General features: G+C 40.2%; 1 protein-coding gene and 4 pseudogenes across 1 annotated transcript; all 5 read right to left on the reverse strand.

Annotated features, from left to right (window-relative positions):
- Window positions 7839-8753, reverse strand: OR5W47P (olfactory receptor family 5 subfamily W member 47, pseudogene; annotated as a pseudogene).
- Window positions 16218-17120, reverse strand: OR5W46P (olfactory receptor family 5 subfamily W member 46, pseudogene; annotated as a pseudogene).
- Window positions 21272-22199, reverse strand: OR5I1DP (olfactory receptor family 5 subfamily I member 1D, pseudogene; annotated as a pseudogene).
- On the reverse strand, window positions 40453-41394 carry OR10AG83 (olfactory receptor family 10 subfamily AG member 83). The gene has a single exon (NM_001390314.1). The coding sequence runs from the start codon at window positions 41392-41394 to the stop codon at window positions 40453-40455; it is 942 nt and encodes a 313-aa protein (NP_001377243.1).
- On the reverse strand, window positions 50515-51433 carry OR10AG82P (olfactory receptor family 10 subfamily AG member 82, pseudogene; annotated as a pseudogene).

The raw sequence follows: 63410 nt of genomic DNA on the forward strand, positions 1-63410 counted from the left end.
TCCCTATCTCCCTGGAAGAAACTTGTACACTAGTATAACCACACTCAGCTCGATTAAAACCCGTCCTCCACCAAAACCAAACAAAACCACGCACTCTACCCAAGTAGACCCACCTCCTATGAAGGATATGTGCATAATTAGACTCCTCGCCAGTGGAATATGGGACGACCCTGGGTTGATTCCCTCTTGGGTACGTAAATTCCTCCTGGGCGGAAGGGCCATGAGACCCATTTCGTATCATCTCTTTCATGGCGACAAGACTACATACAGCCACTAGGTTCCCTGGTGTTATCCATGAGGTACAAGGTGCTGAATGCTGATTACAACACTGGTACCAGGTCGACATGTCTCAGATCATCTGACTCTGCAACAGTAAGACCCTTCATTCAAGATGTTCAAGTAAATTTACACAACATCTCAAAACCCACTTTCCCAACTCGACAGGGCAGATATACGTGGAAACTCAGTTAAAGCAAATGTTTTAAATTTGCAAATGTATTAGGCGACACATTATCTCGGAACACCCAGTAGTTCCTGAGAAGAAGATCACAAAAGAATTAAAAAATAGTACTGAGCAACACATGGAAATAGAAAATGTCCCTGCCAAATACGATAAGTTACAATCACAATTACAAAACACTAGCTTTCATAAGAGAAAAAGTTTGGTAGTGACAAACAATGACTTAAACATTTAAACATACAAAAAAAAACAACAGCTCTAGCTCTTGTATAGCCAAGGGAACATTCAAAAGTAAGGAGACTTGGCTTTAAGCTAACGTTTTCACTCTCCTCTTTCCACTTTATCAAAGAGCCTCCTTTACGTTTCTTACTTCCCTCCTTCTGCCATAAGGGTGGTGTTCCTGCATATTGAGTTATTGTATATTCTCCTGGAATCTTGATCCAGTTGTGCTTCTTTCCAGTCCCAGCATTTCTCTGAATGTACTCTGCATAGAAGTTAAATTAAAGCAGGTGACAGTATACAACCTTGACGTACTCACTTTTCCTATTTGGAACCAGTCGTTGTTCATGTCCATTCTAAGTGTTCCTGACCTGCATAGTTCTCAAGAGCAGGTCATGGTCTGGTTCCCATCTCTTCAGAATTTTCCACAGTTTAATCTGTCCCACAACAGTCTCACAGGCTTAGCAGTAAGTCAAATAAACAGAATAGACTTATGTTTTTCTGAACACTCTCTTGTCTTTTTGTATGATCCCAGGCGGAATGTAATTGGCATTTGGACCTCTGGTTCATCTGACCTTTTACTAAACCAGTGCATTGAAATCTGGGATTTCACAGTTCGCTTATTATGAAGCTGCGCCATGAGAATTTGAAACAACTCTTCGATTCTCTGAATCATGATGATATAGCTTGAGAAAGGGCCAAGATCTCTAAATATTGAATATAGACACCAGTGTTTTAATAACACTATATTCAAGGATATTTGTGGAGAGACCTTCTTTGATAAGAGATGTGTCATTTCTGTGGTTCTTGAAACGTGTTAAAAGAAGATCAAATGTTCTAAGGTAAGATATACGTCAGCATAAACCTTAAATTAGAGCAACCGCCAATATTTACCAAGAATAACAAGTAATTAGCAATAAAGAAAAAGAACTTTATATAAGTCTTTAGAGTGTATTATTATATGGTATTTTAAGCCTTTTTACATATTCTCACTGTGTAAAACATAATAAAATTCTCTCAGGCGCAGCTATCATCCTACGTCCATACTCCATGCGTGAAGAGATTTCCAAACCTGTCGTTGTCTTCTCTTTGTGCCCCATAGACTGTGCGGGTGCTCTCGTCCAGGGATTCTCCAGAAGATAAAACAATACTTGGAGGGGTATTGCCAATTCCCTCTCCAGAGCCAATTCTTCTGAACTGGAGAATTGACCTGGGTCTCCCTCGCTTTGCAAGCCAGGGGTTTCTTACCTGTTACCTTCTGAAGCCTTAACAGGGAAAAGTCTCCACTTACCTAGAGAGTGAGCAAGTACTAAATTTTATTATTTAGTCCGAAATTTTTCATTATCCTTTCATATTTTCTCCAGACAAGTATTTCTTGAAGAGGCCCAAAGTTTCATTGGTAATTTTTCATGTTAGAGATATAAGTTACATCATACATACCAGAATTTCTATTCATATTGCCGTTAGGCTGGTAAATAGAGGGAGAGAAAGGAATAGAACAATATACTTCGACATCGTAGCTATCAATGTATATCTGTTTCTAGGCAAAATATAATCATTGTTTATGGATTCACCCAGAGCGTGATTGTTCTTATTAATCTTTCAGAAAGAAATTTTCTTGGAAAGGTGCCTACTCTTGGTACGCGCACACTACTATCGATTCTCACACGGGTCCTTCCCTCAGTCCGCATCAGACGGTTCATACCCCGTCTGCTGCAGATGTGGAAGGATCTGCTGTTCCGATCCTAGTGGTCGAGTCAGCCTTACTGTAGGTCACCTGAGCTTCAGTGATTAGCGAGGTCCAGTGTATTGTCTTAAAAACAGCCATCCTACTTAGAACATCCCTTCTTATGCACGCATTTTGGAAACGAAGATACTAAAAACTTTCCTCAGGGCTCAGGATAATACATAATTACCGTAATTAGGTGGGAGACCATAGGTTCAATCCCTAGGTCAGGCAAGATCCCTGAGGAGAATATGGCCTCCCGCAACTCAGATATCGTTAGTGCCTGGAAATCCATGGATCAGAGGAAAAGCCTGGTTGAGGACTACAGTCCATGGGCTCGCAAGGAAGTACGGACATCGACTGGCCACTTCACCTTACCATATTTATCTATAACACAAGTATAGAGGTTCCTAATTGAGGTAGGCACTGTAGAATAAGGTTACCTAGCGGAGAATTAAGCCTGTTCTGGCTCGATAAAAGAGTCCAGGTCTGGAAGATTCACTCATCGATGGAAGGACAATGGCACCAAGTCCATATCTTGCCTGGAGATCCCATTGGGCTCTCGAAAGGACAATGGTGGCGTACATAGTCCAGGGTCCCAAAGAGTCCACGATGAAGGTAACTTAGACCATGCACGCACTGTGCTATTAGCAGAGAAAGTGAACATATCTAGTCGTATGTGTGCGAAAGGGATCGGTAGACTTAGGACTCCTGTGATGCCCCAGGAGAAACTATTTTTTAACAACTAGGTGCAGCAAGTCGGAATAGTAAAATGATGCAAATATTTCTTAGTTCATGAATGAGCTTAAGTAACAGCATACAACAAAGCAGACGCAATGTAGGCTACAACTGAAAGGAGGACTCAATTGTACATGTAAAGAAACCGTCTGGTGCTCCAGCTGTACATTCACGAGATCGGACACAGTATGCGAAAATCAACAACAGAGCTGTTCGTAAAAGACAAGAATTTACATCGCCAGGGAACACAAGTGAAAAAATGTCTAACAGCTCAAAGGTACTAACAAATTAGTATTTTTTTAAGATTGTGTGTGGTTTTAGGAGAGGAAAGAGCGAGAATGCGAAGTCACATACCTCCTTTCCCCTCGTTGATGTCTTCGGATCCTATTTCTGATCTTTCATTATTGTATCTTATATCTCTAATGCCTAGAAAATTACCTAGAAAACACATTTGGTCTTCAATGAATACTTGCTGGATGAATAAAAGATGAAAAGAAATGAAAATTTCTGACTAAATTCATAATATTTAGTACTGTGCTCATCTAGGTAAGGAAGCTTCCCTGGTGGCTCAGATGGTAAAGAATCCCCCTGCAATGCAGGAGACCCAGGTTCAATCCCTAGGTCAGGAAGATGCCCTGGAGAAAGAATGGCAATCCCCTCCAGTATTTTCTCTGGAGAATACCCATGGACAGAGGCAGCCCGGCTACAGTCTATGGGGTCACCAAAGGATGGACACAACTAGTTGACTAACTCTTCACCTGGGTAAAGACTTTAGATGATGTCTCCTTAATGAATATAGTTGTCACATGAGATTTAAAAAGCTAAAATACCATAAATAATACACTCGACTTATATGAGTGCTTCTATTGCCAAGTACTGTATCTTGGAATATATTTCTTTGCCTAATTTTAAGTCTTTAGCTGTAGCTGTATATTCTATAAACATTTGACTCTTTTGCAGTTTTCAGAACCACAGAAATGACACTTCCATTATCAAAAGGGTCTCTCACAAATAGTCCTTGAATATAGTTTATTAACACTGGTCATATTCAATTTAGAGATCTTGCCCTTTCTAAGCTAATACAGATTTCAGAAAATCTGAAGAGTTTATTCAAAATTCTCCAAACCAGGCTTCAAAATACGTGAACTGTGAAATCCCAGACGTTCAAACTGGTTTTAGAAAAGGCACATTGAACCAGAGGGTCAAATTGCCAACATCCCGCTGGATCATCGAAAAAGCAAGAGAGTTTCAGAAAAACATCTATTTCTGCTTTATTGACTATGCCAAAGCCTTTGACTGAGTGGGTCACAATAAACTGTGGAAAATTCTGAAGGAGATGGGAATACCAGACCAGCTGACCTGCTTCTTGAGAAATCTGTATGCAGGTCAGGAAGCAACAGTTAGAATTGGACATGGAACAACAGACTGGTTCCAAATAGGAAAGGGAGTACGTCAAGGCTGTATATTGTCACCCTGATCATTTAACTTATATGCAGAGTACATCATGAGAAACGCTGGACTGGAAGAAACACAAGCTGGAATCAAGATTGCTGGGAGAAATATCAATAACCTCAGATATGCAGATGACACCACCCTTATGGCAGAAAGTGAAGAGGAACTAAAGAGCCTCTTGATGAAAGTGAAAGAGGAGAGTGAAAATGTTGGCTTAAAGCTCAAAGTTCTTTTTTAGTTCCTTGGGGTATAAAAGGTCTAGCTTTTCTTTTTTTAATGTAAGCATTTTTTCACTACAAACCTTTCTCTTAAAGCTATGTTTGTTGTAATTTGTTATTGTCCTCTAATTTTTGGCATGATATTTTTCTATTTCCATTTGTCTCAGTATATTTTTTAATTCTTTTTTTGATTTCTTCTCTGAACTACTGGTTGTTCAGGGATATGTTTAATCTCCATACATTTGCAAATTTTAAAACTTATTTCTTTAACTGATTTCCAGTTTTATACTGTCATGGTTGGGAAAGTGTTTGATATGGTTTAAACTTTCTGTGACATTCTTGAATGAAGGTCTTACTGTCTGTCAGAGTCAGATGATCTGGAGACATGTCGACCCTTAAAGTGTTAGTCACTCAGTCATGTCAGACTCTTTGTGACCTCATGGACTATAACCCACCAGGAACCTATGTCCATGGAATTCTCCAGGCAAGAATACTGAAGTGGGTAGCCATTCCCTTCTCCAAGGGATCTTTCTGACCCAGAGATCAAACCCAGGTCTCCCATATTCCAGGCAGATTCTTTACCATATCCTTAGGATAGTCACAAAAGCTGAGGTGTATCTATGTGTACAAGTTCCTTCCAGGGAGATATTGGTAAATTGAGGTAGGAGGCCCTCAGACAATTGAATAAGTCAATTTTTAATTTTATAATTCCATTTATAGGACTTAAAATATTCTTGCCTTTAGTTCACATCCACTAGATCTCATAATAACAGCCAGTATGTAGATAAATGAATCTTTAGATGCTCTGATACAGGGCAGTCAAAAAGAGAGAGATTACCTAACCAGATTACACATTTATATTCTCTAAATTAGCAACAATCCACCAACACTCCATTTTTCTTGGACTGCTGCTAAGTCACTTCAGTCGTGTCCGACTCTGTGCGACCCCATAGACGGCAGCCCACCAGGCTCCCCCGTCCCTGGGATTCTCCAGGCAAGAACACTGGAGTGGGCTGCCATTTCCTTCTTCAATGCATGAAAGTGAAAAGTGAAAGTGAAGTCGCTCAGTCATGTCCGACTCTTAGCGACCCCCCGGACTGCAGCCTACCAGGCTCCTCCATCCATGGGATTTTCCAGACAAGAGTACCGGAGTGGGGTGCCATTGCCTTCTCCGTTTCTTGGACATATATCTCAAAAAATGATTTCTACCATGTTTCTGCTCATAAATAACAGTTCTAAAATATTGTGTGTAAATTGAGAAAACATGCCAGAGGTGAAAACCCCTGAAGTCTTTTATTTAAAAAAACAACTCTTCATAAATTCTTTCCAGTGTGATTCTGTTAAGAGGTCAGTTTCTCACAAAGTCCCCCTGTGGAAGCCAGAGAATCTTCTTGGGCTTTAATTTCATTCTGAAATGTTTTTGCACAAAGACACTCTACAATGATAGCTAGAAAATCTAAGAAACAGTTGTTTTCTAACTTTTGCAACTGTAATAAGTAAGTACATGAATTTTACATGCTTCTTCAAATATATCTGTATTGCTTAGACATGCTGATTCAGTGCTTTAGCATCAGATTCTAGAGCAGAAACCCACAAAGTAGATACATATTAAGAATGTATACAGATGAATGCTCTTTACTTCTAGTGTGATGTGTATCTTCTTTATAGATAAGCACCCTAGTATTCACAGCCATTTTATATTCTTTCTTAAAATTTATTACATATATGTATTCAAGGCACATACCATATCTTCAGTTAAATTTTATTTTGTTAATTATTGATGTCTAATAAACACTCAAAAATATTATCTACTCTTTTTCTTCCTTCCTTTTTCTTTGCTTTGTTCTCTCTCTCTCTCTTTCTCCATTTGTGTCCCAAACATTAGGTAAGTGCTTTGGATATAACAGACAGAATGCAGAATCCTTGAGCAAAGGTTGTTCACAATCTCATACTGTAGGCCATGATTTCACAAACAGGATGATATCAAATAGAATGATTAAAGGAAATGGTTGTCTGTGAACTATAAAAAGGAACATTTAATCAGAGCTAAGAAGAGGAGGAGTTGATAGCTAATTATTAAAGAAAACTAAGCAATTTACCAAGGCACTTTAAATTGCTTTCAGTTTTGGATTTCTTAATCCTAAAAAGCTGTGTGTATGTGTGTGTCTGTGTGTTCAGTCACATCCAACTCTTTGTGACCCCAGGGACCACAGCCTGCCAGGCTCCTCTGTACATGGAACTTTCCAAGCAAGAATATTGGAGCAAGTTGCCATTTCCTACTCCAGGGGCTCTACCTGACCCAAGGATTGAATCCGAGACTCCTGCATCTCGTGCATTGGCAGGCAGATTGCTTACCACTGAGCCACTGGGAATGCCCTGGAAAGGTATACAGCTGCTCAACTCAAGACCTCTGTAAGTGTCAAATTATCTTCCTAGAATCATTTCCTTCCCAAATTTATTTTTGGATCTGACAATTAATATCTCCATTCAAGAAAACCTTTCTTCTGCACACTATGTTTTGACATTTGTTCCCAGATTTTTAACCCTGTTTTTTAATTGATGAAAGTCTTAAACTTTATTATGAATTGTATGTGTGATTAGTTAATAAATGTTTCTTTATTCATCTAGATTACAAGGTCCATTTTTACACAAACTAATGAGTTTTTCAAGAAATGTAAAGCACTTAGAGGCAGACAAAGAATAATTAAATATTTGATAAATATTAATATACTTGAAATAATAATGTTTGAATGAATGGATACACACAAAAATGATAGAATTTGAAGAGCCAGGAAGTTTTGCACAGAGAAAGTTTCGTAGATAAGGTCAAGACATACAATGAAGCATGACAAGTTTTGAAAACTGCAACAATTCCCTATGGCTGAACTTTAGTATAGCTACTCATTTATTAAATAACTTGATAAAATTATATTTCTCATGTGTCATACCATATAATTTTGCAAAAGTAATTACTATATGTGTGTGCATATGTGTGATATAAATCTTTGAAGCCACCTTTTATTTTTAGTTTTCCTAAGGCATTTTTCACATCCTTGTTCCATAGGCTATAAATCAGAGGATTTGACATGGGAATCATAAGGGTGTAAAACAATGAGGTCATTTTGTCTTGATCTAAAGAGTAGAGTGAACTTGGCCCAAAGTACATAAAAAGCATAGTTCCTGGAAAATTGCCACAGCAGTTAGGTGGGAGGTGCAGGTGGAGAAAGCTTTGAACCTCCCCTCAGCAAAACGGATCTTTGAGACTGCAAGGATGATATAACAATAAGAGCTCCTGAAATTGAGCTCAATTCAATAACTCCCAAAACAATAAATACTGTCAATCCATTGACCTGTGTATCCGAGCAGGAAAGAAGGTAGAGTGGAGGTAAGTCACAGAAGAAGTGGTTAATCTCATTTGACCCACAAAAGTGTAAGTGGAATGCTAATGTCATGTGTATCAGAGTATCTGCCAAATGGTGCCATTTCCCACCAGGTAAACCCCAGCCATGAGCAGGGAGCACGCCCCGCTGGACATGCTGACCACATAGAGCAAGGGGCTGCTCACGGCCTTGTATGGGTCATAGGCCATCGCTGCCAGCAGGAGACACTCAGAATGTGCCAGGATACAGAAGACCAAGAATTGCAGAGCACAGCCACAGAAAGAGATTGACTTGTTCTTGGCAAATAGGTCCACCAACATCTTGGGGCCAGTGGCTGTGGAATAGCAGAGGTCACAGAAGGAGAGGTGGCTGAGGAAAAAGTACATGGGTGTGTGCAGCTGGGGGTCCATCCTAATCAGGGTTATCATTCCAAGATTTGCCAGAAGACTGATGAGATAAACAAGGAGAAACAAGGTAAATAGGGTCACTTTGTTCTCAGTCTTCTCAGTAATTCCCAAGAAAATGAATTCATTCACGGAGGAGCAATTGTCTCTGTCCATTCCTCTTTGTTCTTGTCTTTACTTTTAGAAAAATATTTTAAAAAATAAATAACAAAGATACATGGATAGGTAACACTTCTGCACATCTGCAAAATATCATAAGACAGAATACATTTCTTTCTATAATTGTGTTTTTGTATTCAGAAAAGCATCCAGTCAAGTGCCCACTCTTTAAAGAGGCAAAGCTATCTATTGGGGCTTCTCTGTTGGTTCAGACAATAAAGAATCTGCCTGCAACATGGGAGACCCAGGTTTGATCCCAAAGTCAGGAAGATCCCTTGGAGAAGGGAATGGCTACTCACTCCAGTATTCTTGCCTGAAGAATTCCATGGACAGAGGAGGATGGTGGGCTACAGTTCTTGGGGGCACAAAGAGTCCAGCATGACTGAGTGACTAACACTTCTTCAGGTATCTATTAGCCAATAACAAAAATTGCCTAGAATAGACTGCTGAGAAACTGAACCAAATCTATTATGTCATTTATGAGGCATATTACCTCCTACAAGGTCATGTCAGACTCTGACTTTTTTTATCTCAATGGATATATTTGAATTAATTTAGACTGGTTCCAAATAGGAAAAGGAGTACCTCAAGGCTGTATATTGTCACCCTGCTTATTTAACTTATATGCAGAGTACATCATGAGAAATGCTGGGCTGGAAGAAACACAAGCTGGAATCAAGATTGCTGGGAGAAATATCAATAACCTCAGATATGCAGATGACACCACCCTTATGGCAGAAAGTGAAGAGGAACTAAAAAGCCTCTTGATGAAAGTGAAAGAGGAGAGTGAAAAAGTTGGCTTAAAGCTCAACATTCAGAAAACAAAGATCATGGCATCTGGTCCCATCACTTCATGGGAAATAGATGAGGAAACAGTGGAAACAGTGTCAGACTTTATTTTTTGGGCTCCAGAATCACTGCAGATGGTGACTGCAGCCATGAACTTAAAAGACGCTTTCTCCTTGGAAGGAAAGTTATGACCAACCTAGATACCATTTTGAAAAGCAGAGACATTACTTTGCCAACAAAGGTCCGTCTAGTCAAGGCTATGGTTTTTCCAGTGGTCACGTATGGATGTGAGAGTTGGACTATGAAGAAGTCTGAGCGCTGAAGAATTGATGCTTTTGAATTGTGGTGTTGGAGAAGACTCTTGAGAGTCCCTTGGACTTGCAAGGAGATCCAACCAGTCCATTCTGAAGGATATCAGCCCTGGGGTTTCTTTGGAAGGACTGATGCTAAAGCTGAAACTCCAGTACTTTGGCCACCTGATGCAAAGAGTTGACTCATTGGAAAAGACTCTGATGCTGGGAGGGATTGGGGGCAGGAGGAGAAGGGGATGACAGAGGATGAGATGGCTGGATGGCATCACTAACTTGATGGACATGAGTCTGAGTGAACTCCGGGAGTTGGTGATGGACAGGGATGCCTAGCGTGCTGCAATTCATGGGGTCGCAAAGAGTTGGACACGACTGAGTGACTGAACTGAACTGATCTCTCTTTTCCTCTTCAAAATAATATGAACAAGACTCTAATGTATTAGAGATGCTGAGCTGTAGACAGGGCTAAGGATTCTCTCCACTTGAAAGTATTTACATGGAAACAAAATGGGATTACAGCTTTAATGTTTCTCACTACATGATTGGCTTAAGAATATTTGTATTAATTCCTGAAATAATGACTCTGTCACTGACTAATAATAATGATCACTATTTTGTTACTGGTTTTATGTTGTATTTAATAGTGAGACATTTAAGTATTATTATCAACCTTTATTCCTAGTAATTTATTATTGATTTGTTACAATACTCATTACCCCTTTGCAGAGATAGTTGTCAAAAATCAAGTCGCTTGATGAGTGAAAGAAAAGATCTAAAAGGAATTGAAAACAATAGAACACATTTGCATCTGTTTGGATTTTAAATGGGCTGTAATATTATAAAATGGGAATGAGACGAGAGACAATAAATTCTTCTGAGAGACACATACCCTCTCTCGTGTATGTGTCTGTGTGTGTGTGTCATTTTTAATTGGAGTAAAATTGCTTTACAGTGTTGTGTTGGTTTCTGCCATACAGCAAAGCAACTCAGCCACTATTATAAATATATCACCTCCCTCTTGACTTGTATATGTTTTTGATGTATATGAGAATAGAATGCATTTAATGAACTTCTTCCTTAAGCCTAAATAGATATGACGTTTTTTCACATGAGAATTAATTTGAAAGTTTTTATTTTTACTGTGGTGGTTGTATTATTTTTTAAACAAAATGAAACAAACCTTCAATTCATGTATACACTTATCCAATGATAAAAGGAGTAAAAGATTTTTTGTGAGCCAACAAGAAAATAAAATCATTAAGAAGTCATACTGTGGTTATTAACAAGTTCAGGAAGATGGTTCCCAATCAGAGAAATCAATATCATTTCTGGCAAATAAATGCAGAGTTAATTTAATTGAGTAAGTAGGCATAAATGTTTCACTTACAAATACATTTTTTCTTTCTCAAAAAGTTATTTCCTCTTATATTCTTGAAGATAGGACCTGGAAACCTACCTGAAGTGAGCAGGTCTTGGGTAGCTAAATGATAATAAGTAGATGGTCTTTTATTTTACCAGGTATATGGGGACTTAAATCCCTGAGTTACTGCCCCTGGGTTTTGATGTTAGCAAACATTTCATTAATTATGTTTCTGCTTCTGTGTATTCCCCTGTGAATTCAGAAACAACTTTGCAAAGGCTGAGTTTTGAAGCCTCACTATTGCTGCCAAATTGATCTATGGTAGAAGAAAATAGCAATTTGTTTGTATGGTGTGCTTCACAGTTACCCTGAAACCGTCTCCTCCTTGTCCAGTCATACAGGAAACCTAATGAAACTCAAAAAGATCCTCCCTCCGTCATTTTCAGCTCCTTTGGATTGGTCATTGTGTCTTTGAAAGAGTCTCCTTCAATACATTTAAAAATATTGCTACACTTTGACCATATTTTCTTTTTTTTATTGAAATATGAGGCATATACCATACAATTGATCTTTCTTATGTAAGTATGCAGTTCTTGTTTTTATTGTTTTTTAATTATATTTTCAAGATTGTTCAATTATCTCCAGTCTCTAAATCCAGAATATTTTCATCACTTCAATAAGAAGCCCCCACCTGCTGCCCGTCAGTTCTCCTTCCTTAGCCCATAGCAACCACTAATTCTATGCGGCTTCCTATTACGGATGTCTCATACAAACAGAATCACGTGGTACCTTTTTTTGTTCTCATAGGTTTTATTCATTTGTTTATTTGTTTATTTTCCTGTCAGGCTTCTTTCCTTGAACATAATGTTTTCAAGTTGCATCCATGTTGTTCCACTTATCAGTATTTTGTTTCATCATTTTGGGACAATAATATTTCATTTTAAAGATACAATACACTTTGTAGATCCCCTCTTCAGTTAAGTGACTATCAGGTTTTTTCTACTTTTTATCTACTATGAATAATGATGTTATAACATTAGTAACAATCATCACCACACATTGTCTTATTCTCATCCTAGCACATTACTTACAGGCATTTCATTGACTTTATGACTCCCTCACGTTTCCTAAATAATGCATTTTTTTCTTTCTGAATTACATTTTATTTATATAAGAATATTTATATTACATTTAAGACCTCAGGAAAAGTCAATGATTTTTTTTTTCATTTCCTAAAATTTCTAGTGCAAGAATTTGAAAAGGTAATACTATCTAAATGTTCATTTACTACTAAGTATAGTAGTAATATTTCTGTCTATTAAAGTGGAGGCTGAGGAACAAAAATAAGAATGTAACTGTGTCCAGAATTTTCTACTGATAAAGTTCATATATGCAAAGATGACTCATTTAAAAATTTTTACACAAGTGATTTTTGTAAATAAACAGAGTTCATAATTTTTCTTAAAAAACTTATTTGTTTGCTACTATCCACATTCATTCTATGAGACAGAAGACTCACTCATATTACATCCTCCCAAATTCTCCCTTCTAGACAGCAACGGAACTCTTTCAGTGAGTCAGTTCAGTCACTCAATCATGTCTGACTCTATGCTACCCCATGGACTGCAGCATGCCAGGCTTCCCTGTCCATCACCAACTCCAGGAGCTTGCTCAAACTCATGTCCATGGAGTCAGTCACTTTGGTGCCCAAGAAAATAAAGTCTGTGACTGTTTCCATTGATTTCCCATCTATTTGCCATGAAGTGATGGGACCAGATGTTGTCATATACTCAATGGACATGAGTTTGAGTAAGCTCTGGGAGTTGGTGATGGGCAGGGAAGCCTGGCATCCTGAAGTCCATGAGGTTGCAAAGAGCCAGACATGACTAAGCATCTGAACTGAACTGACTTGGTGATGCCATCCAACCATCTCATTCTCTGTCATCCCCTCCTCCTCTGGCTTTCAATCATTCCCAGCATCAGGGTCTTTTCCAATGACAATCACAATCATTGGACACTCATTTTCCAATGAATCATAGTTCTGGTATCTTTGGAAGTAGCCCAATCATACCAGATACAAAGATCTTAGAGCAAACTTTGGGTATGAAGTCCCTTGGACTGCAATAAGAGCAAAGCAGTCCATCCTAAAAGAAATCAGTCCTGAATATTCATTGGAAAGACTGAAGCTGGAGCTGAAACTCCAATACTTTGGCCACCTGATGCAAAGAACTGACTCTTTAGAAAAGACCCTGATGCTGGGAAAGGTTGAATGCAGGATGAGAAGTGGATGACAGAGGATGAGATGGTTGGATGGCGACCCAATGGACATGAGTTTGAGCAAGCTCTGGGAGATAATGAAGGACAGGGAGGCCTGGCATGCTGCAGTCCATGGGCTCGCAAAGGGTTGGACATGACTAAGTGACTGAATGGCAACAAATCCTCCATTATAAATATGTTCTGGATCGTCTTTATCCATTCATCTGTTAACAGACATTTAGGTTACTTCTATGTCTTCGCTATTGTAAACAGCACTGTAATGAACATTGGGGTACACATATCCTTTCAAACTACAGTTTTCTCTGAATATATGCCCTGGATTGGGATGGCTGGATCATGTGCTAGCTCCATTTTTAAGTTTTTAAGGGACCTTCATATTGTTCTCCATAGTGGCTGTACCAATTTACATTCCCACAACAGTGTAGGAGGTTTTTCTATTCTCCACACCCTCTCCTGACCTGCCTCTTGACAAATCTGTATGCAGGTCAGGAAGCAACTGGACATGGAACAACAGACTGGTTCCAAATAGGAAAAGGAGTATGTCAAGGCTGTTTATTATCACTCTGCTTATTTAATGTACATGCAGAGTACATCATGCGAAATGCTGGGATGGATGAAGCACAGGCTGGAATCAAGATTGCCAGGAAAAATAATATAACCTCAGATATGCAGATGACACCACCTTTATGACAGAAAGTAAAGAAGAACTAAAAAGCCTCTTGGTGAAAGTGAAAGAGGAGAGTGAAAAAGTTGGCTTAAAGATCAACATTCAGGAAACAAAGATTATGGCATCCAATCCCATCACTTCATGGCAAATAGATGGAAAAACAGTGGAAACAGTGGCTGACTTTATTTTTTTAGGCTTCAAAATCACTGCAGATGGTAACTGCAGCCATGAAATTAAAAGACGCTTACTCCTTGGAAGAAAACTTATGACCAACCTGCTGCTGCTGCTACTAAGTCGCTTCAGTCATGTCCGACTCTGTGCGACCCCCTAGACGGCAGCCCACCAGGCTCCTCCGTCCATGGGATTTTCCAGGCAAGAGTACTGGAGTGGGGTGCCATTGCCTTCTCCACAATGACCAACCTAGACAACATATTAAAAAGCAGAGACATTACTCTGCCAACAAAGGTCCATCTAGTCAAGGCTATGGTTTTACCAGTGGTCATGTATGCATGTGAGAGTTGGACTAGAAAGAAAGCTGGGCACCGAAGAATTGAGGCTTTTGAACTGTGGTGTTGGAGAAGACTCTTGAGAGTCCCTTGGACTGCAAGGAGATCCAACCAGTCCATCCTAAAGGAGATCAGTCTTGAATATTCATTGGAAGGACTGATGTTGAGGCTGAAACTCCAATACTTTGGCCACCTGATGCGAAGAGCTGACTCATTTGAAAAGACCCTCATGCTGGGAAAGATTGAAGGCAGGAGAAGGGGATGACAGAGGACGAGATGGTTGGATGGCATCACTGACTCAATGGACATGAGTTTGAGTAAGCTCCGGGAGTTGGTGATGGACACAGAGGCCGGGCGTGCTGCAGTCCATGGGGTCACAAAGAGTTGGACGCGACTGAGTGACTGAACTGAAATGAAGTGACACCCTCCCCAGCACTTATTGTTTGTAGGCTTTTTGATTATGGCCATTTTAACCAGTGTGAGATAATATCTCTTTGTGGTTTTAATTTGCGTTTCTTTAATGATTCGCGTGTTGATAATCTTTTCATGTGCCTCTTGACCACCTGTATGTTTTGTTTGGAGAAATGTCTATTCAGATCTTCTGTGCATGGTTTTGTTTGGATTGTTTGTTTTGTATACTGAGCTGCATTAGCTGTTTGTAAATTTTGAAATTAATCCCTAGTTGCTCACATTGTTTACAAATATTGTCTCCCATTCTATGGGTTGTCCTTTCATTGTGTTTATGGTATCCTATAGTTTTTAGTTTAAATAGGTCCATTGGTTTATTTTTGTTTTTATTTCTGTTGCCTTAGGAGGTGGATACAAAAAACTATATTGCTGCAATGAATGTCAAAGACTGTTATGCCTATGTTTTCCTCTAAGAGTTTTGTAATACCTCATCTTATATTTATGTCTTTAATCCATTTTGCACTTATTTTTGTGTACAGTGTTAGAGAATATTCTAATTTCATTCATTTACACGGGCTGTACAATTTTCCCAGCACCACTTATTGAAGAGACTGCCTTTTCTCTTTTGATAGTCTTGCTTCTGCTGGATTTATAGTCCTCAATTTTTATTTCAGAGTGATTTTGAGGCTTCTTAGGAATTATCTGACTGTGTAGTTAATTAATACTTGCTATTAGCTCTAGCTTATAGTTATTAATATAGAAAATGCAGTGTGTATCATAGAATATAAAGGACCTAAATGCTCAAAGTTCTCTCAGTAAATATACAATAAATCTTAGTGTAATTGAAATAATACTTGAATGAAAGAATTAATCATAATATTTGACAAAACTGCAAAATTCTGGAAGTATTTGGCAAAAAGGAAGTGCTATATATTAGTTGTTATACACAATGAAAGCTGTGTTTTGGAACGGTAGTGTTTTTAAAGATTATACTGTATTAAAAATAGTTATTCATTCCTTTAAAGTATTTGAAACAATTTCATTTCCCTTGGATCATGAATATAATTTTACAAAAACAACAGACATATGTATGTGTGTCTCTATGTTTATAGTACACCCTTTAAAACCACCTTTCATTTTCCAGTTTTTCAGGGCCTGTTTCACATCTTTGTTCTGTAGGCTATATAATAGAGGATTTAACATGGGAATCACAAGGGTGTAGAACAATTAGGTCATTTTGTCTTGATGTGGAGAGTAGGAAGTATTTGGCCTGAAATACAAGAGAAGTACAGTTCCCTAGAAAATTGTCACAACATTTAAATGAGAGGTGCGGGTGAAGAAAGCTTTGAACTTCCCCTCAGAAGAGTGGCTCTTCAAGATTGATAGGATGATATAATAAGAGAAAAGGACTCCTGAAATGGTACTCAGTTCAATAAAACCAAAAATAGTGAATAACGCCAATTCATTTACCTGTATATCAGAGCGGGAGAGGAGGAAAAGTGGAGGTAAATCACAGAAGAAATGGTTAATCTCATTTGACCCACAGACACATAAGTGGAATGCTAATGCCGTTTGTATCGGAGTATGTGCCATTCCCACCAGATAAACCCCAGCCACGAGCAGGGGGCACATCCGGCTAGACACGCTGACCACACAGAGCAAGGGGCTGCTGACGGCCTTGTACTGGTCATAGGCCATCACTGCCAGCAGGAGACACTCAGAATCTGCCAAGATACAGAAGACCAAGAATTGCAGAACACAGCCATAGAAGGGGATTGATTTGTTCTTGGCAAATAGGTCCATGATCATCTTGGGGTGAATTGCAGTGGAATGGCAGAGGACACAGAAGGAGAGGCGACGGGGGAAAAAGTACATGGATGTGTGCAGCTGGGGATCCATCTTAATCAGGAATATCATCTAAAGATTTGCCAAATGGCCAATGAGATAAACAATTAGAACCATGGTAAGTATGGTCGCTTTGTCCTCAGTGTTATCAGTAATTCCCAAGAAAATGAATCCAGTCAAGGAGGAGCAATTCCCTCCACCCATTTTTCTTTGTTCTTATCTAAGCTTTCATAAAATGATCAAGAAAAGGACACATGGATGTATAACACTTATGCACATCTGCAGTATATCATAAGATAGAACACAATTCTATCTGCAATTGTCTTCATATTCAGAAAATTATACATTCATGCACGCACTCTTGAAAAAGGCATAACTGTTATTACTCAATAAAACAAGTACCTGGTATAGAATGTTGGGAAACTGAACCAAATCTAAATGTAATTTGTGAGGCATGTTACTTTCTACAAGCTTGTCTCTGAGCCTTCCTTTCTTTACTTCAAAGAATACATTTGATGAATTTACCTGTCTTCTCCTCTTCAAAATAATGTGGGTGAGACTCTAATGTTAGAGATACCTGGCTGTAAGCTTCAGGACTAAGCATTTTCTGTGAATATTCATGTGGATACAAACCAAGATAACAATTCTAATATTTCTCAAAACCATGATTGTTTTAAGAGTATCTGTATCAGTTCCAGAAATAATGAGCATATCATGGATTGATCATAATACAATAATTATGTTTCTGGTTTGGGTTTGTGTTATGTTCAGTATTTGGTGAGACATTAAGCAAGTATTAATGAGCAGTTCTCTAGATGTGTATTTTTGTTTTGTCATAATTTAATTACCTTTTTGTGGGAATAATCTGGTGCCAAAGAAAGAGTCTCTTTACTCACTGAAGGGAAACATTTCTACAAACTTATTTAACACATATATTTTTATCTCTTGAGCTACCCTGTAGCTCAGCTGGTAAAGAATCGGCCTGCAATACAGAAGACCCTGGTTCAATTCCTGTGCCAGAAAGATCCCTGGAGAATGGATAGGCTACCCACTCCAATATTCTTGCACTTCCCTGGTGGCTCAGATGGTAGAGAATCTACCTGCAATGTGGGAGACCTGGGTTCAATCCCTGGGTTGGGAAGATCTCCTGGAGAAAAGAACAGCTACCCACTCCAGTGAAATATAAAAAAGACTTTTTCTTTATAAAATGGAAATGAGATGAGTGATAATAAATGCTGTAGGCTTCCCTCGTAGCTCAGCTGGTAAAGAATAGAACAGTCTTATGGACTCTGTGGGAGAGGGAGAGGGTGGGAAGATTTGGGAGAATGACATTGAAACATGTAAAATATCATGTAAGAAACGAGTTGCCAGTCCAGGTTCGATGCACAATACTGGATGCTTGGGGCTAGTGCACTGGGATGACCCAGAGGGATGGTATGGGGAGGGAGGAGGGAGGAGGGTTCAGGATGGGGAACACATGTATACCTGTGGCGGATTCATTTCGATATTTGGCAAAACTAATACAATTATGTAAAGTTTAAAAATAAAATTAAATTAAAAAAAAAAAAGAATCTGCCTGCAATGAGGGAGACCTGGGTTTGATCCCTGGGTTAGGAATGAGCTCTTGGAGAAGGAAATAGCTACCCACTCCAGTATTCTAGCCTGGAGAATTCCATGGACTATATAGTTCATGGGGTCACAAAGAGTCAGACACGACTGAGTGACTTTCACTTTCAATTGTTTCTGAAATATATAGACTCATCTCCATTGTGTTTTCATGCATTTATATGTGTGTCACGTGTTTGTGTGTGTGTGTGTCTTGGATAATATGTGAAAATTGGAATATGAATGACGTGTATATTTTTTAGACCTAAAGAATATGATATATTGTTCACAGGAAGTTCAGTTTTTCACAGGTTGTTATTTGTAAGATACTTTTGAAATAACTACTTTTGAAATAAAACAACAAGAACCTTCAAACTAATGTTTATACTTGGTTGTTGTTGTTTTGAGACCCCCTGGACTGTAGCCCACCAGGCTCCTCTGTCCATGGGATCCTGTATGGGTCGATACAATCTGACCATGGTCAACATGAAGAATAACATAATTCAGCCCAGTTACTTAACCTGTGCCATTTTGAGATAGTGTTTATATAGCAAGCAAAAACTGAAGCAGTATGAACAGAATATAAGCAGAGGGGAAAAAATGTTTTGTTGATTATTAATTATTCTTGTTACATAATTTTATGAAATCATTTTTAATGTTTTGTATTATTATGTAATGTTATGTATTATTATGTAATATAGATGCTAGAATTATAGATGGAATGAATAAAATATTTGTAAAACATTTTTGCAACAAAGAATTTGTAGCTAGACTTACAAAAATGTTTATAAATAATAAAAACACAACCCAATTAAAAATAGGGACATGATTTGAACAGATACCTCACCAACAGATATATAAATGGCAATTAAATAATGATATAATAAATAATAATGATTAAAATAATAACAAACAGCAAAAATATAAGTTATAGAAATATATTTTGAAATCATATATGTCCTTTTATGTCCAGGCTTCAAGTGACCGTTCTCTGTGGTGCTTCCCAATGTCACGTCAGTTGACCGGCCATTGAAGACACAGGTTATATGCTCAGGAGCTCATTGTATTTCTGAGATACCACAGAAGGATGTTCCATACTTTCAGTAATACTTTCACACATAAAAATAAAAGATAGGGAGGAAAACAAATACTCTGCTTGCAATTAACCTTTAGTCTACAAGATGCCACTTAGAACAAGTTTTCAAATTAATTTGGATTAGATTGGGTATAGAAGGTTCTTGACTTGTTATTGGACAGCATTTAAGAAAAGGTATTTGATTCTGTTCTGATTGCTTTCCTAGCACCCCTGCTTCACACCATCTTGTTGCACTTTATGTATTTTAATTTATTAAAGAAAAATATGTATTTAAGATCTATCTAGTGTTTAAAATGATTCAGGCATGATTGTCAGCATTTAGTCAAACATGCAACAGTCATTGATGTAGGTACTATACTCTCCTCATTTTACAGGTCAGACAATTGAGACAGAAAAAATAAGTAACTTGATCAAAGTGCAATTGACTAGTTGGGTACAAGAGATAGCACAGAAACCAAAGGAATATGGCTTCCTCCCTAATCCAGTAATTTTGTAAATGCAATCTTGTTAATGAGATATCCTACACATGAAAACACACACAGACACAGTCTCTGAGGTTCTTACTATATCTTTTAAGAAAACCTATTACAATCTGTTCTATCATTAACTCCCAGCTCCTAATGGTTGGAATTGACGGACTTTATTTTCTTGGACTCCAAAATCACTGCAGATGATAACTGCAGCCATGAAATTAAAAGATGCTTGCTCCATGGGAGAACAGGTATGACAAACCTAGACAGCATATTAAAAAGCAGAGACATTACTTTAGCAACAAAGGTCTGTCGAGTCAAAGCTATAGTTTTTCCAGTAGTCATGTATGGATGTGAAAGATGGACCATAAAGAAAGCTGAGCACCAAAGAATTGATGCTTTTGAACCGTCATGTTGGAGAAGACTCTTGAGAATCCCTTGGCCTGTAAGAAGATCAAACCAGTCAATAACAAAGGAATATTCATTGGAAGGACTGATGCCCAAGCTGAAGTTCCAATACTTTGGTCACCTGATATGAAGAACTGACTCACTGGAAAAGACCCCATAGCTGGAAAGACTGAAGGCAGGAGGAGAAGGAGACGACAGAGGATGAGATGGTTGGATGGCATCATCAACTCGATGGACATGAGTTTGAACAAGCTCCGGGAGTTGGTGATGGATAGGGAAGCCTGGCGTGCTGCAGTCCATGGGGTTGCAAAGAGTCAGACACCACTGAGTGACTGAACTGAATAGTTGGAAAGTTATCCAACTATTAGTTTGCAGCAATTTTGAAACTTTTAAATGTTTCCTTTATCTGGAGGCTATTAAATGTGTTTGGCTCTGTGAAAACAAGTGTTTGATAAAATGCTTGTGTGAGAAATTGTGTATGTGCTGGCAAGGTTGCTGCAGGTTCTTAGCTACAGTTTGTCCCAGGCATTGCAGGGGTAAAGAATCCGCCTGTCAGTGCAGGATAAGCAAGAGATACAGGTTCCATCCCTGGGTGAGGAAGATTCCCTGGAAGAGGAAATGGCAACCCACTCCAGTATTCTTGTCTGGATAACTCCAAGGACAAAAGAACCTGGTGGGCTATAGTCCACGGGGTCACAAAGAGCTGGACACGACTGAGCATACACACAGCTGGAGTTTGGAATCAGGGATTTAGATGAATCCTGGAACCTTATATCTCAGGAGGGATTTAGCTTTGGTTTTAAGGCCCTTTTAGCAGCGTCTTTTACGTCTTTGTTTCTCAAACTATAAATCAAGGGATTCAGCACTGGGATGATGATGGTGTAGAACACTGAGATGATTTTATCAGTGTTGGGAGAATACAGGTAGCTGGGTCATGAGTAAATGAAGAGCAGAGTTCCCTGGTAGATGGCCACATGTCAGGTGAGAAGCACGCGTAGAGAAGGTCTTCCTCCCGCTGGAAGAATGGATCTTTAAGACTGAGAGGAGAATGTAAAAGTAGGAGATGATGATGACAATGAAGCACATAATTTCCACTGAGCTGCCGTACGTGGAGAGAAGCCACTCATTAAGTGACGTGTCTGTGCAAGATAACTTAAGCAAGGGAGGGAAAAAGTGACTAATGACATTTTATCGCAGTATTTCAGAATAAATGCAAAGGATGTGTGCACCAGGGAACTCATATTGCCTCCAAAGTATGACAAGACGATCAACCATATGCAGATGCCCTGAGACATCACAGCTGTGTACAGTAAATGGTTACAGATGGCGACATAGTGGTCATACGCCATGGCAGCCAAGATAAAGGATTCGGTATCTGCGAAAGTACAGAAGAAATAGAACTGCAGGGCACAGCTGTGATAGGAAATTGACTTGTTCTGAGAGAGGAGGTTGACAAGCATATTGGCAACAATGACTGAAGAATAGCAAAGGTCTACAAACGATAGGTTACTAAGGAAAAAATACGTGGGGGTTTGAAGGTGCGGATCAACCCTAATTAACATCATCAATCCAATGTTCCCCATTAAAATCATAGAGTACAAAGTCAGAAACAGGAGAAACAGGACAATCTGCAGTTCAGGACGAGTTGGAAACCCTAACAATAAATTCTGTTACCAAGGTATAGGTTCCATCTAAAAAGTCCATATTCTGTGCTGTTTTCTTCTTATGAGAATTCTAACATCCTAAGATGCTATGTTGATACAGAAAAAGAATAGATATAGTTATAAAGTTATTTTATTGTTTCAACAAAAAAACAAGCAATCAAGTCAAGAGTCCCAGACCAAAGTGAAAGTGAAGTCTCTCAGTCGTGTCCGACTCTTTGCGACCCCGTGAACTGTAGCCCGCCAGACTCCTTTGTCCATGGGATTCTCCAGGCAAGAATACTGGAATGGGTTGCCATTTAAATCTCCTTCCAAATATAAATTATGAGAAACATATTTCAGAATTTAGTAGCTTTATCTCATGGTTGATAGTTTTATTTTATTTGTTTGATTAATAGCTAGTTCTTCCACTGGACAGACATGTGCAGATAACATCTCATATTTCTTACTTTTTTTTAATTCTCAAGTATAGACCTATAGCTAGTACAGAGGATTAAATGAATAATGAAGTAATAAATGAAATGATGATAAAAGGAAAAATATATCTGTTATTAAAAGTATGTTAACTTGAGTACATCTTGCAATGATAATTCTAGAACAATGTACTCCTTCTGTCCAGTATTTAATAGATAGTAGTGTGTTGCACTCTTGACTGTAATTAGATTGATGCAATGAGATCTACTTCAGCTATTAAAAAAAATAATAAAAGCAAAAATAATATTAGTGAAATGAAAGCAAATGTCAGTAATCATCAGCTGAGAGCATGTTTTAGACAGGGACAAGTTTAAAGCAATTCCTTAAATCCTGTCAAGATACTAAGTCAAGGAGATTAAAGTGATTAACTGCTTTTCTCTTTGGCATTCTTTATCATTCTTGGCTTCTAGTAAGCACAGCATAAATATTAGATGACTGAGTAAAGTGGGCAAAAACTTAGTATTAAGTTAACTTCTCATCTTTAAAAATCACTCTATATAGCCTCCTCACTATTTATATATGTGAGCAGACAAAAATAGCTATGTTTAATTTTTATCCTAATATAATTCAGGATAATTGAGTCTAGGAATTTTGTCAATTTCTGTTTCTGTAATCTCAGAGATTTTCTGGAAGCAAGGAGAATTTGAACATGACTTTGAAATATAAGACTTTTTATTGTAACCTTGAAAGATGACTTGGAAATCTATTAAACAAGCAAGTGAAACCTCCAATGAGCTTTGCTGCTAGTGCCACAGTTGGCTAGAACAAATGGTTGGGGTCATTCTCTCACTTATATAAAATTACTGAGACAGCTACAGGGCTAAGAACTTCATTGTTGTAATATCATCTAATCACTAAAAGTATGCTATACCATAGGCACAGAAAAGTCTAAGAGAATTAGAAGGGTTAGGATGCTGTCTTATGTTATTACCTCAAAGAGTGTGAATGAGATGCAGTACCTTGTTAAAATAGTAGTTAATTTATTCTTATTTTGCCTGTTTTCAAGGTAATCAGAGTGTTCAGAAATGATAAGACCTAAATTTAGAGTTAATAAGCATTTGGTTAGAATCTCATATTAGCCACCTGGACTGTATGACCTTGCAAAATTATGTGTGTGTGTGTGTATAATATATATATATATAGAGAGAGAATCTGCTGTACTTAATACATATACTATATGTATATTATTACATATAACATTATATATATTTAAAATTTTACTATAATAATGACAATGGTATTTCACATGGTTTCTCTGCTAGGTTAAATTAGGAAAACTATCTGTCTATACTTTTTCGCTGTCTCACTTTAGATAGACTGGCACATAATAGGTAAAGGGTGAAGATTAGTTTCAATTACTCCACTGCTCTCTACTCAGCAGTAAAGAAAGAATCCATTTGCCAAAGCAGGAGATGTGGGTTCAATCCCTGATCTGGGAAGACCTTCTAGAGAAGGAAATGGGAACCCACTCCAGTGTCCTTGCCTGGAGAATCTCATGGACAGAGAGGCCTGATGGGCTACAGTCTGTGGGGTCACAAAGAGTCAGACACGGCTTAACGACTAAACAACAACAGAAACGACCCCACTGCTCTCGCTTGTCCTTAGCTAATAATTAGAACTATGTCACCAGATTTTTTAAATAATAGTTATCATTTATATAATGATTGTGATGTGAAATGCCATATTCTAAACACTTTACATATAGTTTATTTACTTGTCACACAAAAGTACACTCACAAAGTTTCATGCAGTTGCTGTCACTGTCGTCTTTCTCTTACAGTTGAGGGAGCTAAAGCACAGAGAGCTGGAGAGCTAAGACGTGATGAAAATAGGATTGGAGCCCAGGCTCCTGCCTCTAAAACTTCAAGACAGATTGGCTGTGTAAGCTAGATTCTCATTATTGATTCCGTATGTTGCATGGGGACATTGAAGCTTAATGTTCCGAGTCACTCCGCAAGTAGTTGACAGGTATAATTCAAATTCAGATACGTGTGAAGTCAAAGTTCACGAGGACAACCATGAAGGTGGTTAGAGAATTAACAGTGCAGCCTCTGTGAGACAGGCTGTGGTGCAGACTTGCTGAAGGCAGCGCAGAATGACTCAGTTATTTCCTGAAAACACAGTCCATTACTCTTGGGGACTCACAGCGAGCATCCCTTCCAATAGACTAAGAAGGGTTTCCCTGGTGGCTCAGCCCTTAAAGAATCTGCCTACAATGCAGGAGACCTGGGTTTGATCCCTGGTCAGGAAGATTCCCTGGTGAAAGAAATGGCAACCCATTCTAGTATTCTTACCTGGGAAATCCAATGGACAGAGGAGCAGGGCGGGGCCACAGTCCATGAAGAGTTGAACACGACTTAGTAACTAAATCACCTCTACCACCACCACCACCACCACCCATGTAGAGAAACGTGAGTGAGAAGAGAAGCACAAGGGGAAAAGTCAGAGATGAGAGTGAATCTTGGATTCTTGCTTTCAATGGGAATGACCAAAAAGATTCAATCAAACTGAAGTGATTTGCTAAATTTTTCATAAATGTATAGCAAAACAATGTTAGAATAGAAAATAAATTAATTGAAACTATCATGTTTCAGTTGGCTACATGCTAGCCGATCATGTTTCAGTTTATTTGTGTTAACAAAAAAAAATTATTTAAACAAGGTAAGTGTCTTGGATCCCTGTAGAAGCTATAGAAGAATGACATGGGTAAATTTATTCGTGGGTAATATGCTAATACATATGACTTTGCAACTATTTTGACACACGTCAGAGGTCTCAGATCCATAAAAGTCTATTTTTGCATCAATAAAGCCAATCTGGTAAACACAGAAGCTACTTACCAAAGAAGGAGACATTTTCCTATTACCTAGATGAATAATTTCACCAATGGAACCAAGGACTTTATATACATTCTCAAGTCACTAGGGACCTAATAACTGAAGGTTCCAAACATGTTCATTTCCAAGAGATTCCTAGGGAATAATTAGTAGGTTATTGTGAATTATTATTTTGAAACAGCTTCATAATTATAATAGCAATTCTGTTAGTGTTAGTTTGAAGAGGCAATTTTTACTCTCAGTAATATTGTGGTTGTTTTTTTCTGACACTTGAAATCCCACTAGAGTCCTACACTCTAATACTGTAGAGGTTCTTTTAAATAGTTCATATATTTTAAAATGTAGCTCTCATTTAAAGTATTTCAAAAACCACATGGAAGTTCCTAAAAATGTTACTTGATGCCCTCAGCACTGAAATGTAATATTTTTTGTTGCACTGAAGGGTGAGACCCACAGCGGGTGCTATAGAACCTGTTATCTTAGGTGCCTTCTGAGAAGAAGAAAGGACTTTATTTTTAAAAAAGTATCTATCTACCTATCTATCTATTTTTGGCTGTGCAGGATCTTCCTTGCTGTGCATAGGCTTTCTCTAGTTGCAGAGAGTAGGGCTACTTTCTGTTGCAGACCATAGACTCTAGACCATGGGCTCTAATGTCACAGGGTCAGCAGTTGTGGTGCACAGCTTAGATGGAATGTGGCTTGTGGTTATCTTCCTGGACCAGGGATTGAACCCATGTCCTCTGTACTGGCAGGTGAACTCTTAACCGCTGGACCACCAGGAAAGTCCCAGAAGGACTTTTAAATAAGAGTCGTATGCCTGAGAGCACCAAAGGGAGGCAAAACCATCCCAATTACTAAATACAGTTTTTCATCATCAACTTGATTGTTCTTATGTGCGTTTTGTATGACGGTTTCACTAAAACAATGATGTTTCAGCTGCTCTCAGAAAAACTTTCAGAACTTTTGGTGATTACACAGTACTAGAGTACCCTTGGAGAAGGCGATGGCACCCCACTCCAGAAATCTTGCCTGGAAAATCCCATGGATGGAGGAGCCTGGTAGGCTGAAGTCCATGGGGTCGCTAAGAGTCAGACACGACTGAGCGACATCACTTTCACTTTCCACTTTCATGCATTGGAGAAGGAAATGCAACCCACTCCAGTGTTCTTGCCTGGAGAATCCCAGGGACGGGGGAGCCTGGTGGGCTGCTGTCCATGGGGTCGCACAGAGTCGGACACGACTGAAGTGAATTAGCAGCAGCAGCAGAGTACACAAACTGGGAAGTTTGCATGGCTACAAACACAGAGCTGTTTTCCCTTCACAGCATTTGCCAAATTTAAAATTGCTTGGAGTGGGGGGTTAAAGATATGTCAAAAACCTCTGAAACACAAGAATAGACAATTCTATATTGCTTTTGTGCTGAAGAGACTAAGAAAGCTCAAGTATTTATGTGAGTACCTAGTACTAGTACGAGGGGTGAACTGGAGATACAGTGCATTTGCCAAAACCAAAAGAATCAGTTTTCTACTGAACGGAGCTTATCACTCTTAACTGCATCAGAAAAATAACTGAAGCTTCATTGATTTGAGAAATCCTGTAGAACATCTTTGTAGTCTGTACGGCATGTAATAAACAAATTACTAACATGATAACAGGAAAGATTTTATGCCCATACAAGAGGGAAAATGCCAAAAGCAAATACACATTGAACCAAAATTGGAGTTGGCAAGTAAGAATTTAAAAATAATTCTAAAAACATCCTAAAGAAAATTGTCAAAAAAAAAATTTGAAAATGACAAAAGTTGGGAGGCATTCCGCAAATGATTGGAAACCTGAGAAAATAAAATAGAATTGAAAAATACATCTAAATTAGCAACTTATTGAATGGATTTATTGATACATTGAATTTTTAAAAGCAAAGAATTGGATGAAAAATGACAAGGTCAAAAGGGTTTGTATTAAGGATTTTTGGTTTGGAACTTGGCAACTAATGTGGTAAAGGAGATCATCAAGAAAATACATGCTACGTCCACTCAAATACTTACATGCTCACCATGAACCAGCCTTAAGAAAGCAGACTTTCCTAGCAAATGCTCTTTCACATTGGCACTGCTTGAGAGGAATGAACTTTAAAAGTGTTTCCCATATACTGTAGATCCTAGAATTCTTACATCTTTCAGACAATAGATGGCACCAGAGACAACTATCTAATCTAGTCACTATGCCTCTGAGTCAGTCCTGAAAAATAAACTTTCAGTGTTCTTAAAGATTTTTGTGTAATAGAGATTTCCAATTATGTTAGTACTCTGTTTCTCACTGTATATATATGGTTTTTTTTTTCAGAAATTTAAATTTTCTTTTAAGAAAGTCTCTCATTCCCTGGTAAATTGATAACACTCCTCTCTGTGCAGGAAACTGTGACTCTCAGGTTCCAGTAACCCATCATCAAACAAAAAGTCCTGATTCTTCTCATTCCTGGTGTCAACACCCAGATATTATTGTTGTTGTTTAGTCTCTAAGTCATGTCTGACTCTTTGCAACCCCGTGGACTGTAACCCACCAAGCTCCTCTTTCCATGGAATTCTCTAGGCAAGAATATCGGAGTGGGTTGCCATTTCCTCCTCCAGGGGATCTTGCTGACCCAGTGATCAAACCTGGGTCTCCTGCACTGTAGGTGGATTCTTTATCATTGAACCACTGGGGAAGCCCTGATATCCCAATAAGTTGAATTAACTTTAAGGCAGGTCAGTAAAATACAATTGAATTAAAGTTGAACTCATGTTCTAGAATAAGCATCAAACTATTTCTTATAGTCTCACATATAGGGCTTTTCATGGGAGGCTGTGAGACAAGTAGATCTCAATACCCACCAGTCAGAATTTCAAATATTTATATAGAGGTCTTGACCAGCTTCAAGCATGTATACTGTCCAGATGGTCTCAACAGCAAGTTGCTATCTCAAGACTGCTTGTGTGGTCTTTAGAAATATCTCTCACTGAAGGAATGATGGACAGAATGCACATTCTAAAGACAAGGGAGAGGGTGAGGCGCACGCAGGTCCAGTGTGCCAGTCAACCAGATGTCACCTTCTCCAGATGACCTCCTCCCATGGCCCTAAATGAATCTGCCAAATGAGTCCCTTTATGTGCATAGTCATAAGTTGCTTCAGTCGTGTCCAACTCTTTGTGACCCTCTGGACTGCAGCTCACCAGACTCCTCTGTCTATGGGACTCTCTAGGAAAGAACACTGGAGTTGATTGCCATACTCTCCCCCAGGGGATCTTCCTGACCCAGGGACTGAAACTGCATCTCCTGCAGCTCAGCAGGCAGACTCTTTACTGCTGAGCCACTGGGGAAGCCTGAATCCCTTTATACACAGTGTCATATCCATGTTTCCAGAAGGAGTTGAATGCAGTTAATATCTTGAAAAAATTGTATGAGATGGCCGAGCTACCCTATGAGTAGTCAAGTAAAGTATCTTGTGTCCCTTTAGAGGTGAAAGCAAACTTCCTCTGAAAGGCAGTTGAAATAGGCACTGGACAGAATATATTAGCTAAATCTGGCTGCAGAAGACTTGACACTTGCTAATGGGATGAAGTCAGTAATTTCATTGCTATTGCCTAGTCAAGGCTATGGTTTTTCCAGTGGTCATGTATGGATGTGAGAGTTGGACTGTGAAGAAAGCCGAAGAAGTGATGCTTTTGAACTGTGGTGTTGAAGAAGACTCTTGCGAGTCCCTTGGACTGCAAGGAGATCCAACCAGTCCATCCTAAAGGAGACTAGTCCTGGGTGTTCATTGGAAGGACTGATGCTGAGGCTGAAACTCCATTACTTTGGCCACCTCATGTGAAGAGCTGACTCATTGGAAAAGACTCTGATGCTAGGAGGGATTGGGGGCTATTTTCACCTCTGTATTCTGTTTTCCATTATTATCAATTCAAAATTAATTTTATTGTTCCTGTAAATATTTTGTAAGCCACTTAAAATTGTTTTGGGGATAAAGATAATTAATTTTAAAATGATGATCTTCCAGTGTTATTTCCAAATCATGTTTCTCTTTGATGTTATGCATATTTAGCCCTTTTACTACAAAACCAAATCAGTGAGCTGACCATTGGGTATTACGGGATACTATTTATTTTTTTAAAGTGTGTATTTCAATGCAATGTCTATAAAAGCAACAGTCATTTTTTTAATATATAATTTCTGTTTTTATTCATTTATTTATTTCAGTTTGGCCACAAGGCATGTGGGATCCTAGTTCCCAGGCTAGGGATCAAATCTGGACCCTTGCAGTGGAATCAGGGAGTCTTAACCATTGGACCACCAGGGAAGTCCCGGTAGTCATAATTTTTATTCAGATTTTCCAACTTGGACAAAAGAATCATTAAGCTGATCTTTCTGTCCAGGAACACCCAAGAGATAAGAAGTAGGTACATCTGGCACTTAGGTTTCAGCTAGGAGTTCTAACTAGAATGCTCACCCCTCACATACTTACTGCATGAAAGAAACATCAGCCACAATTCATCTCTGCGATCTTCCTAAATTACTCACATCCTTGGTAATTGCTGCTGTTCTGCTGGCCCCATTTAATCCATTCATTCTTGTGGGTTTTTTTGTTGTGTGTATGTTTGTTTATGTGAGTGTGAATATGTTGAGCTGAGGTTGCCCGTCTTCATTAAGTACTTGTCCTTTGCTGTAGCTAGATTTTAAGCTTCTTGTGATAGTCTGTACATCTTTCTATGGAGTATATAGTATATTTTCTCACAAAAGCAATTTCTTAATTTATTGAATAAATTAAAATGAGTCAACTTGATTGTTTCTTTACAATAGACCCCAAGATGTAAGCAAGGATTTCTACCCAAAATTCAGAACAACCTCCTGTACCCTCCTGTTTTATTTACTTATTTAATTCAGCGTAGACTGTAGTACTTGGATACTGATTAAAATTGCTTGTTGAAGAATCATCAGTCTTTTTAGACCAGTACAGTTCAAGTGTAGAGGGTGTGTGTGTCTAGAAATTATACTCTTTTCACCCACTCTTGTAGCAGTTGCAAATTACATCATTGTTTTCAGTATATCATACATAACTTCCATGGTATGTGCTAACTAATTTGAAAGTTCACAGAGATGAAGCCACTGCAAAGAAGAGACACGCCTATATCCATATTCTAACAGTTTTAAGTGAGGACGAGGGTCAACATTTCAGCTACAGAAGTGTAGACACACATATGGGGCAGAAGGAACAGTCCATCCAACACTTGAGCACCCCGGGGAATTCCTTTCCCTAGGAAAGGGAAAGCTAAATAGGAATCCATTTTATCAGTTACAATATTTCAGACTACTTATATATATTTATATTTTACATATAATATATATTAAGGATCAGAAGGTATTTAAACTTATTATTATAGAATTTCCCCAATGAAAATGTGATTTTAAAAAATATAAAAATGCTTTGACTGAGTCTTTAAAATGATCAGAAACAGGGGTCTGATAGGTGACATTATTAAGATATGATTTTATGTGTATAAGACTATGAAACAGTGCCTATTTTTTTTCATTACCTTATCCTGACACCTTTATCCATGTTTATTCACCTATTTAATTTAAATTAGAGTATAATACTTGGATACTGATTAAAATTGCTTGTTGAATGAGCCATCAGTCTTTTCAGTCCATTATGCATCATGCCCTACATTTGATGAGTTAACCTCTGCCTTCAGAAACTACTGTCAGTTTTTTTTTTTCTTTTATTGTATCTTCCTTTTATATAAGGTCTTCTCTCATTTTTTGGACTTCTGTCTAAATTATTCCTTTCTGTTCAAGTAGGATAGTACATTTGAATATCCCTAGGTCAAGAAGATCCCCTGGAGAAGGGAATGGCTACCCACTCCAGTATTCTTGCCTGGAGAATTCCATGAACAGAGGAGCCTGGTGGGTTACAGTTTATGGGGTCACAAAGAGTCAGACATCCCTCAGCTACTAACACTTTCATTTTTTCACACAGGGTAGTCCATTTGAAAATCATATTGAAACTCAGGTTCAAAAAATAGCCATAAGAAGTTAAAATACAGAACTTGCAATCAAAAATACAGTGTTCTTAATTTACTGAAATATTTTTTTATTCTTAACTTTGCTTTTCTTTGTCAAATAGACCAAGATTTTATGAATCTTAAGTGGAATTATCAATGTAAAATCATATTTAAAGTAAGAAATATTAAAGCTATTCAAATCCTACCCAAGTTACACTTATTTTATAAACTCAATCTCATCAAAATTTTTCTTCTCAAATCTTGCAATGTCACTGCTGGTTTCCAACTTCCGGAAACCTTTAGATAGCACGACTACTACACTCAGAAAGAAGAGCCACTAAATTGTTCAGGTTATGTAGCCACATTTGTTTTTATCCAAATAACTCATGTTTGCTTTTCCAGTCTTTCCACTATGTGAGGATGATAATAAGCATGTACATTGCTGCTGCTGCTGCTAAGTCGCTTCAGTCATGTCCGACTCTGTGCGACCCCACAGACGGCAGTCCACCAGGCTCCCCCGTCCCTGGGATTCTCCAGGCAAGAACACTGGAGTGGGTTGCCATTTCCTTCTCCAATGCATGAAAGTGAAAAGTGAAAGTGAAGTCGCTGAGTCTTGTCCAACTCTTAGCGACCCCATGGACTGCGGCCCACCAGGCTCCTCCGTCCATGGGATTTAAAATGTACATGCTGCTATTGAAAGCAAGCTTGTAAAATCAAATTGAAGATAGGAAATAGAAGTCTAAAATTGGTGACTCCAGAAGTCTAATTCCTTGTCTGCTGCAATCCATGGGGTCACAAAGCATCAGAACTGAATTCCTTATTTGAATCTTCTAAAGATTAAAATGAACACATACCAAAATCTCTTTCATATGGTCAGATTCAGTTACCATAAAAGTTATTTTTAACAAACAGGATTTGATGTAAATAGGGTGAAAAATCCTTTTAATAAAGTTCATTTGCTATCTTATTCCTTAGTTATATACAATTAATTTTAATGAGATATTGCCAGATTTAATACATGCAAACTTCTTAAATACATACAAACACATAGCAATCACTTAATAAAAGTTAGCATTTACATTATTATGATAGTGATGCAGAAGTTGGTAAACTTTAGTATACTGGCCCACTATATTATAAAGTACTTTTGTAATTTTTTATTTGATAATATAATGATGTGGGTCAGAAAAGTAAAAAGGCTATCTGAATCAGGGTTTTGAAATTAAACAACAATAACAACAAAAGTCTCCTTGCTAAATTTTCTGAAATGAGTGTTTTTTGCCTGATGTTACATATAAACAGGTACATTTAAAACTAAATTCGACATTGGACCAAAATGAGGCATGCTCACCTGTTTAGATTGAAGTTAAATATGATGCTTAGCTTTATTAATTGAGTTATTGAGTTAAAAGCTGATAGAAACTGTGAAAGGTGTGTGTGTGTGTGTGTGTGTGTGTGTGTGTGTGTGTGTGTTTTGGCAGTTAGGTAATTCGTGATACCAAGAATTTGATACCAGACTTAACCGCCCTCTAAAATATCTTCTATCTTCATAACAAATAGGGCTCTTTAAATAGGAATTATTCTTACCCTTGGCATCAGCCTCTTCCCCAGGTCACTTTCTAATTGAGCTAAACCTTTCTGCCTGCCGCTCAAGAAATTTGGTGCAACAAGCAAAACCAAACCTGTCTACACCACGTGTTCTCTACATTCTCTATATCTCTTGCTGATTTTTGTAATTACTAAGAAATACAAGCATTGTAAAACAATAATTCAAGATGATATATTATTTTTATAAAATAAAGATGGTCTAAGAAGATGTAGATATACACTGTCTTACAGGGAATTTTGTTTTTCTGACATTAAGTGTTCTGCAGTAAGAAATCCAGGACTGTCAGGGCAGCTGTGTCATCTTCAATACAGATCTCCCATCTCTACGTCCACATGAGCCAGATAGTCCTCACCACCTCTCAGACTACAGGGGGATACAGAAAAACGCTCACTTACTCCTTTTCAGATGTACAAACTGGAAACAGAATACGGAATTTCCAGGCATGACCCCTCATATCAACATTAGTTACAATATCAGGCTAAACTGGAAGAGAGGACGGAAATATTTCTAGCTGTGCTGCTGTGTGTCCAGCCAAGACTCCCATTTCTATCAACTGCCCTCAGCTGTCACAAACTAAAGCTCCAAGAAGTTACTGTACTGTCTCCCCAGCCAAGCATGCCCTTAAGTTAATTGTGGCAACTTTTGGTACAGTGATTATAAAGTAATAGAACTGTATTTTCTGTAGCACACCCTACAAACACACATAGACACCAACTCACAAAATGCAATGGAGAAGAATATTAGATTTAACTAAGGCAATGGCACCCCACTCCAGTACTCTTGCCTGGAAAATCCCATGGTCAGAGGAGCCTGGAAGGCTGCAGTCCATGGGGTGGCTGAGGGTCGGACACGACTGAGTGACTTCACTTTCACTTTTCACTTTCATGCATTGGAGAAGGAAATGGCAATCCACTCCAGTGTGCTTGCCTGGAGAATCCTAGGGACGGGGGAGCCTGGTGGGCTGCCATCTATGGGGTCGCACAGAGTTGGACACTACTGAAGCAACTTAGCAGCAGCAGCAGCATACGGAGTAGGAATAGATTTATACTCTTATGAAGATTAATAATTAGAGATAATTTAGAAATTTGATGCCCTGCATTGAAAGCTATTCAAAAGTTACATATATACAAACCAATTTTGAATTATATCATTTTGTAATTTGTTTTATTTAACTCTAACAATTGAAATACATGTTTAGCATAATCTCATTTTTGTTTTCATTTGCATTTTATAATGACTAATGACAGTGACTATCCTTTATGTGATCATTTGACTTCTGCTTATCTCCTTTAGTAAAGTATCTATTTAAGAGTTTCTATATTTAGTGAACATTTAGATTACTTCCATGTCCTGGCTGTTGTAAATAGTGCTGCAGTGAACACTGGGGTCCATGTGCCTTTTCGAATTGTGGTTTTCTCAGGGTATATGCCCTGGAGAAGGCAATGGCACCCCACTCCAGTACTCTTGCCTGGAAATCCCATGGACGGAGGAGCCTGGTGGGCTACAGTCCATGGGGTCGCTGAGTTGGGCACGACTGAGTGACTTCACTTTCACTTTTCACTTTCATGCATTGGAGAAGGAAATGGCAACCCACTCCAGTGTTCTTGCCTGGAGAATCCCAGGGACGGAGGAGCCTAGTGGGCTGCCGTCTATGGGGTCGCACAGAGTCGGACACGACTGAAGCAACTTAGCAGCAGCAGCAGCAGCAGCAGCAGGGTATATGCCCAGTAGTGGAATTCTTGAGTCAATGGCAGTTCTACTTTTTTAGTTTCTTAAGGAACCTCCATACTGGTCTGCACAGTAGCTGTATTAATTTAAATTCCCACCAACAGTGCAAGAGGGTTCCCTTTTATCCATACCTTCTCTAGCGTTTCTTGTTTGTAGATTTTTGATGATGGCCAGAGAGCTAGTGGACCCTGCTGTAAAGCACAGGGAGCTCAACTCAGTGCTCTGCGGTGACCTAGATGATGGGATGTCAGGGGTCGGAGGGAGGGGATGTATGCAAACATACAGCTAACTCGCCTCACTATACAGCAGAAACTAGCACAGTACTGAATAGCAGTGATACTCCAATGAAGGAGAAAAGAAAAACCTTGTACGTTGATGTTAGATTGCTTCTTTTCTTCCTGTTGCTTTTGAGACTTCTTTGCATAATCTTTCTATATATTTCTTATTTGAAATGTGTGACTTTCAAATATTTTCCCTTTTAGCTTGTGTTTTCTATTTGGGCTTCCCTGAGAGCTCATTTGGTAAAGAATCTGCCTGCAATGCAGGAGACCTCGTTTGATGCCTGCGTTGGGAAGATTCGCGGGAGAAGGGATAGGCTACCCACTCCAATATTCTTGGGCTTCCCTTGTGACTCAGCTGGTAAAGAATCTCCCTGAAATGAGGGAGACCTGGGTTCGATCCCTGGGTTGGGAAGATCCTCTGGAGAAGGGCAAGGCCACCCACTCCGGTATTCTGGCCTGGAGAATTCCATGGACTGTAGAGTCCACGGGGTCACAAAGAGTCAGACACAACTGAGTGACTTTCACCTTCATTTTATATTTGTGAAGACAATTAGGACAACTGACTCCTCCTTTAGAGACCTTTCAAAAACATTTTGCTGACTTTATCTTAATGATAAAATTTTAGATGTAGGAGTTTATTAGGACTCTATGAATATTCAAAACAAAAATAGATTGAAAATAAGTACAGATCAGTGCAGATACAGGTATTATTAACAATGTCTCTTGAAATCATTTTTATCTTTGGGCTACTATTTCAAGTAATGATGAAGGGGTCCTACTTGTCATGAACCAAGTTATAAGAAAAGTTCAAGGCCTGCAGGTTGAACAATGCTTTTACATGTCAGAATTATGCAACAACAAAATTGATTATAAAATGAAATATTATTTAAAATGTAAGAGATTTGTCTAAAAACTGCTTTCAGATAATCAAATTCCTAGCTGTGGAATATCATAATTATGAAAGTCACACTTACAGAAGCATGCAATTCTTTTCTGTGAAATAGCAAGAGATCATTCCAGGGCCTTTCTTACTATTCTTCCCATTGACATTGTGGATATATTAAATTCTTGCAAAATGCTTATGAAATGTGTCTATATTCACAGCTATCTACATCCACAGAAGTTCAGAAATCGGATGAAGTTGGGTTGAACGCATGCACAGAAAAGAAACACACACTTCCCTTGGAACACCCAAAATGTCAGTCATAACACACACATTAAAAGTATTAAAAACTGCTATTATTCAGCTGCTAAAAAGAATGAAGTGATGTAATTTGCAGCAACGTGGATGGACTTAGAGACTGTCATACTGAGTGAAGTCAGACATACAGAAATAACACATATCATTTACATGCAGAAATTAAAAAACAATGTGATGAACACACTGCTGTACTTAAAATGGATGTTGAATGAAGACCTACCTACTGCACAGTGAGTGCTGCTCAACATTATGTAACAATTTAAAAGGGGAGAGAGTTTGAAACAGAAAAGGTACATGTATATGTATAATTGAATCACTTGCTTTACACATGACATTTGGTGAATTTAGGGAACAGCACTATTTCCATGACGTTGTGATTCCTGCTTTCCTAAATTTCAGAAACAAAACTGCTATCATCATCATTATCATCACTATTATAACCCTCATTCTAGATTACATTATGGACTATATATAAAAGTATATAAACATACTAAACATTTAATTAGAAGGTATATATGCATATCAGATCAGATCAGTCGCTCAGTCGTGTCTGACTCTTTGCGACCCCATGAATCGCAGCACGCCAGGCCTCCCTGTCCATCACCAACTCCTGGAGTTCACTCAGACTCATGTCCATCAAGTCAGTGATGCCATCCAGCCATCTCATCCTCTGTCGTCCCCTTCTCCTCTTGCCCCCAATCCCTCCCAGCAGCAGGGTCTTTTCCAATGACTCAACACTTCGCATGAGGTGGCCAAAGTACTGGAGTTTCAGCTTTAGCATCATTCCTTCCAAAGAAATCCCAGGGCTGATCTCCTTCAGAATGGACTGGTTGGATCTCCTTGCAGTCCAAGGGACTCTCAAGAGTCTTCTCCAACACCACAGTTCAAAAGCATCAATTCTTCGGTGCTCAGCCTTCTTTGCAGTCCAACTCTCACATCCATACATGACCACAGGAAAAACCATAGCCTTGACTAGACAGACTTTGTTGGCAAAGTAATGTCTCTGCTTTTGAATATGCTATCTAGGTTGGTCATAACTTTCCTTCCAAGGAGTAAGTGTCTTTTAATTTCATGGCTGCAGTCACCATCTGCAGTGATTTTGGAGCCCCAAAAATAAAGTCTGACACTGTTTCCACTGTTTCCTCATCTATTTCCCATGAAGTGATGGGACCGGATGCCATGATCTTCGTTTTCTGAATGTTGAGCTTTAAGCCAACTTTTTCACTCTCCTCTTTCACTTTCATCAAGAGGCTTTTTAGTTCCTCTTCACTTTCTGCCATAAGGGTGGTGTCATCTGCATACCTGAGGTTATTGATATTTCTCCCAGCAATCTTGATTCCAGCTTGTGTTTCTTCCAGTCCAGCATTTCTCATGATGTACTCTACATATAAGTTAAATAAACAGGGTGACAATACACAGCCTTGATGTACTCCTTTTCCTATTTGGAACCAGTCTGTTGTTCCATGTCCAGTTCTAACTGTTGCTTCCTGACCTGCGTACAGATTTCTCAAGAGACAGATCAGGTGGTCTGGTATTCCCATCTCTTTCAGAATTTTCCACAGTTTATTGTGATCCACACAGTCAAAGGCTTTGGCATAGTCAATAAAGCAGAAATAGATGCTTTTCTGAAACTCTCTTGCTTTTTCCATGATCCAGCGGATGTTGGCAATTTGATCTCTGGTTCCTCTGCCTTTTCTAAAACCAGCTTGAACATCAGGAAGTTCACGGTTCACATATTGCTGAAGCCTGGCCTGGAGAATTTTGAGCATTACTTTTCTAGCATATGAGATGAGTGCAATTGTGCGGTAGTTTGAGCATTCTTTGGCATTGCCTTTACTTGGGATTGGAATGAAAACTGACCTTTTCCAGTCCTGTGACCACTGCTGAGTTTTCCAAATTTGCTGGCATATTGAGTGCAGCACTTTCACAGCATCATCTTTCAGGATTTAGAATAGCTCAACTGGAATTCTATCACCTCCACTAGCTTTGTTTGTAGTGATGCTTTCTAAGGCCCACTTGACTTCACATTTCAGGATATCTGGCTCTAGGTCAGTGATCACACCATCGTAATTATCTGGGTCGTGAAGGTCTTTTTTGTACAGTTCTTCTGTGTATTCTTGCCATCTCTTCTTAATATCTTCTGCTTCTGTTAGGTCCATACCATTTCTGTCCTTTATCGAGCCTATCTTTGCATGAAATATTCCTTTGGTATCTCCGATTTTCTTGAAGAGATCTCTAGTCTTTCCCATTCTGTTGTTTTCCTCTATTTCTTTGCATTGATCGCTGAAGAAGGCTTTCTTATCTCTTCTTGCTATTCTTTGGAACTCTGTGTTCAGATGTATATCTTATATAGACACTATGAATAAAATGCATAAATAACTAAACCTCGTACTGCCTAGATATTAAAGGAAGCAAATAGACTGAGACGTGAACTATAACTAGCTTCACCACGGGAGCTAACATTGCCTTAACACACGTGGACAATTATAACTAAAACAACAGAAGAGCATACTGTCCAAAGCACTGCCAGCAGACGTAATCTCTAAATGAGTTGCTGAGTGTGTGTGTGTGTGTGTGTGTGTGTGTGTGTGTGTGTGCGCGTGCACGCGCGCTCAGTCGCTCGTTCGTATTTGACTCTTTGGGACCGCCTGGACTGTAGCCCACCTGGCTCCTCTGTTCATGGAATTTCACAGGCAAGTAGACTGGAGTGAGTTGCCGTTTCCTGTTCCAGGGGATCTTCCTGATCCAGGGATCAAACTAGTGTCTCTTGCATCTCCTGCATTGGCGGCAGATTCTTTACCACCGTGCCTTCTGAATGGAACTGGGAGGATACCTGTTAATGATTCTATTGACAGATGCTCATTTTCCTTGTGAATATCAGTTCAAAGGTTTAAAAATTATATCACTTATAGAAGGTTAAAACTATGGAGGATTAGGCAAGGCACACTAATGTAAATGCAATTGTGGAAACTTTGTGCAATTCTGAAAAGAACTTCTAACATTTTCTTTACATTAAAAATGCATATATTTTATTTTTAAAATATGAATTAGCATTGGGATAGTTTGGAAGGCAGTGATGAAATAATTCAAAGCAGATTATTTTGGGGTCAAAACTTCTACATAGAATATAGAAATACGTACGAAGTAAAAGTGTTGAGACAAACAGGGAGATTTTTCTATAACATGCAGTTAGGAAAAGTACTCAGTACACAAAAGATTTTCTTTTGCTATGATTGAAGTAATTCCTCATGAGGGTACAGTGGGCTAAATAAACACACTCCTAGTGTTTATTGATTCTTTGAAGTTTCTAGACTTTGCCAGGAGTCTGACATAGGGCAGGGTAATATGCATTTGTTCATTCAGTTGTTCAATTCCTCCTTCAAATAGTCATTACTTAACTGCTACTGGTCAATTTCCATGCAGTTGAACCAAAAAATGCCAACAATAGAAGTGGAAAAATAGAAGCTGTGATTTAGGTAAGGAATCTTGCATGTTATAAGGTATATTTAAGCCAAAAGTCTTAAGAGCTTGAATTCTGTTTTTTCATAAAGTCTGTCATGAACATTGTTCGTTATTCACAATACAGGATTATTTAAGTATGAAATATTGAAGACAATTTGACTAATTATCCCACCAGGCACCTGTGTCTGTGGGGATTCTCCAGGCAAGAATACTGGAGTGGGTAGCCATTCTCCCCTCCAGGGGATCTTCCCAACCCAGAGATCAAACCCAGGTTTCCCCCATTGCAGGCAGATTCTTTACCAGCTGAGCCACCAGGGAAGCCCAATAAATATTTAAGCACAGTCAACTGTGGGTTATTTTAAAGTATCTAAAAGTATCTTATAAGCTAGAAATAGTTAAGTTTTTAAGGGGAAAATACAGATATTTAAAATCTTTCTCTGATAACTGTGTGACAAACACCTAAAACATTTATAAATATACTCATCACACTATATTTATGTTTTCAGTCACACAGTGGAGTCCAATTCTTTGTGACCCCATGGACTGCAGCAAGCCAGGCCTCCCTGTCCATCACCAACTCCCAGAGTCTGCTCAAAATCATGTCCATTGAGACGGTGATGCCATCCAACCATCCCGTCTTCTGTCATCCCATCTGCTCCTGCCTTCAATCTATACTTTAAGTAACAACTTTCTCAATGCTTCAATCACACCCTTGTTCTGAAGGCTGTCTATCATGGGATTGAACGTCGGAGTCACTACAGTATAGAACAGCGAGAGGAGTCTGTCAGTTCCTGCAGAATGACTGGATTTGGGCCTTAAGTAGGTAATGGTAGCAGATCCAAAGAATAAAAGCACAACCAACAGGTGAGAAGAATACGTGGAGAAGGCTTTGGCTCTTCTGGCTGTTGGCAACCTCAAAATAGTGCAGACGATTTTACTGTAAGAGGCAAGTATTAATATAAAAGGCACTGCAGCAACCAGCAGAACTGCTACACAGACTGACGGCGCATGTGCAAAAGTGTCTCCGCAGGCCAGCTTCAGAATGGGGGGAATGTCACAGAAGAAGTGGTTAGTCTCGTTCAAATGACAGAAATGCAGAGAGAAGATCCAGCGTGTTTGCCCTGTCTGCACTGGGATTCCACTGACCCAGGAGCCCACAGCCAGCTGGAGGCACACCTTTGGGGTCATGACCAGGGGACAGTGCAGAGGGCCACAGATGGCCACGCAGCGGTCATAGGCCATCACCGCCAGGAGGAAGCACTCAGTGGCTCCGAGGATAAGGAAGAAGCACATTTGGGCAGCACAGTCCAGCACAGAAATGCTTCTGTCCTGAGTCCAAAGGTTCACCAGAATCCTAGGGAGAGTGACAGACACGGAACAGATTTCCAAGGAGGAAAAGTTTGCCAGGAAGAAATACATGGGTTTCTGCAGAGTTGGGTCAAGCCTAGTTAGTATTATTATGAGACTATTTCCAGTTAAGATAATGATGTAAATGATGGAGAACACCCCAAATAATAGCCCTTGAAGGTTTGGAAGGTCAGAAAACCCCAGGAGAACAAGCTGTATCACTGTGGATACGTTGTCTTCTGCTTCCCTCTCTTCATATCTCATCTGTGGGAATGATCCAATCAGAAATACCATTACTTCACTTTTTGACTTTTGTTTCCTTATGTATAAACAGGATGCTATGTCCTCTTATTTTCCCAGTTCCCTATAAAAACAAAACCTATTACTGATAAGACCTGTGGAAATGTAGTGAAATATATTTTTCATTAATATTAAATATATTTTTAAGAAAATAAATCTCTTCAGTCTCTTTTATCTATCATGGGCTAACATATATTTTTTATATCAAAGCTCATGTGTTTATAATGTAAGTATGTGTCTTCGATTAAACAATAAAAAATGTAAAATATGAATTTGTATTCAGTTCTATCAGTCATTTCCCTATTCTGGCTGCTCTGTTTTGCTCCTCACCTCTCAATTCTGTTTTTAATCATTATCAATGTGAAAGTAATTTGGTTGCACAATTAAACTATTTGTAAGCCATCTGAAAGAGATGGGAATACCAAACCACCTGACCTGCCTCTTGAGAAACCTATAGGCAGGTCAGGAAGCAACAGTTAGAACTGGACATGGAACAACAGACTGGTTCCAAATAGGAAAAGGAGTACGTCAAGGCTGTATATTGTCACCCTGCTTATTTAACTTCTATGCAGAGCATCATGAGAAATGCTGGGCTGGAAGAAACACAAGCTGGAATCAAGATTGCTGGGAGAAATATCAATAACCTCAGATATACCACCCTTATGGCAGAAAGCGAAGAGGAACTAAAAAGCCTCTTGATGAAAGTGAAAGAAGAGAGTGAAAAAGTTGGCTTAAAGCTCAACATTCAGAAAACAAAGATCATGGCATCTGGTCCCATCACTTCATGGGAAATAGATGAGGAAACAGCAGAAACAGTGTCAGACTTTATTTTGGGGGGCTCCAAAATCACTGCAGATGGTGATTGCAGCCATGAAATTAAAAGATGCTTACTCTGTGGAAGGAAAGTTATGATCAACCTGGATAGCATATTGAAAAACAGAGATATTACTTTGCCAACAAATGTCCATCTAGTCAAAGCTACGGTTTTTCCAGTGGTCGTGTATGGATGTGAGAGTTGGACTATGAAGAAAGCTGAGTGACGAAGAAGTGATGCTTTTGAACCGTGGTGTTAGAAAAGACTCTTGAGAGTCCCTTGGACTGCAAGGAGGTCCAACCAGTCTATCCTAAAGGAGATCAGTCCTGGGTATTCATTGGAAGGACTAATGCTAAAGCTGAAACTCCAATACTTTGGCCACCTCATGCAAAGAGTTGACTCATTGGAAAAGACGCTGATGCCGGGAGGGATTGGGGGCAGGAGAAGAAGGGGACATACAGAGGATGAGATGGCTGGATGGCATCACCGACTTGATGGACATGAGTTTGAGTGAACCCTGGGAGTTGGTGATGGACAGGGAGGCCTGGCGTGCTGCTATTCATGGGGTCACAAAGAGTCGGACATGACTGAGTGACTGAACCGAACTGAAGCCATCTAAAAAATTTTTAGGGGTAACTACAGTTAATCTTTTAAATTTCTTTATTTTTTAATTGAATTATAATAGCTTTACAGAATTTTGTTGTTTTCTGCCAAACATTGACATGTAGTTAATTTTGAAATTGATAGTTTACCTGCTGCTCTTTACTTTGGAAATTTGCATATTTAGGCCATTTTATCTGAAAACAAAATTGACATGTTGACCAATAAGTATTATGGGATGATAAATATTATGTAATAACGTTTAAAATGAGGCATTTCAATGTAGGGTCTATAAATACAGCAGTCATAATTTATATTCAGATTTTTCAGTCAGAAGAAAAGGAATTCATCTTCCTTTCCAGGAACTCTAGAGTTAAGAGGCATGTTCGTCTATCACTTCTGTTCAAGCAAGTAATTCTAACAAGAATGTGCACCCCTCACATACTTATTTTAAGAGACATCAGCCCAACTCACCTCTGAAACCTTCCTAAATTACCCCCTTCCTCTATAATTGCTATTGTTCTGCCAACCATTTAATACATTCATTCTTTCTTTTTGTTATGTGTATGTCTGTTAGTTCAGGCATGAGAATGTATTGAGCTGAGATTGCCCATCTTTATGTTATACTTTTCTTATTGCTATAATTAGATTATAAATTTATTTGGATATTCTATACACTTTTTGTACAAGGCTTAGCATATCTCTTCCATAAAACTTGATACATTAACTGCTTGAATAAATTAAAAGTGAATCAATTTGATTCTTAATTTTTTTAGAATAGTCCTCAAGGTGTAAGCAAAGGTTCCTACCCCAGATTCAGACCTTCTCTCCCCATCTCTCCTGCTAGTTTAACCATGCCTTCAGTGGGGTGTGTGTAGGAGAGGTGCTGTTATTCAGTGGCTAAGTCCGTCTCTTTGCGACCCATGAACTGCAGCACAGCAGGCTTCCCTGTCCTTCATTATCTCCCTGAATTTTCTCAAACTCATATCCATTGAGTCAGTGATACCATCCAGCCATCTCATCCTCTATCGCCCCTTTCTCCTCTTGCCCTCAATCTTTCCCAGCATCAGGGTCTTTTCCAATGAGTTGTATCTTTGCATCAGATGGCCAAAGTATTGGCGCTTCAGCTCCAGCATCAGTCCTTCCAATGAATATTCAGAGTTAATTCCTCTAGAATTGACTAGTTTGACATCCTTGCTGTCCCAGGAACTCTCAAGAGTCTGTGTTAGAAATTATACTCTTTCTACTCACTCTTTCACAGTAGCAAATAACTTCATCATTTTCAGTATGCTGTGTGTAACTTGCATACTATGTGTTAATTAATTTGAAAGCCAGTAAATCCCTGCAAAAGAAACACACCTATATCCATATTCTAAAAGGATAATAAGTGAGGACAGTAGTCAAGTTTCAGCTACAAAAATGTAGAGATACACGAGGCAAAAACAATAGTCCAAACAAGACTTGAGAATCCTGAGGAATACTGTAACTTAGAAAACAAAAGTTAAGTAGAAATTTCTTTTACCATCTACACTATTCCAGACTATATACATACTAAGGAACTGAAGGTATTTGAACCTTGCCTCATTATTATACGTCACTTCAGTCGTATTTTCCCAAAGAAAATGCTACTTTAAGAAATATAAAAATGCTATAACTGTGTGGTTAAAAATGATCAGAAACAAGTGGCTGATAGGTGATGTTACTAAGAAATGGTTTCATCTGTATAAGTCTAGACAACCATGAATATTTTTTTACTACCTCATCCTGACAGTTTAACCATGTTTTATTCACCTGTTTAATTCAATGTAGATAATAGTACTGGGACACTGATTAAAGTTGTCTTGTGGAATGAATCGCACTTTTTGTTTCAACTAGCTTGTATCATCCACCTACATTTGATAAGCTAACCACTGCTTTCAGAAACTGTCATCTGCTTTATTCTTTTTATCGTATCTGCTCTTTATGTAAGGTCTTCTCACAATTTTATTGTTCCCCTCTCTCAATTATTCCTACTGTTCAAGCAGAGTAATGCATTTGAAATGCATACAGAAATAAAATATTGCCAGAAAAAGAAAGAACAACAGAACTTGATAGCAAGACTGTAGTGAAATCTTGTTTTGCCTCAATTTTTATTTGTCAAATGGAACCACATTTTATGACTGTTAAGTGGAATTATCAGTGTAAAGCCATTATTTGCAAAGTAAGAAATATTATAATTTTTCAAATTCTATCAAATTGGACTTATCTTCAAAACTCTAAGTGTTAGTTGTTCAGTCATGTCTGACTATTTTGCCATCCCATGGACTGTAACCTGCCAGGCTCCTCTGTCCAAGGGTTTTCCAGGCAAGAATACTGGAGTGGGTTGCCCTTTGCATTCACAGGGATCTTCCTGACCCAGGGATTGAACCCGGGTCTCCTGCACTGCAGGCAGACTCTGTGCCATCTGAGTCGCTAGGGACCACACTTCTGAACTCTATCTCACCAAAAATTTCCCTCAAATTATGCCACACATGTTCTGGGTTCTGTGACTTCTAGAAACTATTGGGTTCTTCTATTATACTATTCAGAAAGAAAAACAAATAGCTAATTCAGCTATATGTAGCAACTTTCTTTTACTCAAATTATTCAATTTTTTTAATATTTCCACTAAAATAATGATTTCCTTTGCTGTGGGATTATGATATTAAGTGTAGGTGGTATGTCATAATTCATTTATTACAGTTGACAGCAAGTTTATAAAATTAAATTGAAGACAGGAAATTAAATCTAAAATTGATGAATGAAGTACAGAAACCTTTAAGGAGAATTCTCCAAAGACAAAAAGAAAACATGCCAATATATTTTTAATACTTTCAAATTCATTTACCATAGAACTTAATTTTAACAATCAAACGATTCCCTTGGTGTTAGTAGGATGCAAACTCATTATAATAAAGTCCATTCTCTTATCTTACTCCTTAGTAATACACAATTAAAATTTTAAGAGCTTGAATACATACAAACTGTTTGAAAGAGGTTTAACACATAGTAACCAATTAATAAATACTCACAGTTAAGATGATAATGATGAGGATGAAGATGTCAGTAATCTGGTACATTGGACCATTGTGTTACAAAATACTTTGTAATTTCTCATTTGATAATATAATGATGAGAATCAGAAAAGTAAAAAGCTGTGTGAATCAGGGTTTGAAGTCAAACAACAACAATTACATGCAACAATTTCTTTCTTAAATTTTCCAAAGTAAGTATTGTCTTTCTGATGCTAATTATCTACAGATATATATAAAAATAATTTGCAATTGCAAAAAAATGGTTCAAGCTTATCTGTTTAAATTGATATCAAATATAATGCTTACCTTTACAGATAGAGTGAAAAGACAGAGAGAAAATGAGAGTTTTTCCCTCATAGTTAGATAATTCAGATTTATTTAAAACAGAGGTTAATTGGCATCTAATATATGTTCTATTGTTTTACCATGTAGAGTTCTTTAAATAGGAAATATTTACTCTTGGGATCAGCTCCTTCCCCAGGTTACCTCCTAATTGAACTAAACTATTCTCCCTGCCACTCAAGGACTTTATTACAACAACCAAAATCATATCTGCTCATACCACTCCTCAAAATTCTCTACCTCTCTTATGGCATTTTGTGATCATTAAGAAATATACACAATGTAAAATCAGAAGTTTATGATTACATATTACTTGTGATATGAAATAAAGATGTTCTTAAACAGGATGCAATTATACAATGTTTCAAATTGAAGATAATTTTTCTGAAGTAGCAAAAAATTCAGAAGTAGGAAATCCAGGGATGTTGGGGGCAGTTATGCCATCTTCAGCATGAATCTCATCTACACAATCACATAGTAGCCAGGTCTGCCTCTTAACTTCCCAGACTACAGAAAGGGAGCTGGTGATCAGGGGAATCAATCACTAATTCCTTTTTTGATGTACAAGCTGGAAACAGCATGCAGAGTTTCCAGGAATAGTCCCCCATCTCAACTTTAGTTGCAAGATCACTCCAAGTAGGAAGAGAGGATGGAAATATTTCTAGCTGTCCTGCCATGTGACTGGCTAAGACTCCGTATTTCTATCATTAATTGCCTTCGCTTGGAACACCCTGAAATTCTAAGTAGTTACTGTATAGACTTCCCAGTAAAGGATGTTCTCAGATTAGTTGTGAGGATTCTCAGCAGTGTTTACAATGTAACAGAACAAATTTTCTCTATCACCCCTTACACACACACACACACACACACAAACACACACACACACACACAAACACTCACAAAATACAATGGAAGAGAATATTAGACTTAACTATAGGAAGCAGGAATACATTTACACCTGTATAAAGATTAAAAGAAATCAGAAAAAACCATATTTTAGAAAATCATGCCAATGCATGGAAAGCTATCACTCTTCAATGGTTATATATTTATATAACATAACAATGTTTAGTGATTACTTTGTGATTTATTTTAATTCTAGCCATTAAAATACATAAAAACATAAATTATGTTTAACATAATCTTATCTTGGTTTTAATTTGCATTTCATAATGGCTAATGGTGATGAGCATCTTTTATGTGATTATTTGATTTCTGTTTATTTGCTTTAGTAAAATATTTATTTCAGAATTTCATACATTTGTTAGTTGTTGCTTAGCTTCCCTGGTGGTTCAGACAGTAAAGAATCTGCCTGCAATGCAGGAGACCCAGGTCCAATGCCTGGGTCGGGAAGATCCTCTGGAGAAGGGAAGTCTACCCACTCCATTACTCCTGCCTGAAGAATTCTATGGACAGAGGAGCCTCTTGGGCTACAGTCCCTGTGGTCATAGAGTTGGACATGACTGAGTGACTAACACTTTTTCATACTTTCATATTTATTAATTGCATTATTTCTATTTTTACTGTTGAAGATGCACTAGGTTTTTAGAAAAAAATCATTAAATGGGATTCACTAAGCTTAGTGGATAAAAATTAAGCAATAACTTATGACAGTCAAGGCAACCTGTCAAATATTCAACTCCTTTTTCACACTAGCGAAAAAAGAGAAAGCCATCCAACATGAACAGAAAAATGGTTTCAGCAGAATTACCATTTGAGTGGTATCCTCTTAGAATGGGTCTTATAGCTAGATGCAAACTCACCATAATGTCAAAATAGGCAAATTTATATATAATATACATTTTATATAATAATAAGTGTTGTAACATTCTTATGCATGATGATCTGTAGTATTTATAGAATTGTTATACATACATATAATAAGAATGGTAATTATGCAGTGACTTATGCCCCATTTTAGTCTGAAAAGTAATTTTTTTTCCTTATTTAAGAGTGAGCCTTCCTTGACAATCTTATTTAGCATGATCCTCTTTCAAAGAGAGGGAGAGTAAGGTGTCTAAATAGAAATTTGAATACATTTACTACAATTTCAGTTCTTACTACTGAAATTCACTATACCCATTGAAGGGAGTAATATATTGAGACAGTTGGCAGATAGAAAGTTTTAGGACTTGTAGTTCATGCCTCAGCAGCTAAAGAATCCATCTGTAATGCAGGAGAAACAGGTTTCATCCCTAGGTCAGGAAGATCTCCTTGAGGAGCAAAATGGCAACCCACTCTAGTATTCCTGCCTGAAAAATCCAGAGGAGCCTGGCAGGCTACAGTCCAAAGGGTTGCAAAGAGTTGGACACGACTGAGAGACTAAGCACACACAGCAAAGGCCACATGCAATTTTGCAGCTTAAAGATACGATGTTTAAAACTTTTACGTATCTTCTAAGGACACATATTTCTATATGTCATAAATTTTTATTTAAATGGGCTTTTGTAAATTATAATTGTTACTACCTTCTTATGGGTAATTTAGCTTAGTTTTCCCAAGTATTTTCTTTAGAGGGGCATTATGCCAGGAGATCCAACCAGTCCATTCTAAAGGAGATCAGTCCGGGTGTTCATCGGAAGGACTGATGCTAAAGCTGAAACTCCAGTACTTTGGCCACCTCATGTGAAGAGTTGACTCATTGGAAAAGACTGTGATGCTGGGAGGGATTAGGGGCAAGAGGAGAAGGGGACGACAGAGGATGAGATGGCTGGATGGCATCACGGACTCGATGGACTTGAGTCTGAGTGAACTCCGGGAGTTGGTGATGGACAGGGAGGCCTGGCGTGCTGCGATTCATGGGGTCGCAAAGAGTCAGACACGACTGAGCGACTGAGCTGAACTGAACTGATGCCAAAACTATTACTGCTGCTAAAGAAACAATGTGTCAATGTCCCTTGTGAAAAAGCATTCTTCAATATATAACAACATTCAACCAAAATGAACCCAGACAGGAATATGCATGTTTTCTGTCTCATTAAACATACATTTTTGGTGGTATATATTTTGAAGCCATTGTTTTAACATAACAGAGAATCTAATCTCACTAAATGACTCACAAAGTCATATACTGGGTAGCCCAATCAGGTGGCCAGAGGTGAAGAAACACTGCTACCCAGATAGCAGGTACAATTTAAAATTCTGTAAAAACAAGATACAAGAAATAATGTTTGGTCTTTACCTCAAGAGATTAATGGAGCCCCAGATGGCAATCTTTGGCTAATTTTTCAAAAAAGTATAGATAAAGTCCAGTGTTTTTATGAACCATATCATAAATTTCTTTCCTGTCAATTTAAAATATATTACCTGGTAATGGGTAGAAAACAAAAAAACAAATGTCAAGAAATAATTTCTAGGGGCTGCCTCATGTGAATTAAAAGTTTGGGAAGACAAGGTTTAGAGAAATAAAAGGAATAAATATAAACATCGCAAGGAATTTTGTAACGGTATAATCCTGCCCTTGTTAATAAACACTGAGTTCACAATGATATACATGTTTACTGAGTTTCATTTGAATATTACTGAAGGTTTAGCTCTGACTTAGAACTCAGTGCATGAAAGCCTTTCTTTTGGTATTCTGATTGGAGTAATCCCATATGAGAGTAAAGTGGGTTAAATAACTATGCTCCCAATGTTTAGTGGTTCTCTGAAATCTCTAGATTTTTTGACACCAGTCTGAGGTAAGCCATAGCAGTGTTTATTTCTCTATTCATCCATTCAATCCCTGTGTCACATATTATTTAAGTGCTACTGAGCAGTTACTGTGCCACAGAATCAAGGAAAGCCAACAAGTACAGGTGTGGATAAGTAAGCAATTATGTAGGTAAATAATCTTGCATATCTGCAGTATATTTGAGCCAAAAATCTTAGCAGACTGAATTCTGTTGTTGTTCAGTGGCTAAGTCATGTCTGACTCTTGGTGATCCATGGATTGCAGCATGCCTGGCTTCCCTGTCCTTCACCATCTCCCAGAGTTTGCTCAAACACATGTCCACTGAGTCAGTGATGCCATCCAACCATCTCATCCTCTGAAACAATGCACATAACACTTTTATTCATAAAGCAGGATTATTTTTAGACAGAGTATTGAAGATAGATTAATTTGCCTGTTATATATATAAGCACAATAAATTTTGGTTTATTATTTAAAAGTATCTAAAAGTACATTATAAGCTAGAAGTAGTTAACTTCTTAATAGAAGAATGTAGAGATTTATAATGATTCTCTGATAAGTACATGCAAGTAAATAAAGCATTGATAATTAAACTCATCATGCTATATTTTAAGTAATAATTTTCTCAGTGCTGCAATCATATCCTTGTTCCAAAGACTGTATATCATGGGATTGAACATCGGAGTCACTATGGTGTAGAACAGAGAGAGGAGTCTGTCAGTTCCTGCAGAATGACTGGATTTGGGCCTTAAGTACGCAACGGTAGCAGGTCCGAAGAATAAAAGCACAACCAACAGGTGAGATGTGGAGAAGGCTTTGGCTCTTCCTCTGGCTGTTGGCGACCTCAGAACAGTGGAAATGATTTTGCTGTAAGAGGCAAGGATCAACATAAAAGGTACAGCAACAAACAACAGAGTTACTGCATAGACTGAGAGCGCACGTGCAAAAGTGTCTCCGCAGGCCAGCTTCAGAATAGGGGGACGTCACAGAAGTGGTTAATCTCGTTCCAATGACAGAAATGCAGAGAGAAGTTCTGGCACATTTGCCCTGTCTGCACTGGGATTCCACTGACCCGGAGCCCACAGCCAGCTGGAGGCACACCTTTGGGGTCATGACCAGGGGACAGTGCAGAGGGCCACAGATGGCCACGCAGCGGTCATAGGCCATCACCGCCAGGAGGAAGCACTCAGTGGCTCCGAGGATAAGGAAGAAGCTCATTTGGGCAGCACAGTCCAGCACAGAAATGCTTCTGTCCTGAGTCCAAAGGTTCACCAGAATCCTAGGGAGAGTGACGGACACGGAACAGATTTCCAAGGAGGAAAAGTTTGCCAGGAAAAAATACATGGGTTTGTGCAGTGCAGGGTCAAGTCTAGTTAGTATTATTATGAGACTATTTCCAGTTAAGATAATGATGTAAATGATGGAGAACACCCCAAATAATAGCCCTTGAAGGTTTGGAAGGTCAGAAAACCCCAGGAGTACAAATTCCATCACTTTGGATATGTTGTCTTTTGCTTCCATATCTTCGTATTTCATCTGTGGGAATGATCCAATCAGGGGTACTATTATTTCACTTTCATTAGCTCTTGTTTTCTTATTTATAAAACAGGATGTTGCAATTTTCTATTTTTCAATTTCCTATAAAAACCAAACCTATAACACCAGGTTCTCTAAATGTGTGATAAAGTGTGTTTTTCATCATTATTAAATCTATCTGTAAATTAAAAAAAAAACTTTATTCTTTTTCTGCTGTATACAATATTTATTTAGTTCTGAAGATAAGTGATTGTAATTTTGCTATTCGTCTCAACACTCAAAAATACAAATTCTAAATTTAAGTTCCTGTGTGAAATAACTTGATATTTGCATTTGATGTGTTATTCTTTTCACCTCTCCATTCTGTTCATTATCAATTCAAAATTAATCTTTTTTGCTCTTTTAAATGTCTTAAGCGATATAAAATAGTTTTAGGGATACATATAGTTAATTTTTAAAAATGAGATTTTTTTCAGTTGTATTTCCAATGTCTTTTTAACTTTGACATATTTAACTTCTGCATATTTAGCTATTTAACTTTGACATATTTAGATTTGACATTTTTAACTTCCGCATATTTAGTTATTTTATTATAAAACAAAATTCATCAGCCAACCACTCAAGATTTTTTGAATGGTATTTAATTTTTAAAACTGTGTATTTCAATATAGTGTCTGCAAATTCAGCATTCATAATTTTTATTCACAGTTTTCTGCTCAAAGACAAAGAATTCTAAGCTGGTCTTCCTGTCCAGGAACTCTCATAAGGGTGAGAGGCATGTTCATCTAGCATTTATATTCATTAAAGCATTCAAACTAGAATGTTCACCTGTTATACACTTATTGTAAGAAATACATCCATCACAATAGCTATCTCAGAGCCTCCTAAATTACAAAGGACTTCAATAATTGAAACAATTCTGCTGAATACCTTTAATTAATTAATTGTTGTGGGGTTTTTTGCCCCATGTGAGTGTTAGTTCATGCACGTGAAAGCCTTGGGTTGAAATTGTCCATCTTTCTTTGCTATATCTAGATTTTAAGCTTTTGATCATCAGTGTATCTTTGTATGTAATGTGTAATATGTTTCTTCCACAAAAAGTGATTTACTAACTTCTTGAATTAATAATTAAACTTTCTGGCAAGCTGCAGTTACAAGGCATCAGGAGAAAAGGCTCAGCTTTGTCAACAATCTGTTAGATTTCTGGGCCTAATCATATCAGAAGGGACTAGAGCCATAGGCCCCGAGAGAATTAAACCTATGCTGCTGCTGCTAAGTCGCTTCAGTCGTGTCCGACTCTGTGTGACCCCATAGACGGCAGCCCACCAGGCTCCCCGGTCCCTGGGATTCTCCAGGCAAGAACACTGGAGTGGGTTGCCATTTCCTTCTCCAATGCATGAAAGTGAAAAGTGAAAGTGAAGTCGCTCAGTCGTATCTGACTCTTAGCGACCCCATGGACTGCAGCCCACCAGTCCGTGGGAGTTTCCAGGCAAGAGTACTGGAGTGGGGTGCCATTGCCTTCTCTGATAACCTATACACACTAGTAAAGTAATGCTCAAAATTCCCCAAGCCAGGCTTCACCAATATGTGAACCGTGAACTTCCAGATGTTCAAGGTGGTTTTAGAAAAGGCAGAGGAACCAGAGATCAAATTGCCAACATCTTCTGGATCATTGAAAAAGCAAGAGAGTTTCAGAAAAACATCTATTTCTGCTTTATTGACTATGCCATAGCCTTTGACTGTGTGGATCACAATAAACTGTGGAAAATTCTGAAAGAGATGGGAATACCAGACCACCTGAACTGCCTCTTGAGAAACCTGTATGCAGGTCAGGAAGCAACAGTTAGAACTGGACATGGAACAACAGACTGGTTCCAAATAGGAAAAGGAGTATGTCAAGGCTGTATATTGTCACCCTGCTTATTTAACTTCTATGCAGAGTACATCATGAGAAATGCTGGGCTGAAAGAAGCACAAGCTGGAATCAAGATTGCCGAGAGAAATATCAATAACCTCAGATATGCAGACGACACCACCCTTATGGCAGAAAGTGAAGAGGAACTAAAGAGCCTCCTGATGAAAGTGAAAGAGCAGAATGAAAAAGTTGGCTTTAAAGCTCAACATTCAGAAAACGAAGATCATGGCACCTGATCCCATCACTTCATGGGAAATAGATGGGGAACCAGTGGAAAGTGTCAGACTTTATTTTTGGGGGCTCCAAAATCACTGCAGATGGTGATTGCAGCCAGGAAATTAAAAGATACTTACTCCTTGGAAGGAAAGTTATAACCAACCTAGACAGCATATTGAAAAGCAGAGACATTACTTTGCCAACAAAGGTCTGTCTAGTCAAGGCTATGGTTTTTCCTATGGTCATGTATGGATGTGAGAATTGGACTGTGAAGAAAGCTGAGTGCCGAAGAACTGATGCTTTTGAACTGTGGTGTTGGAGAAGACTCTGGGAGTCCCTTGGACTGCAAGGAGATCCAACCAGTCCATTCTAAAGGAGATCAGTCCTGGGTATTCATTGGAAGGACTGATGTTGAAACTGAAACTCCAATACTTTGGCCACCTGATGCGAAGAGTTGACTCATTGGAAAAGACCTTGATGCTGGGAGGGATTGTGGGCAGGAGGAGAAGGGGACGACAGACGATGAGATGGCTGGATGGCATCACCAACTTGATGGACATGAGTTTGAGTAAACTCCGGGAGTTGGTGATGGACTGGGAGGCCTGGAGTGCTGCGATTCATGGGATCGCAAAGAGTTGGACAAGACTGAGCGACTGAACTGGAACTGGAACTGGAACTGGAACTGAAATCATCCCCTACCTATGACTTTAAGACAACTGAGAGGATTTGGGGGAATCACAGGCTACAGTCACATTTGGATTCCGGGTTATGGGGAACTTGCCTGGCCTTTATATAAACTTATAGCTGAAACTCAGCAGGCCCAAACCGACAAACTGCTTTGGTCTCCAGATACTCAAAAGGCTTTTAAGGTTCTTCAGACTGCTCTCCTGCAAGCTCCAGCTCTGAGCTTGCCCACAGGGTCAGAATTTAATTTGTTTGTCACTGAAAGAAAAGGTGTGGCCTTGGGAGTTTTGACACAACCCCGAGGGCCTCACCAGCAACCTATTGCTTATCTAAGCAGAGAATTAGATGTAATTTCATGTGAGTGGCCCCACTGCCTAAGAGTAATTGGGGCAGCAGCTTTATTAGCACCTGAAGCTTTAAAAATAATTAATGGATGAAACCTTACTGTCCTGACTTCTCATGATGTGAGTGGAATCTTAAATCCTAAGGTTAATATTTGGATGACAGACAGTAGACTTCTTAAATATCAGTCATTGTTGTTAGAAGGACCAGTAACTAAGCTTAAAGTCTGTAGTAATTTAAATCCTGCCACTTTCCTTCCTGAGAAGGAAAATGAAACACCTGATCACGATTGTTCCCAATTCCTAACTTTAAACTATGCAGCTTGGGAAGATCTAATGGATACCCCATTAGACAATCCTGACATGGAAATATTTACTGGTGGCAGTTCTTTTGTTCAGGATGGAAAGCATAAAGCAGGGTACGCCATGGTGACTGCTGAACAGGTTTCCCCTCTTCATCAGTGGAAGGCTTCCCATGGTGGACATCTCCACTTCAAGGAAAAGACTTTCTCCAAGTCTGAGAATACCTTCAACAACAATCATATGGGATTTCTCTTCAACTGATGACATCTAACAATCCTAAGATGAACTGATGTAACTATGGACATAATATGACTTTTAATTTTGATTTTAACTTGTTTTAGATTATTTTGCCTTACATCTGTAACTGTTTAATTGGATTTCTTTCTAGTTGCATGAAGGCTTTTAAGTTACAAATGGTTGTCCAAGCTCCTACTAGTGCCACGGCCTCCTCCAACAATTACTTGGGGCCCCTAGATCAGAGATCCTCAATATGAGGGTTAGGAGAATATGTTGCCTTAACAATTTAGGGACCACACCCCTAAATAGCAGGAAGTAGTTATGGAACGAAAATGACGCCCCTTTCCCTTGGCAACATAATTCTCCTATAAGAAAAGGGGGGAATGAGACAGTCACTTCCTAGGCAGGTTGATAAGAAGTCTAGGGGTCCCCAAGGAGAGAGGGGTCTGGAATTTTCGAGGAGGAAGAAAGGACAAACTTTTTTTGTCCCTCTACATTCCTTAGGATTATATAACAATAACATATTCTGCCTGAGGACAGTCTCTGGAAAAAACCTTCTGGCTAATCCTGTTATCTTAAGGTGTAATTATTGGAGTTAGTGAGGTCTTTACAACCTCCAGACATTCTTTTGATTCACTATAATAACTAATTAGAGAGTGTATAACTCCATTTCTAACACTAGCAAGGGGGTACTCTTTCCACCCCCTTCTGATGCCTATGTCAGAAGCTTTCTCTATCTCCTTTATACTTTAATAAAACTTTATATACAAAAGCTCTAAGCAATCAAGCCTTGTCTCTGGCCCCAGATTGAATTCTCCTCCGGAGGCCAAGAATCCCGGTGTCTTTGCGTGGTTCAGCAACAACCTTTCATGGGGAGGGTCTCACCCAAGAGATTGTAGACATATGACCCCAGATACATGGTCAGTGAGATGGGGTCGCCCTGGAGACTGTGACTATGTTACCTCAGGTGCAGGTTCTGGGAGGGGTTTACCCTGGAGACTATGGTCATGAGAACCCAGGGGCAGGGTCTATAAGGTTAAGTCACCTCAAGACTGTGGTCCTGATACCCCAGACCAGGGTCAGTGAGGTTGGGTCACTCTGGAAAACGTGGACGTGTGATCCCAAGTATACAATCTGGGGAAGATTGTCACCCTGGAGACTGTGGACATGTGATACCAGGTGCAGGGTCTGGCAGGGGGGTGTCACAATGGAGACCAGGGACGTATGACCCCAGGTGCAGGGCCTGGGAGAGGTGTCACCCTGGAGACTGTGGACTTGTGAACTGAGGTGCAGGGTCTGGATGGGGTCACATATGAGACTTTGGATATGTGAACCCAGGTGCAGTATTAGGGAGTTGTCACCCTGGGGACTGGATACGTGACCCCGGGTACAGTGTTTGGGAAGGGTGTCACCCTGGAGACTATTCACATGTAACTCCAGGTGCAGGGTGTGTGAGAGGGGTCACCTTGGAGACTGGACGTGTGACCCCAGGTACATGGTCTGGGAGGGAAATCACACTGGTGAGTGTGGACATGTGACATCAGGGACAGGGTCTGGGAGGAGGGGTCACCCTGGGGGCTCTGGACCTGTGAGCCCAGGTGCTGGATCATGGAAGGGGCTCACCCTGGGAGACATGGATGTGTGTCACCAGGTACTGGGTCTGGGAGAATACACACGGTAGAGACTGGATATGTGACCCCCAAATACAGTGCCTGGGAGAGGTCACCCTTGGGACTGAAGACATGTGATCTCAGACACAGGTTCGGGGAGGGTGTCACCCTGGAAACTGTGGACATGTAACACAAGGTAGGGTCTGGGAGGGGAGCCCACGATGGGAACTGTGGCCATGTCATCCCAGGTGCTCAGACTGATGTAGTAGTGTCACCATGAAGTCTATGGTCTGTATCCACAGGTACGGGTCTGGAGGGGGGTCACCCTGGAGACTGGAAATGTGACCAGAGGTTCAAAGTCTGGGAGTGGTGGTCACCCTGGAGACTGTGTACATGTGACCAGAGGTAAAAGTTCTGGTGAGGTGGGGTCACCATGGAGAATGTGGAAGTGTGACCCCAGGTGTAGGGTCTGGCAGAGGCAGTTACCCTGGAAACTGGAAATGTGACCCCAGGTACAGGGTCTGGGTGAGGTGTCACCAAGGAGACTGTGGACATTTGACCCCAGGTGCTTGTATTTCAAAGGGCTCACCCTTTAGCCTGTGGATGTGTGACCCCAGGTGAAAGGTATGGAAGTAGGGGTCACCCTGGACTGTGGCCGTCTAACACCAGGTGCATGGTCTGGGGAGAGGGCTTTCTGTGGAGACTGTGGATATATGACCCCAAGTGCAGGTTCTGTGAGGTGTTTTCTCCCTGGGGAAAGTGGACAGGTGACCCAAAATGCAATGTCTGGGGTAGAGGCTGACCCTGGAGCCTGTGGATGTGTAAAGCCAGGTGAAGTGTCTGGGAGAGGGTTCACCCTGGAGACAAAGGACATGTGCCCCTATGAATAGGTAAAGGGGTTCACCAGGGAAGCTGCAGCCATGTGACACCAGGTAAAGGATCTGATGTGGGGCATGAACGTGGAGACTGTGGTCATATAACCCCCTGTGCAGGGGGAAAGGAGGTCACCCTGGAAACTGTGGGTGTGTGATCCCAGGTACATGGTCTGGGAGGGGTTCATCATGGAGACTATGGATGTGAAATTCCAGGGATAGGGTCTGGGAGGTGGGGTTACCATGAAGATTGTGTGCAGGTGTTTCTGGTTACTGGGTCTGGGTGGTGGGGTCACCCTAAGGACTATGGACGTGTGACCCAAAGTGCAGGGTCTGGGGAGGGGCTTTCCCTGCATACTGTGGATTGTGATCCCAGATGCAGGATCTGGGACGTGGGGTCACTCTGGGGATTGTAGACATGTTATATCAGGTGAATGGTCTGGGAGGGGGTTACCCTGGAGACTCTGGACATATTACCCTAAGTGCAGGGACTGGGAGGTGGTGTTACCCAGGACACTGTGGTCATGAGACCTCAGGTACAAAGTCTGGATTTTAGCTCATACTAGAGACTGTGGACATGTGATCCCATGTATAATGGTCTGGGAGGGAGTCACCCTGGATACCACAGGAATTTGACCCCAGGTACAGGGTCAAGAAGGGGTTACTCTGGAAACTGTTTATGTGTGACCCCACATGCAGTTTCTGGGAGGTGGAGTCACACTTCAGACTGTAGACATGTGACCCTGGTCCAGGGTGTGGGAGGGGGTCACCCTGGATCTTGTGGACATGGGACCTTAGGTGCAAGGTCTAGGAAGTGTTGTCACTCTGGGGATTGTAGACATGTTACTCCAGGTGTATGATCTGGGAGAGGTTCACCCTGGAGACTGTGGATGGGCAACCCTAGGTGCAGGGACTGGGAGGAAATGCCACACTGGGCACTGTGGTCATGTGACCCCAGGTACATAGTCTGGAGGTGGTCTCACCCTGGAGACTGTTTACATGTGACCCCAGGTGCAGGGTCTGGGAGGTGGGGTTACCCTGGAGACAGTGGACATGTGACTCAAGGTCCCAGGTCTGGGAAGGGGTCATGCCAAGGAGGCTCTGGGAGGGTGTCACCCTGATGAATGTGGACTTGTGAACCTGGTAAGGTATAGTCACACTGGAGACTGTGGACATGTGAACCCAAGTGTGGGGTGTGGGTGGTGTCAACAAGGAGAATTTTGACATGTGACCCCAGTGCAGGTACTTTGAAGCAGTCAACATGGAGCCTGTGGATATGTGAACCCAGGGCAAGGGTCTGGGAGGTGGGGTCACCCTTGAGACTGGACATGCGACCCAGGTGCAGGGTCTTGAGGCGGGTTCACCTTGGCAACTGTGGATATGTGATCCCAGGTTCAGGGTCTTGGAGGACATTCACTCTGCAGAATGTGGACATGTGATCCCATGTATGGTCTGCAAAGGTGTTCACCAGGGAGACTGTGGACATGTACACCAGGTGCTTGGATGTGGGCTGCAGTCACCCTGGAGACTGAATATGTGACCCAGTTTCAGTGTCTGGGATGTTTGTCACCCTGGAAGCCTTTGACTTAAGGTACAGGGTCTGGGGGTGCTGTCACCCTGGGAACTGTGGACATATGAGAGCAGGTGCAGGGTCTGAGTGATGGGGTCACCCTATGGACTGTGGACATGTGATCCCACATGTAGGGTCTGGAAAGGGGCCTCTGTAGAGACTGTGGATGTCATACCATAGGTGCAGGGTCTGGGAGGAGGTCACCATGAACACTGTGGATGTGTGACCCCAGGTACTGGGTCTTGGGGTCAGGGTCACCCTGGAGACTGTGGACTTGTGACCCCAGGTACAGCGTATGGGAAGTTGGGTCAACATGGGTAATGTGGACATTTGACCCAAAGTGTAGGGTCTGGGGACAGGGCTAACCCTGAAGACTGGATGTGTGATTTCCGGTGCATGCTCTGGGAGGGTGTAACCTTGGAGACTGTGGATGTGTGACTCCACATACAGGGTATAGGAGGTGGGGTCACACTTTAAACTGTAGACATGTGACCCTGGTCCAGAGTCACCCTGGAGATTGTGGACATAGGATCCCAGGTGCAGGGTCTGGGAGGTGGCTCACCCTGGAGACTGTGACATCAGATGCCAGGTACATTGGGAGTTGGATCACCCTGGAGACTGTGGACATGTGACCCCAGGTACAGTTTCTGGGAGAGTGTCACCCTAGACTCTGGACATGTGACCCCAAGTGCAGGATTTGGGAATGGGTTCACCCTGGTGACTGGACATATGTCACCAGGTGCAGGTCATGGGCAGGAGGGACACCCTGGATATTGTCAAAGTGTGACACCAGGCACAGGGTCTGGACATTCCCTCATAGCTCAAAAGCTTCCCCCATAGCTCAGTCGGTAAAGAATCTACCTGCAATGCAGGAGACCCAGATTCGATTCCTGGGTCAAGAGGATTTCCTGGAGAAGGAAATGGCAACCCACTCCAGTATTCTTCCCTGGAGAATCCCATGGGTAGAGGAACATCGCAGGCTACAGTCCACGGGGTCACAAGAGTTGGACATGACTTAGCGACTAAACCACCAACATTAAGGACTGTTAAGGATAAGAGGTTAGCAAACAGAAAATAAATAGACAGGGCCTGGGAGAGGGGGTCACCATGGAGACTGTGTACGTGTGACCCCAGGTACAGTGTCTGAAAAGGGGATCACTCTGGTGACTATGGACATGTGACCCCAGGTACAAGGTCTGGGAAGAGGGTCACCATGACCCCAGGTACTGGGTAGGTGGTGTGAGGTCACCGTGGAGACTGTGGACATGTGACGCCAGGTGTAGGGTCTGGGAAGGGTTCACCTTGGATACTGTGGACAAGTGACACAGTGTGTAAGGTCTGGGTGTGGGGATTACCCTGGAAACTGGAAATGTGACTCCAGGTACATGGTCTGGTAGGTGGGGTAACCATGGAGACTGTGAACTTGTGACAACATATCTATGGTCTGAGAGTGGTTAACCCTGAGACTATGTACATGTGACCACAGGTGTAGGCTTGTGAGGGAATGTAAGTGTGTGTGAGGGTGTGAGAGGGAATGTAAGAGTGTTCAATGGTGTGCGAAGGAGTGTAAGACCATGCAAGGGTGTGTGAGGGAGAGTGAGAGTGTGTGAGGTCATGTGAGAGGTCATGTGAGAGAGTGTAAGAGTGTGCAAGGGTGTATGATGGAGTGAAAGTGTGTGAGGGTGTGCGAGGGAGTTGCAGAGTGTATGAGAGAATGTAATAGTGTGCAAGGGTGAATGAGGGTGTGTACGAGTGTGTGAGGAAGTGTAAGAATGTGTGAAGGTTTGCAATGGAATGTAAGAGTTGTGAGGGTGTGCAGGAAAGTGTAAGAGCATGCAAGGGAGTGTAAGAGTGTGCAAGGGTGTGCGAAGGAGTGTAAGTGTGTCAGGTTGTGCTACAGAGTGTAAGAGAATGCAAGGAAGTATAAGAGCATGCGAGGGTGTCTGATGGAGTTTAAGGGTGAGTGAGGGTGTGCAAGGAAGTGTAAGAATATGTGAGGTTGTGCGAGGGAGTATAAAAGCATGATAGTTTAAGAGTGTGCAAGGTTGTGGTAAAGTGTGTAAGAGCATGTGAGGGATTATAAGAGTGTGTAAGTGTGTGCAAGGAAGTGTAAGAGCATGCAAGGGAGTGTAAGAGTGTGTGGTGGTGTGCGAGGGAGTGTAAGAAGGTGTGCAAAGGAGTGTAACAGCATGCAAGGTAGTGAAACAGTGTGCAAGGGTGTGCGATGAAGTGTAAGGGTGTGCGAGGGTGGGCAAGGAAATGTCAGAGCATGTGAGGGAGTGTAAGAGTGTGCAGAGATGAGCAAGGGAATGTAAGAGTGTGTGGGCATGCAAAGGAGTGTAGGAGGGTGTGAGGCAGTGTTGTAGCATGCAAGAGAGTGTAAGAATGTGGGATGGTGTGCGAGGGGGTGGAGAGCGTGTGAGGGAGTGTAAGAGTGTGTGAGAGTCTGCAAGGGAGTATAAGAGTGTGTGAGGGTGTGTGAGGGAGTGTAAGAGTGTGAGGGGGCATGCCAGGGAGTGTAAGAGTGTGAGAGGGCATGCCAGGGAGTGTAAGAGTGTGCAAGGGAGTCTAAGAATCTGCGAGGGTGTGCAAGGGAGTATGAGTGTGTGAGTGTGTTGTGAGGGAGTGTAAGAGTGTGCTAGGGTGTGAGATGGAATGTAAGATGTGAGACGGTGTTCCAGGGAGTTTAAGAGAGATCCCAGGTTCAAGGTAGGTTGGGAGTGACCCTGGAACTAGTGGTTATTTCAGGGATTGTAAGAACATGGGAGGAAGTATAAGAATGTGTGAGGATGTGCAAGAAGTGTAAGACTGAGCAAAGGAATGTAAGTGTGTGAGGGTGTGCAATGGAGTATAAGAGTGTGTGAAGGCATGCCAGGGAGTCTAAGAGTGTGCAAGGGTGTATGAGGTAGTGTATGACTGTGACAGTGTGTGAGGGAGTGTAAGGGTGGGCGAGGAAGTGTATGACTGCAAAGGTGTGTGAGGAGTATAAAAGTGTGCGAGGTAGTGGAAGGGAGTGTAATAGTGTGCAAGGTGTGCAAGGGCATGTGAGGACATGCAAGGACATAGAGGGAGTTGAGAGCATGCGAGGCGAGGCAGTGTAAGTGTGTGAGGGTTTGCAATGTAGTGTAAGAGTGTGTGAGGGCATGCAAGGGAGTGTAAGAGGGTACAAAGGTGTGCGAAAGTGTATGAGGACATGAGGTTTGAGAGAGTGTGTGAGGATGTGTGAGAGTGTGTGATGGTGTGCAAGGGCAGGCGAGGTCATTCGAGGATGTGTGAGGACGTGTGACAGCATACAAGGATGTGTGAGGGTTGCAAGGCTGGGCAACAGCGTGTGAGGGTGTGCAAGAACATGCAAGGACATGGAAGGGCGTGTGTGGCCATGCGAGTGTGTGTGAGGGCATCTGAGCATGTGCAAAGGCATGTGAGAGCGTGCACGGATGTGTGAGAGTGTGCGAGGATGTGCGAGGGCATGTGAGGGCATGCAATAGCATGAGAAGGCATGCAAGGGTGTGTGAGGATGTGCGATGGTGTGTGAAAGCAGGCAAGGGCATGAGAGAATGTGCGAGGATGTGCAAGAGTGTGCAAAGATGTGCAAGGGCATTTGAGGACACGCAAGAACATAGAGGGAGTGCAAGAGCATGCGAGGCACTGTGAGAGCCTGCGAGGGCATGTTAAGCCATGTGAGGGTGTGCGAGGGTGTGTGAAGGTGTGTGAGTACATGCGAGGTTGAGCAAGAGTGTGCAAGGGCATGCAAGGCTGTGTGATGATGTGCAAGAGCAGGCAAGGGCAGGCGAGGCCATGTTAGGGAGTGTGAGGACGTGTGAGGTCATGTGAGAGTGTGCAAGGACTGCAAGCATGTGCAAGTGCATGCAAGAGCATGTGAGGGCCTGCGAGAGTGTGGGAGGGCATGTGAAGGCACGTGAGACAGTGCAAGTGGGTGTGATGGTATGTATGTGCGAGGGGATGTGAGAGTATGCAAGAGCGTGTGAGGGCATGCAAAGAATTACGAGAGTGTACGAGGACATTTGAGGGAGTGCGAGGCCATGTGAGAGTGCATGAGGGCATGCAAGCATGTGTGAGAGGGTGCAAGGACATGCAAGGAGAGGCAAGGGCATGTTAGGGCTTGTGAGGATGTGTGAGGACATTTGTGGGTGTGTGAGGCTGTGTGAGGGTATGCAAGTGTATGCAAGGATATGTGAGGGAGTGCGAGGCCA

This window comes from Bos taurus, chromosome 14 (assembly GCF_002263795.3).
Source record: "Bos taurus isolate L1 Dominette 01449 registration number 42190680 breed Hereford chromosome 14, ARS-UCD2.0, whole genome shotgun sequence".
Lineage (NCBI taxonomy): Eukaryota > Metazoa > Chordata > Mammalia > Artiodactyla > Bovidae > Bos > Bos taurus.

Excerpts from the sequence above, each read along its gene's own strand:
- OR10AG83 (NM_001390314.1), bottom strand. The coding sequence starts at position 41,394 with ATGAGATATGAAGAGAGGGAAGCAGAAGACAACGTATCCACAGTGATA.